Genomic DNA, 72,089 nt, shown 5'->3' with positions numbered 1-72,089 from the left:
GTTTCTAATTGTATTATTTATTTATAGGCATTTTACATTCAAGTAATTCTTGCGAGGAAATGTATTCCTATAATTAGGTTTTAAATTATTTAAATTAAAGCACCTTGACAGACCTGAGAGTAACTGTGTTGGTACTTGGTGGTAATGAACTTTTAAAAATCAATTAATTTATTGGCACGGCATCGACCTGATAATTATAAATTAAATATTGCTAATTGTTTTTGAGGAACCAATGCGGAGATACATATATTTTTAAAGCATTAAGTACCTGTATGAACGACATTACTTTATGAAGTTATAAATAGTCTCATTATATTGTTTTTAACCCTAAATAATGTCGAATTAAAATTTAAACAAGAATTTATGACCACACACAGCTTCAACTTAAGAATAAAAGATAGATTATACCTCAAAATATTGTCGGAGACATGCTGATAGTAAAGGTAGTGTACGTTCCTCCCTATATTTTTGTTCGACGGCGACGCTCTACAAAAAAGAATTGCACATACCCTTTCGAATTTATTCTGATAGCGTATATTATTGAAGCAATACTCAATAGCTATTTATAGATATAAAATAGTACGCTGCACAAATGTATGTGTAATATAACACGTGATCAATTAATCGTGACTGTCGCTGGAAATAGAGTCAAGTCGCAGGTCTTCATGCGGAGTACAAGCCGGAACTATGACGTAGTTTTATTTTATTTCACTGACGGATTGATTAAGCAGAGCTAAGAATATTAGGATGTATAGAACTGTAAATTTTGGGACTCCAAAATAATATTTAATGCAGTATAAAGTTGTAATACTAAGTATAATTATCAAATTCTTATAGCCGGTTTCTGAGGCGATGTAGGCAAAATGTACCTCAGAAACCGGGGGTTAGAGATGGTAAGACGCTAAATCGAAAGGATTGTCTTTTAAGGTGACTCTACAATTTGCCTAGTTAGACCAATAGATCTTAAATGCCATTAAATTCAAATAAAAGTATAATTGCGAGAAGAAACCAAGAAATCATTACTTTATGTAACTCACATAAATAAATAATGGCTCTACTGTTTTGATTTAATTTGAGCTCACTTTAACAAGAATACTTTGTAATTGAATTGGTATTGTTCAAAACTACGGAAACACCGCAATTGCAGCTTATTAGCGACAAATTGTTAGTCCATGGCACAAAAACATATGGTCCTAATTATTGCTTTGTATCAACAATTCAAATAAAACTTTATAATTATAGTTTTTTTTGTAGAGTCGACGAAATGAAACAAGGGAAAGTATATTACATCATTATTTACAACTTGGTCTAATATTTTGGTAGTCTTTTGGTATCGTTATTCCAAATTTTATTTGTTGCAGAACTATGATTTAGCTTATTTTAGCGGTCCAGATAGCAATAACTAATTTAAATTGTTTTATTAGAATTAAATTAATAAATAATAGGCGACTAGCTATCACAATGTTTTGCAACAAGAAAATTGTTACAATTACATACGTGTGTTGTCTATTTCAGAGATTCATAAGTCTACGCAGGTAAATACATTTTATATTTATTTAATAATAAGCCGCATCGCGCACATGCCGCGCATGGCGCACACCCCCACGTGGGAAGTAGGAAGCAACTATCCTTTTATTTGGGGCTGTAATTAAAGAAACTTGCCCTGTAATTACAGGGGCGATTGCTAAATATAATTGAACTCTTTTCTTTTTGATTTTATAAAGCTTCATCCGTTAGCATGTAAGGGGACGGTGATTTATAAATTCTTTAAGTAGGTACCGCTAGGTTGGTTTGTAATAAAAATAAATTGTAATTGGTAATGTGAAAGAAATGAAATAAAAAATAATTAAAAAAATTGACATTCTCTTTCTCTCTCTCTCTCTTCCATGCTATGAATCCCATATGGTAGTGGGGTCAGCCTTCCTGATCTTTCTTCTCCACTTCGCTCTGTCCTGGACGTCGTCTCCAGAAACCTCCACTCACTTACATTTCTTTATTTATATAGTCTGAAAATGAACGAATACTGGACGCTATAAATCAACGGAAGGATCGTGATCCAAAGTCGACAAATAAGTAGTAGAACATACTAGCAATATATTGCAAGATGCAATCTAAAGAGACTGCACTGGAAAAGTTTAATACACGCATTTATTAAAAAGTAAATATTATTCCATTGTAATAGTTCTGTCGACCCAATTTCCTTTGTGTATACTATTTATCAGTGTTTAAGTGAACACTTCAATTAGCGATTTGGCTATGTAGCGACAATTTGCATTGAGTGATAGCACTATCACTGTTCTACAAACATGAATTAATCGGAACATTGTTGTCGTAGGCCGAACGACTAATTAAATGTACAAATAGTTAGCTAATGATAAATTATTTTACTTCGTGGCTACGTAGTTCAAGGAAAGTAATTGATTTTTATTACTTTTTGCTTTTGTTATGATTAATTACAGTGCTGATAAAGTTTGAAACAACTGAAATTGTTTTTTTTTTTCTAAGTCAACATGACTAGAACACAAAATACCAGTATTATGTACTAAAAACTCAAGTCGGATTATAAATAAGGCACCATAAATTAGTATTTACTGAAATAGAAATGAAAAATACATACGTACATACATATGCATGTATGTATGATGTATCAGACTCAAAAACATGAAAATTATTTTTAAATCAAATCAATTTCAATCTTTTGCATTATCATTCTTTGGCGATGAAAAAGAAAGCAAATTCATAACATACCGATATTTTCCAATATCAAAAACTAATAACAGTGTAGCTGAATGTCAAACTAAAATATGTAGGTACGTCTGGCACGATGAGGAAGGCAAATAATGTCGCATCAATAATTGCTAGGCGCCTAATTAATAGGTTACAATTGCAGACAAAGAGAATTGATGTAGGTAAGGTACACTTTCGTTCTAGCTAATCTACAGTCAATATTTAATGACATTCACTTATTGATCCAATTAATATTAATCGTGTTATTTTGTTTTGTATCCCGTTTGATAGTACAGTTATTGATTGATGTTCACTTGATTCATTTGTAACAGTTGCCTTCGATTCATTGATGGTTTGTGGATTTACTTAAGTCATAGCGCATGTAACAGGTTTTATGCATAGATATTTTAGTCTATTTAAATATTAAAAGTAGGTAGTAGTACCTAGTAAAAAGTAAGAATTACAAAGGTTGATAAAACGGAAACTTGTATTGAGGAAAATTTTAAAACAAGACATTAGAATGTACAGGCTATCTCGAAAATCTTTCATAACACTACTACTCTACGTTTCCTTCTTGTCATTGTATCAGAAAAACAATTGAAAATCTCAACGTTTAAAAGTCCTGCCCAAAGGAAACATTGTAACCAGCCAGCTATATCGGAGCTCATAACACAGATGTATTAATAACTAGACAAAACAGTGCAGTGAGCAGGCTACTTCAATCAGCTGGACGAGACTGTAAACACTTTACTCACCTTGTTTATACACGCTACACCTCACTGCAACCACTGGTTATCAGTTGAAAAACATCTGTGATTTCTTACATATTTAGAACGGGGAAATTGCTGTTGTATAAAAATGTAGAGCTACTTTATGAGAGTTTTTCGTGCCATGTGATGAATTGCATGTTTTTTTCGGATGTTATTGTATAAATCTTTTCTGTTTGCTACGTGTTTTTGAAATTCGGCAATCAGGACAAATTGGTTTCTGGGAGCGCTTCTGTCAATGCTTTGAGCAAAGGTTTTTGGTACACGAACATTTATTTGTATTTGGGATAGCTAAGCTGTATGGTAAAGGATTTCGGATCAAAACATAAACAACCCAAACCTTCTAAGTCTTAAACTTTGGTGTCCATTGACGACAGTAAGCATACCTATGCGATTTAAGTCTGCTTAAACAAGCAATTAAAGATTATCAGAACTTGAGGAATTTGGGGAATAAAATGTCAAGCAGACTACGAAAGTGTAGTGAGGTATTCAGGAAGCGTCGACGTCACGCGCGTGGTCGCAGGCGCATCGCTACGCGCCGCGTGTTGAGGCAGGCCGGGCTCGCCCCGCGCCCCGCGACCTGTTCCTCTCACGCGCAGACAAACATGTACAGACAGCAAACAAATAAGATATTTTTCGCTTGTTTTATGCTTAAAGGTGGTTTATCTCTAAATATGTTGACGATTCCATATAAACTTCTGTTGTCGCTTGAATTTGAATCTCAATACCAAAATGATAATTTTCTCGGCTTAGGCATTAGCAGCATCATAACACTACGTTTGAAATTAGTTTCAGATACTGACACTGTCTTCTTTAGTTCGTTTTAAGTTTCACGTTTTACATGTTGATAGTAGTGCCGAGTTAATTTTGTACTGAAATCTAATTAAAGAAAATGCGAACTAGGTAGTAAGGAGCACTGACTTGGCTATTACAGATAGTTTAGTTCTTTGACACTTAAAATACAATTAATTGTAAAAGCAATACAAACTTCTCTACCAAACTTTCCATTGAGGAAAAAAATAATCAATAAAAGCAATTAACAAAGTACTCACAACTCAATATCAAAACTGGACGTTTCAAAAACTTTTTACAGTCCGACTGTACAATTACATAGCAGCTGTATGTACTTACATAGCAAGTAACGGGAAGCAATGCGCCTGCGCCGCTTCGCTGCAGCCAATGCGACGCGACGCTCTGATGCAATCCTCTCATTCAGTGTATCACTAGTACATACCTACCTACTTGATTTGATTGAGAACGATCTAGATAAGTATCTGTTAACGATTCATACTTCGAGTTAACTCCTTAAGTAGCTATTGAATAAAATTTTCAATGAGTATGAAATTATATGGAAAACGAAATTATTTTCACTGTTCGCGGATTGCTAAGTGTTGGAGCTAATAGCCAAATAAGTAGAGCATTCATTCCTAAGTCTGTACTTTAGTTCATTTTAAAAAGGAACGATGCAAAAAGATACCTAATTAAATACCCATATAACAACTACGGATATTTGAAGATTCAAATGCATTGTTGGTACACAAAACACACTAGCAGGACGTATCATGAAATATCAATATTCAAACCCAGTCCCGTGTAATTTGTGTCCGTAACACAAACATCCCAAAAGCAAGTGACTAAACACTCAAATCCGGTCGGCAGCAACGCTGGTTAGCGAGTTTCGGCAGGGCCAGTAGGGGGAAGGACCAAAGGGCCGAGGGGGGAGGGGCTGAAGTGCAATGTCCTCGCCAACGGACGCCTTGATCTCTCCTTGCGCTTAAACTTCGACGTTTTCAAACAAAAATGTTTGAACGATTGGCCAAGATTAGATCAAAGACTGCAGTTGATGTGATAATGGAAACAATGGGCTCGAATGCATTGTTCTGAATTGAATTGATTAAGAATGATCTATTCAAATTAGATTAATTTGATAATTAGGTCTCAATGAAAGTTTTTACCATCCGGTCTTGGTTATGAATCCCATCTGGTTATTTGAAAGACTATTAAACTGTCCTTTAGCTCTATAAAATGTACCGTTTCGCGCAGGTGTCAAAAATGTTTTGGTTGTGAATAGGGTGTAGTTAGTAATTAAGGACATGTGGCGGTGGTCTCCCTAACATTTCGGTATCGATGACTAAACCTTAGGGAAGCTGAAGCCATAATAGTGACAGAACATGAGGGTGAATCCTGTTATTGTTAGTAGCTACACCAGCAAATTATCCACCAGGTTTTCCGGTATATGGTACATTGGACTTTCCTCTACCATTACCATGGTGCTTAAGAAATCTGACGCCTATTTTCATACACATGACACCCATTTTGCAAAAACCATTAATCATTATTACGAATGTAATTTAAAAGCAATCATCATAGGTAGTTTGTCTGATATTAATAATTGAACATTAGCCAGATTAGTCACATTATTTAAACTGATTCAATTGTATTACTGTATTTGTCTTCTGGTGAGGCATCCCTTGAGTGAATTATTGTGTAATGTGTATTATGAACTAGTAATTAATCATCTAATTTGCGTTTTTGAGTCTCGTGACCTGTATCAATATTGAAACGGCAATAATAGAGTCCTAATGAGCGCTGCGCACTTCGCGGTTTTATCTCGCAACGTTTAATTGACTATTTGCAATTAAGAATCAATTAAAATATCGTCGGGTCACGTTCAGCAACATTCGTTTTGATAACAAAATCATCAATATTTTTGTTTATCTTATTCGTGTTTGCAATAAATAGCTCTTCTATAGAGTGAAAGAATAAAGTTTTGATGTAAACTTTATCAAAATGTAGAGAGGTTACGAATCCGATACTTAAGTAAGGCATTAAAGTGGACCCGGTAACCGAATTTCGTATATAGAGAGCATAGGCAGGCGTGACTGTTGAGGCGTTTACATGAATGTGCATAGACGCGGCGGGCGAGGGGGGAGGGTGGGAGGTGTCGGAGCTGCAGAGACTTGACCTTGGGGCAGGATCGAGCCGATACTCGCGGTCCCTGACCTGACTATTTCGAGTGGCAAGTGCGGCGAGCTGAGGCCGGCGCGCGGTGTCGCCCGCCGCATGCAATGTGCATACCGAAATAACCGCTCGGTGTTTGTCGCCCCGCCCGCACCCACGCTGCACCCGCCCCCGCGCCGCCAGGATGTACTCGCCTTATAGCCATGCATGGCACGCCTATCACGCAAGACCGCCACCACCGCAAGGGGAAGGAGCTCTGTTACTCGTTACATTGTAAACAACGAACCCTTTCAGATTCTAACTTTGTTTCAAAGTCGTGTTCTGCACCCAACTTCTTTCACAAGTTCACAACGGCACGAGGAAAATTATAAGTTTCAAGAAAAAGATCGCTGTATTTACCTACATTCTGAATAAGTGACGTTTTGCAAGTGATATTTAGCACGAAGTATTCTTTGAAAAACACAAGCGCCATAATGATAGGTTTACTTCTTATAATGTCTCTAATAAGTAGTTTGTATGGAGTGTCGAGTGCGAGTAATGAAGTCCCCGGTGCGCGATAAATGTCGCTCGATAGCCTAATGTACGGTGTAATGTTAAGAGGCGAGAGCTCGCTGCGCCCGTTTGATGGACGAGGGAAAGGGTGTGCTCAAGGCTGCAGCCGATGCACTTTCACAAGATGTGGCACACCATTATTATGCATCCATTATGCGCCGACGTCGTCGGCTGTCTTTTCTCCTGTCAAAACGCCCACGCCACGAGCATTTTTTTCCACCCGTACCTAGATAATATGCGGTAAATTACTGTATAGTTTAGAATCTCGTATAATTTAAGAATGTTTTTAAATAGGAATTTTATAAACGATTGTTTCTGGTGGTTTTCAATAAATATTTCACACTGGAACACACTGGAATGTTCGTATGTTAAGAAACAACATACGAACAGATTTAGTATTTCGTAGGTTGCCCGATCGTTTTATCATGTGTTATGATAACATGTTAATCATTATCACATGGATTTAGAAACGGTGGTGGGCTCACCCTAGCACAGAGTATGATGCAAGTATCACGTGTATGTATGTGAGTGTGTAGTCGCAATGGGGTGGTGTGCGTGTGTGTCATGTGCGGCTGTGCCTGACTAATCTATTGCGCCCGCGCAGGCCGCGCACCACTCAAGGTCACTGGCCAGTGACGCGGCTCTACACCGATTTCAACTTCTCATTACTAGCCATTAGACGAAAGGATCTAAAAGTTTAAAATTATTTTCACTCGTGTCTACGACTGCATTATAACGGCATGCATAAATACAAGATCTTTAAAACTAGATTTATTAATATCTGTAGAGTCGTGATAGAACCATTTGACAAATAATTACAGAAAATGTTTAAAAAAGCAAGATAGGTAGTAGGTACCTACGTACACCTATAAAGTTAATTTATAGAAGTAATGGAAGATCTAAAATTACATTTTCTTATTCTGCAACAATCCAATTAAATTATCGTGATCAAAAGCAAAAGTTATATCAGTATGTGATAACTTCAACTGAAAGAATTACATAATTATTATGGCAATAAGAAATAACGAGTTATATCCAAAGAATTTCTAGGTAGAGATGTGACGGTGGAGACGATTAAATGATTGTGAGGGCGCGCGGGCGAGGGTGGCCGACGGGTTCTGCCGAATGACTCCGTAACGTCCGGGAGCGGCCATCGACCTGCCCAATCTCCGCCGCATTAGCATAGCGAGCAATATTCGTGTCTAGCCAATCCCTTGTGTGCGTATAGATGCAGGACACTCTACCACGACACGTTAACTCACGCTGCATTATCAACTCGAATCGAATTTCTCTTTAGAAACACGAATTGTATTTCAAAACATCGAATTTGTAGACCATAGTAAGAGTCATTGGTGTCTACGATAGATGCGTGTGTGTGTGTGAGTTGCCTGCATCGTCTTGAAGCAGTTTCATGCATGTGTTTGTACACGCTGATAGATTAAATGCTGTATCACACCATTCTCGGCTGCCTGTGCGCAGTATTGGCGTATTCTCTTTTATAATTCATTCATTTTGGAAGGAACTCGTGATTTTGTATTGTTGTGACGCTGAAGAATAGTAGAGTCGTAATCTGTGATTAGTATAACATACATAGGTACTAGATATAACACAGTGCTTGTTTTTTTACTTTTACCTAACCTAAGCTATATTTTTTCTTAGATTAGAATTTTATAATTGAGTGAAATTATCTTAACTCGCTATCTGGGGATAGGAATCATTGCTTTTGACTATTGAATCTAGACTTATTACATGCATATAATATACGTGTTGTATGTGTGTATGTCTGTTATGGTAATATCGTGAAGGGCGCATGCATGTGTGGGTGTGTGTAAGCGCGGAATGTGGCGACGACGCTGATATAATTTTTGGGTTCGTAGCGTTCGTAGCCACGTTTGATAAAAAGATCAAGTTCAAAAGGGGCAAACATCGTACAGTTGATATGATTTTAAGAAGTGTTTCTGTGAAAGAGGTTATTTAACATTCGTTATTTCAAAACGAAGTCTTTATTTAAAGTAATCGTCTGTAACAAAAATTGTAGAGTTTGTAAACAAAGCAGTAAGATTTTACAATATGTGTAAACGATCGCTTAATTTGATCGCTTAATTTGAGTGTTAAAATTAAAAGTTATTTTCGATTCGACGGGACAACTTACGGGAATCAATAATGAGTTTACAATATTCATAATCGAATTCGGTAGCGCCGGGCACTCGCACAAAGCCCTCATTGTGACTGGAAAAAAGAAGTGTCGTAAAAACATTTGCATCTATTTGCATACACTATCATTGTATTGGTGAATGACACTTGTATTCGCAGTACGGGCCACTTTTTTGTTCGTTCCGAGTCGGCCCTTGCATCATCAACAAAGCGACCCTTTTCGTACCTGCGAAGTTTTTTGACTAGATCGTAAAACTAGTCATTGCGTAATTTTTCCGCATTGTTGTAAACCCTTTCCGTTTGTTTTTATTGTACCCCTTTATTTAGCCATCAATGTTTTCTGTCGGCATCTTTGCAGAGGTAAAGTTCTGCAACGTTTGAGTTGTGTTGTAAAATAATAAAAATTGCGCTATTCTCCGCAGAAAACGTGCGCAAAAGGGTTTAATGTTGCGGGTTAGGGTTTCTCTTTTATTTGATGCTCGGGAAGACCGTAACGGTACTAGTTTTCGAAAGCATTTCTCCCTTGTACAATTCTAATGGAAGGCGCGTTATATTATCGACAGATAACTCAAATGTCTACACGCGAGTAATATTTATCATGTATAGTAACTACAGTCGAAGTTGAAACATTTTAAATGCGTTTTGGTAAGTGTCCCCGTAAAAACCTTCTCTGACAAAACTTTAGATTATGTTTTATGTCTGTTGATACATTACTTATAATATGAGTACATTTTGGTTTTTATTCCTTCTTATTTCAGATCTATAACTATGTTTTCATGTAATTTTTGTGCCTTGACTACAAACTTAAAATAAAGACCGAAGATTATTCTCGTGTCAGTCGCAATAAGTAAGATGCCAAAGTTCGCGTATGCTTTAACCATTATTTTGTACGTCCGTACAGTTCATACTATTGTTACCAAGCCTTTTATGCATAGAAAAGGTTTGTTAAAAACCTTTCTCTTAAAATCCCTTTCAGCAATTGCTAATTCTCAAAGCGGCTTCACAAAAGGAAGTAACTGTTTTTAGGAAATAAAACTTTCTTTTTGAAAGAAGTTAGCCGCTGTGGCGCTTATGCACAAAGGTGCCGCAATTTTATATCATCGCTTGCAAAGGTGCCGACTTTATGAGTATCGTAAAATTTTCGCCGACCACCCACTACATTTGCACAACGTTACGTGGCTCTTATCTTTCACTATGCTTTCCACATAGCGGTCTCAACACCTCAACACAATAGTCTTTAGCCAGATAAACAAAGTAACTGAACCACTACGAACAGGTAAATCCTCTAGGCAACCTATTCAAAATTAGTTAGACCTTCACAGTTCAAAGAATTCTCATTTACCTACTTTGTAAGGTGTGTACTCGCGTGGCATATATGGAAACAGGTAATACTTAGGTATTGTCTGTATAGTCATTATGGTATGGCTTATCTTCGATCGCGAACAAATACGTAAAAATTACAAAAAAGCACCGACTAATCCATCATGTCAATAAAGAAAACAACGGACAGCTTTCATCCACCAGCGTGCCAATCAGATATGGGGGTTTCCAAAAATATTTATATACTTCAATCAATCGCTAGTCCATTACGGGTCGATCCACCACAATTTGTGAAGAAGGCATAAAAAACATTTTACTGTTTGACATGGCCGAGGCAAATGACAAAAGTCAATCTACACATCAATCGCCAAACATTGGAAATTCGGGAGGCAACACGCGACTATTCAATAATGCACGAAATATCGATGTGGGGCATCACCACCACCGGCCACCACAAAGTGCGTGGTCGACCACATCTTCATCGACCTCGTGTACTACGCACATGGACATTATTTTACTTTAATTCGATACGTAATTATCTTCTCGTACCCCTTGCTATATCTAATCACTCTCAATTTTCCATCATTTGAAATGACGCAGTCATTTTGAATTCGATGCGGTAACACTTAAATAAGATTTGGTCACATCGTTTTATAATGCTCGCTCAGGCTTACCTAATACTGTCTCAGATTGGTCTTTGTTATGGACTTGTAAGTACAACTTTGCCAAAGGAATACTATGAGCTAGGCGAGTATTTTAACTTAGACGAAATTTAGTGAATTACGAACGAAATATGACATTAGTTGACCTACCACTAAAGACATGTTACGAGTATGACACGTAGCTAAATAGAGAAGCGTGGGTACGTTAAGCTGGGTGACACGAGGCGGTGGTTGGGGGTGGTTGCCAAATGACACGTATCTATTATTCACACTAATTTCCCCGCCACATTTGCGTGTGGAAGACAAATAGATGGCCGAACCTGCCAGCCGAATCTTTCTATGTAATTACCGATACCTTAAAGTATCGTCAATAATTTCGTGTGTAAATTCACTACTAGACTTTGTTTTGTGACTTAATGCCCGTGCGTGTTGTTAAATGTATCACTGGGACTGGCTTCTAATTATATGGCGTTTTCCACAAAAGTGCGCGTTAGTAATCATTAGACAGGGAGCTGTCTCGTACTTATTGCATTTGTAGAGTGCTTGATTTGGTCAAAATATGTTAGTAATAAAAAAATATTAGAGACACATTTATCGAAATAAGATCAAGATGCACGTGAAAACATAAGTAAAGCTATACAATAAAAGTGCTTTTATTTAACACTGTCGTTCTTGGAAGGTTAATCTTCGCTAGAGACTTTTAAGCTAGCTTGGTCTAAACTGCAAACAAATTGGTCGTTTGATAGAGTCATTCTTAGTAGTCGTTTGCAGCAAACCGTTTCGTTGATATTCGTGTAGGTAGGCTCTACATAGAACCATCAATAATTTGCGGTATATTATAATGAACCGATAAAAACTGAAAGTCTAGTGGGCTGTAGGGTGGCTGTGGTGGTAGAGCCCTATGCTTCAATTATTCAGAGCGCGTATTTTGGTCACGAGGACGCGCGGACGGCCGGCCCACAACGACCGTCCCTTTACCCAACTATCAATATATACCCTATTCAAGGGTTGATTTACAAATTAATGAACTAAAAACATACCATGAGACACGTTCCAAGCCGCGGAGGTCATTAAAACTATACATAATATAACCTCCACTTAATATAGCCAAATTACCATTAATATTATGCACAGTTTTACTATTAAAGTTAACTTTAAAATGAATGTTACCAGTTTTTCAACCTTTCAAAATACAAATATATTTATCTTACATAAAAATATCTACATATTAGCAGTTAAACCTTGGCCTCAAAATCTCTGTAGCCTCGACAGCGTGTTGTTCAACTATCTGTTAGGTTAAAAATATAGCAATGGAATAGATAAAAACATCGCTATGCTATTTTAACTTAAGAGTTTTAAATATATGTATTTGTGTCTTTATAAAATATTTTGTATAAATACAAATAAACACATTCATTTGCCAAGGAAATACATTAAAAAATACTATGAATTGGTTTTAACTGTCACTATTGTAGTTTTAAACGGTAGGTATTCAAAGTACCAGGGCATCAGAGTTCTTATCACGAAGCCTTGTCAATGTGTGCGAATATGTATGTGTGAGATAGCGGATTGGCAACGCCTCCTCGCGTACCGGTTGCCAAAATGACTCATGGTCATCACTCGTTATATCAGATACCTACTTCCTTGTATATAACCGAACTATTATGTATACATATCACGCCCATCATAAAATGTACCTCTTTGTTATCACCTCCTTCTGATTTCTGTTGCCCTAGTACTAATTTGTTCAAACGTTTAGTAGCTTTAAAAAGAAAATATTTTGAGACATAGTGGACTTAAATCTACTACTACTACTACAAGCGTGTAACATTTTCGCTAAATTAAAACTAAACTAAAATGTCTATGCTTATTGTGTGGACTTATTTCATAAACAAATTTTTCATTATTAATTTGTGTATGAAAAAAATATATAGACAATATCTAATATGCAATATAAAAAGGTTTATTTATGCATTTCCACATTTTTTTTGGAAAAATGAGTACATAAGTTGTCTGTTAAAATTATGGATTGGTATATCATAGACAACTAATAATAAACATTGCAAAATCGTGACTCAAAGTTCCTTTGATTTATGTTTTCCTAGTAATATTACGCGAATCTTTACTGAGATTTAAATTAAACTTGTTTAACCAATTCGTACCGTAGTTACTGTTATCGTCAGCTATACAAACAAACAAACAGCGATTACTAATTTGTTTACAGATAACTCCTTCTGAGCTGGTTACGTAATACTTAGCAACAATTCATTATAAAACGAGAAAATATCAGGATCTAAGTTTAACTAAATACCTACAGTATTTATAAAAGTCGATATTGATATTTTGATTTAAATTCGATCAATAAATTCTTAACCCTTTACCCTTATTACTTTGCTTAACAAACGAAAACATGGAAAAAACATTTGTATATCAGTGATCCAACAGGATAAGACCAAAAAGACAAACAATAATCACAATACGTTAACAAAAAACAATACTTGCAAAAACCGCGTAATTTCGGCAACAAATTTTGCAAAACACAAACACCTCTTACAGGCTCATAATCTCCTGGTACAATTGTGCGAAATTGACGTAATTTCACGCCCGCCTACAACAAAGTAAACTTTTTTTTGCAAGCGCACGCGCCCGACATTCGTCATTGTTATGTCATCATTACGGTGACTGAACCACAAAAGTGGACTGCGCATTATTTAAGCGGACTTGCATTCATTGTAGGTCGGGCATACCCTCTGATTCACAAGCTTGCGAATTCCTCTCTCTAGACGGCTCTGTCCTTGTGTTTGAATGTGTGAATACTCTGTACGAATAGATTAGCAGACTAGACAAAACCGCCCGTCGGCCACTCAACTGTTTGATTGGTTACTGTTTATCAAATTGATAATGATAGTAGAGTTTATTACTCACAGACTACGGCTTATAGCGATTACCGCCAGGTGCCAATTGGTTATCGACTTCAGACTTCAGTGACTCTACATTAGCTTTAATCTTTACATCTTATTGATTTTATGTTCTCTACTGCTGCAAAATAGATCGGGAAAGTTACGCTGATACTCCTGTTTAATAGTTTAAATGTTTTATTACAATTATATTCTGAGATTTATGTGTAGCTGACATTTTTTTTAGTTGAGTATTTTACGTACTACGCCAAAGGCCTATTAGGAGGGGCCCAACTCTATTTCAGCCAGTTCGTAAATTGATTGATTTGAAATATAAAAATGCGTAGATAACGCGGGTAAAAGTCCAGTGGAGTGTTTGTGTGAGCAAATTTATATGCAGTATCAACACGGACGGTATGTTATCGCGTCAGGGCCCGCCTTATCGGCCGTACGCACTGTATCTGCGCGTACGAAACGTGCGTGCGGGTTGCGTTTCGCGCGATACGCACTTCGGCGCGCCACACGTACCCAACTGTGTACGTTGCATAAAATGCCACTTTCGCAAACGAATTACCAATTTTTTATAGAATTCACAATACGTGAGATTGATTGTGAAATGCATGCGTTACGCACATATAAAACTGTGATGATACGGACATAGTTGCACGTTGACTAATAACATTTGATATTGAACACTGAACATGTTTCTAATAAAATAAAGTTTAATAGCATAATTGTTGGCAAGGGAAACACGGACATTTCGATTGAACATGGTTATATAACCTTGTCTTGCGAAACAAGATGATAACTTTTAATTAATTGTTATTCGTAGGTTACTGGTTGATGTTTTAATTGTTTGTTATCAATATTTAATGCATAATATTGTGATGTCGTAAAATGCTATTAATTACGTCGTGGCGAAGTGGCAATAACTTAATAGGTTTTAATTCTAGGAACAGCTATTTCTTCAGGTCAATGCTGTAAAAAAGTAATTTATACGGCACTTGTATCACAGTAAACTGCTGTTTTAAGGATTTAATTAATTGATCACAGAAATGAATCGATACTACAAAACATTAACTATGATTTGCTACTTAGCAAGGAGAGTTTCCAGAAACAAATAATGAGCTCTTTTCTATGAAGAAGTTTACGTGCGTGTTGTTTTCCACACACAATAATGTACACAATTTCAAAGTTAAAATGTTAAAATCTGCAGTGTCCATAACGTACATGTGCTCGGGCCTGTTTCTGTAATCATGCTGGGCGAATTCTAGTTAAAGATAACACTATCTGTACTCAGAACCTAATGCATTGCGATAATAGATGATAACGAAATGACAAATTGCAATATCGATGGTGAAATTGGTACACGAACGACGTACGAATGTGATTTACAAGTCCCTTTATCTGATGGCGTTTAAATAAACCTAGCTTCGTACCCCATAGGCACCGGCCAATGGGAAATAACACTTCGTAAACTGCCTAACGACATGCGAAAAAATTGAGTTAAAAGAAATTGTTGTTGGTTAAATAACATTTATGGCCAGTTACTCAGATTATGAATAAGTGTTAGGTAACCTAACTGCTTGAGAAGTGACAGCAAATGTATGAAAACAACTGTCTAATTTTCATCTTAAATCAGTTATCATATAAATTGATACTTTAATTATATGTATAAAAGTGGTAAAATCAAGCCTTAGACTATATCACATTTTTGCTCACGCATATAAATATTTTTATATCGTAAGTAATATTGCACTATTTTATAACCTAAACAGCTCATATGATCCCAGTAAATCGCTTTTACTGTTTATTACAATATTATTTCACATTAAGTAGTATTTTACCACATTGCCAGCAACATTTAGATTCGACACGAATAGTTTTCTATCGGACAATAGGGATCAAGTCATATTTGCCAACAAAATAGTCATGGGCAATCTTTTCGTGATATAAAAATGAGAAAAGGGGTTTATACTAAGCCTTTTGATGCGGGTCCAATTGAGTATGGACAGGCGGACGTATTCGCTTTTTTTGCTATTATTTGAATAGTAAAACTGTCAGTTTTATCTTACGCTTAAATGATATTTATTCTTTGTTTTTTCCTATTTTGTATTTTTGCTGCGCAATCGTGATAAATGTGACAACGTATATCGTTTAAGGTTTTCTGAACTCTGTTAAGTGAGTCACGAAATTGTAAATTTGTAAAAGACACTATAAACTAAGGTGTGGAATGTATTTTTAAAGCGCCTTGTGTGAGTCAAATTTTCGTCATTGTTACTCATTACATACTCTAGTTTACCAAGATTTAAACGACCTCATTTGAACTACCAATGATACTGTGCGTAATTTCACCAATGAAAAAATCGTAAATTAGAATAATGCCGTTAATAAACGTTAAAACTAGTTGTCGTTTTTATCAATTCGTGGTATAATACGATAGCTTTTCAATAGTAACTCATAATTTCTATATTCGTAGTTAATTACATGGTATCTTTGCAGGTACTAGTTTGTAACAAAACACAAGCTGTACAATGTTTACCCTAGCGGCCGGGCTCTCAATAAAGCGGAGCAATTATAATAAAAATACAATTTTGACCACAACCCCATGGCAACAACGAGGGGTGTTCGCGAATAAAGCGAGCATAAAACCCCTAAACATTGTAGGGGTTTGTATTGACATACGTTATTGGCGCCTGATCGGTATTTGGATACAAATTGCGTTTTTTGTGTTGATATACTGAATCTATAGACTTATGGTAATCGAATATTGCAGGTTAAGCTTATAGCTAATAGCAGGTATTGGCACTTAGTAACTATTAGTTAACTCGTCTGTAAGAATCTTTGTATATCATTGAACGTAAATGATTCAGAATTATATTTGTAGTGAAGGTATTTACAAACTAAGAAAAAACTAGCGCTAATTACAGTATTACATGCTTCTTATTAATTTATTTTGTACCGTACTTTTCGACCCAAATTAAAAAGGATTCCATTCAACTATTACGTCTATCATTGATCTGTAATGCAAATTTACATTTCAATACGTTTGTGGTGTACTGAGTCATCACACGGTTCATAGTCTGTATACACGTACGGTAGACGAGGCAGGGTGGACAAGTTTATTGCAAATGATACCCGTAATTAGAGCCCGGGGCGTATCGCACTGTCCATCTATTCGCACCGTACTGCATGGCCACTGCTATTACCCACGCGCGACGGAAATAACGTATGCTCATAACATAATATTGATTTTGCTAAAACAACCCCACTGGTGACAGTTAAAATTGAATGCGATGACTATCAATGAAATTAGATTTGTTTATGGCTAAAATATTTGTGCTTGCCTAGAGTAGTTATAGTTAAGTCTATGTTGAAAAGATTAGTTGTTATGTTGGCTTATGACTTGAAATTATTTTGGCAATTTCTACGTATTAATGTCAACGAAATAAAACTTCGAGAGATTATTTCTTAGGAAACGATTCATCGTGTTTTTCTATTTAGGTGACGTAGAGTCAATAGTTAACTGTATACTAAAGATAAAACTACTTATTTTATCCGAAACGTAACAATTCGTAAACACTCACATTCGTTAGTAAAGTTTTAATGGTGGCTAATGGTTAACGTATTTCTGCGTAAAGTATTTTAACAAAGTGAGTTGCGAAAGCTGTTTTTTAAAATAGTAGCTAACCTACCCATATGATGGCAGTTTCGTTCGACGTTACGAAACCGAGGCGGTTTTTTTTCAACATTTAGCGACATCGACAAGTCGTAAATCCAAAGCCAAACACATTTTGACTCATTAGTGATGGGCGCGATAAACGAAACAAAATGCAAACTGCTCTACATTATTACAAAATACTGCCTCACTTTATTCAGTGGGTTTCTGACTCAAAATGAACCAAATGTATTTTAATTATTATCAACTCTCTAAATATAACTTATTTAAATAAAGTATAAAGAATTAGGCATTTATGTTAGCTTAGCATTCAATGGTTGTTAGCATAAATCACTTAAAATCCTCAATAAACCTTTAATGATCTTCTTATAACATCTCACGTGTGTAATGTAACATTATACGAACACCCGCGCTCGATAATGAAGCAAATGTTTTTAAAAAATATCACCAGAAGAAGTTTTCTACTTTCCAATGCATTTTAAAAGTATAGTTTCGGTGCAACGACCAGTCGGCGCGATGGGACGATCTCTCGGCTAGCAGATCGAGTCCGCCCAAGGACGTCCACTCTGATGCAGCCTCCGAAAACTAGACAACCCTATTGCATACAGCTAAGGTACTATTTTCGAATGTCTCATAACATAGATAATCCCTTGGTCGAGTCGGCAAGAAAAATGATCCTGTATAAAAAAAGTCAAAAAGCTTCGAGCTCGCGGTTGTTTTATTTTATCGAGCCACGGTCGAAGGCAACATGGCCGCGAGTTGGGAAGCGAATTATCTCTGGATATACTTTATAAGATGCTTATCATGGTGCCGGATAAACGAAGCTTAAGTATCGTAAAACTTAAGATAGGTAAAGCTTGATATTAAGCGCGTCTAATTGAATGCATGGATGATGGTGTAAATTATGTAGAGTCAGTTACACTTAGGACCAATTATTAGCTGATTTTGGATTTTGTTATAATAGTTGCTTATTAATATGTTGTAATATTTGTAACATTTAATATTAATATCCAAATAGTATAATAGATTCGTTAGATCGTTACGCGCCGCTCTGTCTACGAGGCAGGTGCTCGCCGATATTTTGACAACGATACTTAGCAGAACCGCCCATTTTTTTAATTTAATACTTTTTTTCTGTATCCACTTGACCCGTTTTTGTATCCATCGATGTTATTTCAAATAAAAAAATGACATTTTCGTTATTAGAGTTGAATTATGTTCATTATTTTTGGGGTTGCTTTAATTTGATTATATCTTTGTAAATGCAATAAATAAATAACGATAATAGAAAATAAAGCAATAGCTACGCACGGCCGTTGCTGTTGTAACAAAAGTCACGTGTGAAATATCTATTCTAGGAATACTAGTATTATCTATTTTAAAATTAATTTTGCATTTTACTAACATGTATACAATTTAATGTGAAAATATGAATAGAAATGGGTGGGTATTAGACAATAGAAGGAAAGAGTGTATTGTTTCATGTCGGGTGCTCGGAGTCCGGGGAGTTTCGCTACAATGAACCGCATCCGGGGTCGGGCGTGGACGAGGACTCGGCGGTACAGACCCACAGTGAATATATTAGGTATGCCATCATGTCTCTGATACCATCGCGCACCTCACCATAACAATATAACAAGCTTAACGTTGACTATGCACTCCATCCTAGCTAATCTACATCTTTAATTGTAATAGGTATATTGTTTATATCTCATTTTATATCATTACACTAATTTAAAATGAAGCCCAATTTTACAACGTAGAGCCAAGAGATAATTACTGGCGATTGTTCTTTTGAAACAAAACCAAATAACCGTTTCAATAAAATCATATTTTCACACACTGACAATGCACTCCGTGTCATTAATATTACCACTTATTAAATCTGTTCTGACAATAATAATTACAAAGTACCAACAATAGAGTGTGCAAAATCGGGGATGTAGACTCTATTATTTAATATCTCTTTAGTTAATATTGTAGATAAGGGTAAGAGCACCCTAGATAATATAAAATAATAAATTCGGTCGGGCGCGTGGCAGGATGCTGGTGACAAATGACGAGGTCGCGTGAAATTACAATTATCTCTTTATGCAGGCCAACCCTTTGCTCATTATGCAAAGTTGAAACATTAATTGTGCCTAATGGAAATGTTTATTTAAATATTTATATGATTAGGCTCTCATTACGTGATCTTTAGTATACTGCGAATATGCCTATCGCAAATGCCACTGGAAAATACCTACTGATAGGTAGTTTGTAAAAACAAAGAATTCTCGTTGAATTATCTGTTCTGTGTACTGCGTTTGGTATAAAATGTATAGTGGCATTTTTAATTGGCGCCGTTCATGACGTGTAGGTTATCGTACGTACATCAATATTTATCCCTTACTTTCGGTTCATCAGTTGCGTCAATTTTGGAACTCAACAAGCCACCATGCGGGATCGCATTATTGCTTTTTTATTAGCTTTTTTCTATCCCTCGTCTCGCAGTTTTTGTTGCGCGTGTGCGTTCGTGGGATAGGTCGCGATGCGTTTATGTTTATGCTGGTATTAGCATAATGCACTTTTATCCGTCACTAAATGCATTGTTCACCAATTGTCGCCTGAATTTATAAAGGTCCCATCAATGTGAATTGCAAAGTCAGATAAATCTCCTTTATGAAATTTGCTCCATGATTCATACGATGTAGTTTTTGTACAAGTAAATTGAAAGAGTTGTTTATCAAATGATGTGCTATTTACAAATTACAAAAGAAAGTTTATTACCCGTACTAATGAATGCGAGACGAGTTGTTCTGCGAATCAGTGGACTAATTACTAACGCGACGTCCGAATCAAAGGTCATAACTGTTTAGTATTGACAATGGTACATTTGCATTTGTGTTTCCGGCGCAATAGCCAAATTATCGTGAAATTTTAACGGTCGTGTGGTTGACCGCTGATGTTACAAATGTTTTATACATTTAATTGCGCCATTGTACGCAAAATATACCTACTATAAATAGTTGGTAGTTCAATACGCTTATAATCATCGTTTCCTTTCTTGTTTCCGGGCATTTGGTTACAAATATTCTTAGTATTTGCCTGCTCTACATGTAATAATTTAATGTTTGTTCATGTGTACGTTTGTCTGACGCATTAATCAACTATCGATGTCATTAATTCTGATGTTTAGTTTTTCGCTATTTCCACAAGTTCTTTAAATAAGGGTTCAAATCTCATCTACACAATACTCTGGCATTTACATTTCTCTACATTTTGATTAAATCGACGTAAAAAATATGCACTATTTACTACTTTGGCGTAATTAACTAATTATGTTGACTTTACTAACGAACAATGACAGTAGAGTCAAGAATAATTTAAACATAACTATAAATAATATCTTGAATAAAATCTTTTACAAAAATAGTTCCCACATTCGCAGTAATTGCTATGAATTGGTGCTCAAAACTAAGGTCGACACCGATATGCAAATGGTTGTTGAAAAGCATCAAGTGCACTCTACACTGCGTCATTGATACGAGAGAATTGCTCTGACATTTACTGCCATTGTTTCGCTTGTGGAATTTGGTTTTGCGTGTATCCGTGAGAAAATAATATCGCACTTTATTTCAGAAATAGAGTAAAGGAATCTTTGACTCTACATAGGAAATTATAATATTATAAACATGTATTTAGATGTGCAGTATATCCTTTGTTGGAAATTCATAACAACAAAACAAATAAACACAATTAGGCGACTTTTTTAACAATTTCGTGGAACAATATGTCCAGTTATAAATACGAGTAATAACGTGGTATTGAGTACTTTACACTCACATAATATTACTTTAACTTAACATAATTGATTAGTACTCTAACTACGAATACTCCAAACCATACTTATAAGTAGAAAATTGTACTATATTATATAATAGTTCTGTTCGGAATGTACACAGACGCCATTAATTGATCCCTTGATATTAGTGATTGCAACGATAGTAGAGATCTCGTGTCCCGTATCATCTTGATTGCTATGTTAACCCCGATCATGAAGATTGACGTTTTATTCTCTTAATGTGGATTGTGAATTTATCGCTCGTACTATGGACTATTTATTTTATTGCTGTTATTCCGAATTATTAAGTACAACTCTTTGTGTAACAACTGAGATTTTGTTTATAAATAAATAGAATAATATGTCTAATCAAAAGTCAAATATCTAAAAGCTTATTAATATTTCGGATTTAGGTTTTAATGCCTCCTTACTGCATATCTGATAGTGTTCAAATAAAGCCAAGATTAGATTTTGCAAATTGGTCCCCGGTATGATGAAAACTTAAATATTTGTCTTGAATTAGTAAACTCTATGCTCTCTGCTCTATGCAGTACACTTTTTAAATTAAAGGTATCTTTTGTATTAAACTAAATTAATTCTGTTACACCTTTATTAGGAATTAGCTAAGAATTCAGAAACGATATATTTACATTCAAATAAAGATTCCCCTATGTTTGGCGGAAGCTAAGCATCGCTTAACAAAAAATATTGCACACACAGCTTGGTCTATTTTTGAGTGCATTTTGCGCTATTTTGGCGTTCCCTACGCAAGCAATGTGTCAATGACCTCGTTTGTCGACGTTGTTCACGCACTTTTGGAAATTTTAGGACAGTCGTATTGTAGAGACAAGTTTATGCTAATGCGGCCAAATTAATAAAGAATGTTTTAATGTATGTCTGTTAATTACTAGTTTGTTGTCATGATGGTGCATCTAGGGGCTTAATTAACCAAAATATTATGTTTACAAAATAGGAGTTTAAAAAACTAACATTTTTAAATAAGTATTATCTGCTTCTGTTTCTGACGAAGTAATAGCTCTATTCGTAGATAATACCACAATATACCATATCAACTGGGTTTAAATTCAATTTAATTACTTGGTTCTTAATTCTCATTCTTGTAATCTATGCTAGTAACGAATTCCCTATTTGGAGTCACGATGCGAAGTTCAACGTTAACATACAAAGGGCCAGCGAGGCGCGGCTTTAATTTTTTATAAACTGATTTGGGCTTTATTTTATCGTGTCGACGCGGCTCGGCGGCGCGGCAGCGGAGCGGCTTCGCGGTGCACACTAGTACGATTGCCGCGTACATGCGCTTGCGCACTCACGCACACACAGGCGCGCGCCCTCCTCAGCGGGCTGCAATTCGTCGGGCGCGCCTCGCCCCGCGCGCTCCGCCCGCACGCAATTGCACTGCACTCTGGCACGCTGCGCTGCGTGCGTAAAAAGCGCACACAAGAGGTGCGGGGCGCGGTGCGGTGGCGGAGAATACAGGCCTGCCGCGACCGGCCGCCTTCCACCGACAGACAGTCACTGCCAGACGCTCGCAAGAGCACGCCGCCCCCACACGAGGGCGTAGTCGACACTGGTACATTCGCGCGAAACAACCCCGAACGTGCTACGAACTTTATAAAGTGCAAGTGCGGAATTCCCATGAGGTTTCCAAATTATAAACATTCTTAAAAATAAATCTGTTGACGTGCAGACTCCGGATTACCCTGTTATAGGTAAGTTTTTCAAAATTTTACATTTTTTATTTCGTAGCGGTGCTACGATTTCGTAGACCCTGAATAATTATAAGGACTTAATCGGTATTACTAATTTTCAAGGTTTGTATTATTTTAATAAGTGTGAAAAGTTTGCTATTCTATTTTATGTATAAACATGTAAAAAATAAAGGTGAAAATACGAAAGCCGACTATTATGCAAAATTTATGGGGACTATGGCAGGAGGAAATCCAACGTAACTGCTTTCATCGGTCCCCTAAGTTTGATTATACCTGCCGAATAAAAGGTAAAAAGTCAATTTGGCAGTATGGAAGGGCTATAGAGCGTAATATGTAAATGGGGAAGGGCGGTGCAGTCGAGCAGTGGCTCTGCTCCGCGACATACGTCCACACTCGTAGTCAGTGGTAGTGCGGCGCGCATCGCACGCAGCTTGCACGGAACTTAGTGTACGCGAGGATTATAACATTATCAGTTGTCTGTCGGACTTGTGCGTGTTAACAACATTTATTTATCTACCATGTATCCCGCGTCTACGTACGAGGGTGTTATTCCAGGTACGAGGGTGTTATTTATTAGAAGTGAATTATTCACTTGTATGTCAATTAAAAGATAACGCTTTTGAATAAAATATTGTTAATAAATTAATTAAAATTATAATTTAGTTTCTATTCATTAATTTGAATTCAAGAGATTTAAGATATTTAAGAGATTTAATTTAATTTAGAAGAAAAGATAATATTTTATAGTATTTTTGGGTTTATACAATTTTAATAAATATTATAAGTAAACTATACCATTTCCTAGCAAAAAGTAGTTTGTAAGTAAGTAGTTTGTTTACAACCAGCATACTTGTAGGTCGATAAACTTCGCTGATATTTTATAAAGATGTCATCTAATCATGTAAAAATTTTGAGAGATATTTCCTTCCATAGATGAATAAAATTTTCTTTGTTTGTTTTCAGAATCACATCTGAGAAAAATGGGGAGCACCGAAGGGCCTCAAACATTTTGTTTGAAATGGAATCACCACAAAACCAATTTAGTGGAAATATTAGAAGCATTGATCAAAGGGGAGACCTATGTGGATTGCACATTAGTGGTCGACGACCAAGTGACATTCAAGGCTCACCGAGTCGTCCTGGCCGCTAACTCCCCGTACTTTCAATCAATACTAGCCGATGTGCCGATGGACCACTGCAGCATCCTTTTCCCTGGTGTTAAGGACTTTGAGATGCGTGCCCTTCTCGAGTACATGTACACGGGTGAGGTAAACGTAACTCAGGCTCACATACCACACATCATGAAAGTTGCCGAGCAATTAGAGGTTAAGGGTTTGTTCGACATGACGGAGCTGCGGCGCCGGCCGGGCAGCACGGAGCGCACGCCGGCAGCGTCCCCCCCGCGCGTGGTGCCCGCCGCACCCTCCAGCGTGTCCCCTCCGGCGCCCGCGCCGCCCTCGCGCTGGCCGCCTCCACCCGCCGCGCCTGTCCTCTCCGCCGCCTACGACTCCGCTGATATGAACCCGCTCAAACGTAAGAAACTCTCCAGTATGCTGGCCACTCGGGACACACCCATTTTGAGAAACGTACTCGCTCAGACTTCGCCGGTTGATTCATCGCAGCCTATGTCTTTGGTGTGCCACCCTGTCAACCAGCATGCACCACCTCGCCTGCATTCCAATGGGTCGGCTCATGAGTCCGAACGCGCTACGAGCCCTCATCGCGCTTTTGATTACCGTCCTCGCAGACTTTCTTCTCGGGCCTCTTCACCTCATTACAATAGATCAGATCGCTCAGAGGACGCCCATTCTCCTTACACTGAAAGATCTTTCGAGGACGAGAGCCAGCGCACTTTCCATCCATCCCCGCCACCGACAAATTTCCAACAAGACGTTAGAGCAGGCTTGGCGCCTTACGTTCCACCGCAACAGAAACCCGAATGGAAAAGGTATAAACAATATACGAGGTCCGATATTTTGTCAGCTATCGAGTGCGTGCGTAACGGAATGAGCGCACTACAAGCATCACGTAAATATGGCGTTCCCTCACGTACATTATATGATAAAGTGAAGAAACTTGGCATAACTACCAGCCGCCCGATGAGTCGAGGAGTTAAAAGAGAGTCGAATGGCGCTGCCTTCCCTTATGGCTTAAGTGGTACAGGAGGAGGGGGCGACGATGGTAACCCCACGACGCCTCTTATTGACCCATCATTCCTACAGCAAGCTTTAGAAGGAGCAACACGCGATGGAGGGCGAGAGGCTCTACATGCGATGGCGCTAGCCGCAGCAGCTCACGCCGCTCTCGCTCCACGTACGCCACCTCGATCGCCGCCGCAGTCCCCAAGATCACCTCCCCACGACGATGATCACGTCGAAGACCTGTCAGTCCCTCGTCGACGTGATTTAGATCAACCACCTGGTGTTATTGTTCCGCCGCGTAACTTTGCGTTAGATTGCGGCAGCGAAAGAGATTGAAAAATGAACCGTTGATTGTACATTCGAAAAGACTGACTTAGGCGTACAAAGTTAGAAGTAAGGCACTTATTGGTAGGCTATACTGGTAGGACGCGCCGCGCGCGCACTCCATCGATGACCGGGCGCTCCGGCCGGGCGATTGCAATGGGCCCCGCGGCCACTTTTCTTCTACCTCTCTTCTTCTCTATTTATTTTCAATGCGTCTTTAAAGCCTAAAAACGAAATAAAATTTCCGTTTAATGCTGGACGACGCCTTATTGTGATTCTATTTTTGTTTATTTCTTCTTTAGTTTTTTGTTTATAACATTTACGTCTTTGTTAATAAATAGCAAAATAAGTTAGCTTTAACTAGCATGTAATGTTGTCTTAGTTGGACAGGTAACTTTATAGGGCCGAAGGGCAAGCAGGCAGCGCCGGCCACGCCGCCGCGCCTCTCCGGGCGGGTTCGCCTAGACAAGTTATTGTGCAATTTGTTGTCTGCGACTGTGATGTTTATAGACTGATATGCCGCTACTACCTCACGCTCGCTACAGCTACTCTAGTCCACCACGTCGCGCTATGCCATATTATCCACGTGAAATATCAAGTTAAAAGGATATTCGTATTGTTAACATTTTAATAACACATCATGGAAGATAAACTTGCGTGCGACGTGTAACGCTCATGTCATCGCGGATAGCGACGTATCTTCATACTGAACTATTAAACCTATTGTTTCCTTACGTTACGGGTTAGATTAATTTATTTGTTTGTCGATTGCCATAAATGTTCGTTGTTAAATAAATATCTAGTTGTGCTCACCATTTCCTCAGAATAAAGATGTTTTGCACAAGCACGGTGATTCATGTTAGAGTTAAGAGATTTCATAAACACTTAGTTAAGAATGCTCAATGTTATAATTAGGTTTGTGGTAACTTAGAGGGAATACCGTCGCGATGCGTTGTTATACATACGTAAATTGTCTAGTTTATTTTTAATATCTGATCTATGAGTGTAATCCTGGGTGTTTCACTCGACGTGTAGGTAATTATAAAGCTCTTGTTCTTGATATAAAAATGTAATTATAAGAACTCATATGTACAAAGATTGCACATTTTGACTTCTCGGTAATGACGTGTATAATTATCACTTTTATAATATTACGTTTCTTCAATATGTATATTAAATTCCTAAGAGTAAACATATAATTTTATCATATTCTTAAGTTAATAAATACATTACTTATTATTTGGTAATTGATTGGAAGACTGATTTGTTACTTTAGTCTAGTTTGAAAATGCCATAGATATCTACGAATGTATCTACCTTAATTTTGCATATGCAAATGTGTAATTACCTAAATAAGTTAATCACGGTATGGTGTGTGTAGAAACTACACTTTAGTAGGTCTCACTATTTTGTGCCTTTGTTTGTTGTAATGAAACATTATGTATGTTAGGACATTCCAGTAGGTGTACCAGCACTTTTCTGTTCTTGTGGTTTGAACGTCAGGGGAAATCTTTTTATGTATTCATATTTAGAGGATGCCTGCTGATACCCAGGCTTTCTGCCTGCCATACTATTAAATACCTCACATTTTTGTTAAAACAAATGTTATTCTGTAATTATTATATATCCACTTTTGTGCCTATAAATATATGTTATTAAGTATGATGTTATTGCACTATTCTTCAATTAAGTTGGGATTTGAAAATATCGTATGTACTTTAATATGTAGTTGGTACTGTATCTATACATTTAAGTTATAATAAATCGAGTTTGTTTATCTCGTAACTACATATTATTATAATAAGAACTCTATATTTACAGATAATATAATGTTACAAATATAAATTAAACGTTTAATATCACATCAGTATTTTATTATTCCTGCATTTTAATTATTTTATACATAGTTAAGAACACCATAGTCTGTGCATTAAAAATAATCGTAGATAGAAATATAATGAGAGCTCAGAACTGGTTTATTCTAGCCAATTTTACCTTTACGATCAGAACTTAACTACACTAGGCACAGTTTCTAACTGCCTATGACACATCGGGTACCTAGCTATAAACTAGCTACACATACTGTAATAAAACATCAGTCATTTATTTTATGAACATCAGGAATTACCTTTATCAACGTGTATCAGGTAGAATATCTAGATCACAGGTGGGCTGCAATGGGCGGTGAAGCTACATGTGGGACCCGGCCGGTACTGACAAAAAACAATTGAAAATAAAATGCTGTAACTGAGTCGTATATAAATAAAGAGGGTCGCTGAAACACGACATTCACAAAAATGAAATAACGCTTTGTTTACGAATCAATGTTATTTTACACATTTATCGTTATTTGCTACATGTTTCTTGAGAGGAACTTTGGTGTGGATTGCATTAAATGGATCTCATTAGCTTTTGCCACCACTTGTTGATATTTTCTTGAATAATGCTTGTCGCGGGGTACAACGCTAAATGGCAATGCGACATACCCCAATAGTGGACTTTTTACACTTAAAGACATTGCTCCAATAATTAGGTAATATAATTATTTGCAGATAGGATTACGAATATTAGCGCATGGACAAAAAAATGCGTGTTCAAAAATGTTATTTTGAACAAGTTTTAGTAACAGATGAACTGCCCTATTATTATTACGTATAATTAAAAAAGCGCTTACTTATCATTATTTATCCTAAATACTCAGTCTATTCAATTTGTTACACACAAAAATTGTATATAAAATCCGTTGCCGCTCTGATTGTCACATCATGCGCCATCTAGTAGATATAAAAAAAAACTTTTAATTATGACGTATGCAATATCTGTAACTGCCCACACTTAACAGCTAGATGTCATATAAAGCGAGGGGTGATGGACACAGATCGGAATTCGTATAAATAAACCTTATAATAATCGTATTCATTGCATCGGCAACGGCAAATAATTTTACTTGTCCGCTCTAGCCTGATTTTTTTAGGAGATGTACAAACGTTTGATGTTGATGTTTTCATAATATCAACGTTAGCGCCATCTATGACCGATATAACTTACTCGTTACAATTTATTACAAAGTTTTTTGTTTTGTGATTTGGAAGCAAGCAAACTATTTATTAATTCTTTATACTTACTCGTAGTGATAAAAATAGAAAATAATTTCTTATCTTTTTATGAACGCACCTTAATTTGACGTCATATCGTACCACCTTCTTTCTTTCTTTTGATTGGTCCAGTTATATCATCAGACAAATGTCAAACGCAATGGTTACTAATGCCAAAAAACGTAAACAAGTGTATTATTATTGTGAAATTTTACGTTTTTAAATTAATTGTTACTTAAATGGACCCTAAAATGGAGCAGGACGATCCATTTATGAATTCAAATGTGTTTAATGTCAATGACATCGCTGAAATAGAAGGTAAGAGCCATATTATATTTGGTTAGAATCCGCTTTGATTTTGTGTCGCAAATAAGTGAGTAATTTGTTTTGATTTAAGATTTTCTCAGTGGTTGTGATGGAGATTTTATGAGGACATTAGAAGATGAGCTATCGCGTGTGGATAACGATCCTCTACTGCTCAGTGTTGACACAAAAGTTAAGAGCGAATCTGTAACCCAACCCCAAATCTCACCATGCTACAATCCTACTGGAAACCCTATGGTGTCACAATACACGCACAGACCCAAGGCGCAGCCAGTAACCACTCCGCAAGTGAAGAGTAGTCCCGTTCAAGGGGTGTATGGTAGAGAGGAAAGCTATAATTTGCAGATCAGTGAAAGCACACCATTGCCTGACGTGACTCAGCATGGGCACAACAGAATACCGGCACAAACCCCCATGATTGTGCAGCAGGTGGTCCAAAGCCCACTCTATGTAAATCTGGCTCCTACTAGTGTCCAGCAGATTCAGGATGGTAGAGGATCATTATTGCAGTTAGATGGAGGGACTCCAGTGAATCATCCAAGTAAACCAAAGCCTGCACCTAACCAACCTCTCTTGATACAAAACAATGCTAAGGGAATGACTCCACTCATCATAAAAACTTCTGATGCAAGTTTTTCTCCAGTTGTGTTGCAACCAAATATTATTAATCCGGAGACTCAAACCTTCATGTACACAAGTGCTCCAGTACAAGGTAAACATAATTTATTGTTTGTGTCCAAAGTCTAAGTTATTATCTGATTATAGCTATCACAAGAGTCTGATGAGTTGTCATTAACATGTGTCTGATGTTTATTGCATCAGAAAACCAAAAACTTGTTTTTCAACTATCTCAATAATTTGGCATTAATAATGTTGAAAATTATCAAATAAATCCATGAAAAAATATGATAATGATTATTTTGCATATTTCAGGAGCTACGCAAGGAATCATTACAAACACGAAAGCTAACAATGAGAGTAGACCGATACACACATTCTTTACAAGCAACAGTGGCCCTACCCTTCTCACTGGAATACCAGTTGTACTTGATGGTGGTGAAAAAATTGCTTTAAGTCAGGCCCCAAATATGGGTGGTGTGCCTAAAGTAAAAGAAGTGAAGCGAAGTGCCCACAATGCTATTGAGCGACGCTATCGAACTAGTATTAATGATAGAATAGTGGAATTGAAGAACATGCTGGTTGGGGAGGAAGCTAAAGTATGTATTTCATTCATTTAAACTCATGTGTTAACTTTGTAGGAATTCCCATGAGTCATTTTTCTTAGAATTGCTATGTGTTATGTATTTGGTAGGTGTGCTCTGCAATTATTTTATATTTAAGTTTTGCTCCCAATTACTTCTAGTTTATAATTATATACCAACATATTTTCATTAAATACTTTTTTACACATATTTTTATTCAAGTAAGATTTGATAAAATTATTTATGATACAGATACTATCAATAGATGCATTCATGAATGGTACCAAAAGTATATTTATATAATCACATGATTAACACTGCATGTGTTTATCATGATATTATGATGCAACAATGATGTAATAGAATGACTTGTTTGTTGTTGGAACAAACAACTTTCATTCAGCAATCTACTTCACCCTAATTTTATGCTAACCTAAACTTATCTAATCATTATTAGAAAATATTATAGATCTGCAACAGTAGAGAGCCTAGGCATAAACAATTTATCTAAGTTGTATTTAATAATTCTGTGAATTTTAATAACAAACTGACCGCTATTATATAGCTGCCTGTGGGTTGCTAAAATTTAATTTTTGTATACCTATACTACCTCCAAATCTTGTGTACAAGATATTCTGCTTAAAATTAAATTTGCTTTAAAATTAAACATGTAAATATTATTTCAATATTTCAAAGAATATACTACTCCTATTAGGAATGCCAAACAACATTATAGAAACTTGAAATTTCTAGTTGAACAAATCAGCAATTTTACGTAAAACGATCGAATACATCAAGTACCTGCAGAATCAAAATACTCGCTTGAAGCAAGAGAACATGGCACTAAAACTGGCCTTCCAGAAGTCTGGAGTGAAAGAACCACAGTTTGATGTTACTTACACACCTCCGCGTAGCGATATCTCGTCACCTTCGAGCTCACCACACGGATTTGATAGTGATTCACCATCATCGCCCGAGTTTAAGGTAAGTGATAGAATACGGTGCTGTTTAGTACAATATCTTCTTGTGAGAAAGCAATCAATTGATCTTTAAATGGATTCACGCAAATGGCAGTAGTTTATACATAGAGCTTTGTGTTCTAATTCGTTATATTATAAGATATTAAATCTTTCATTTGCATTTTATACTGAATAACGTTAAAGTTACGACTAAAAATTTTACTTCAATATAAATAATTTTGAAAATGTTTAAATTTTGAATTAAATGGTAATAAGCTCGCCCTCTATTACATGGGACTAACGTCGTTAGTGGCGAAACGTAGGGTATTTCATACACCGCCTACATCTTCGGGTACAACAGGAGTGATATTATGTACTTATATAATTATGTTACTTTAAATTTCAATTGTTTTATGTTTACAGGTGGAAGATAAATATTCAACGAAAATCGTAATGGGAATGGGTGATCACTCGCGATTAGCGCTATGCGCTTTCATGGTCGGACTGATTGCTTTCAACCCATTCAGTACGTTCTTTGGCAACTTCATGTCTGAGTCGTATGTTACGGACTTCTCCGCGAGAGTGGACCAGAGGAAAATACTGGCTGATAATGATTTTGGTAAAGATTTCATCAGTATATAATGAAACAACTTAAAAAATACTCTTAATTTTTTACTTCTTCTAAAGCCCTCTCTACGCGTCGATAGATGCATCTGCAGATGTGTGGCCATCCGGCTTACTCTTGACACAATCGAATTCGTGTTCGATTCAATTCCTAACTAGCGCATGATTGAACGCTCGTTTTAAATTGAAACTAATAGGATTGTTTGACGTAGATTATTTTTATTTTTAAACCAATTTTTGAACACGCGCTAGTTTGAAATTAAAACCTACGATTTGACACTTGTTTGATCCAATGAAATTAGATTTTTGACTGATACTCTCGGGAGTAAGCCTGCAGTTCATGGAAATTCATTTGCATCAGCGAGTGTCCGTGGACGCATCTATCAACGTGTAAAGGAAGCTTTAAACGAATAAGATTCTAATGAGAATTTCGTCACCATTTTGTAGGTTCTACTGGAGTATCGTGGGGAACTTGGCTGTTCACAACCTTCTTCATATACTTCGTGAACTTCATTGTACTTGGTGGTTGTCTTGTCAAGCTACTTGTCTACGGTGATTCAGTCCCGAAGTCCCAGTCAAAAGAAGCCGGCCTTTTCTATAAACACAAACGACAAGCTGATAACTTTCTTAAAAAGGTAAAAAAACAATTAAATCTAATCGCGAAAACTCTAGGGCCTTTCAAACCGATCGACCGATAAACATTGCGTTCATTTTACTATATAAAATTTTTAGAGACTATTTTTTAAATGGTATAAATAAGGTATCATTACTATTCGTTACTTTAAGACTCGTTGTGCATCTTGGTATTACGTGGTACGTCGCGATAAATACAAAACGTTAGCTCTTAAATGGTAACTTATAAAAACTAGTGTTAAGTTTAGGACGATAGTATTCATAACTCATATAATATTTTCAGGGTGATCTGACGAACGCACGACTAGAGTTACACCGGAGTTTGGCAATATGCGGCAAAAGCGTCCAGGGTGGCGTGGAAGGACGTGCCAAGTATCCGGCACTTATAGCGGCTGTACTGCGGCAGTTCTTGCAGAGATTACCTTTTGGCGCCTTCTTAGCTCGACGGGCTGGCGATCTGTGGAGTGATAGGTGAGACATAAGAAAAAAGGAATTGTGTAATGTGTGTCCTTAACTCACTAAAGAGAATTCAATCATAAAACTCGAAATGAAGACTGGTTTTATACGGGTCATTTTTAGCTTTAAAGAATATGGTAGAAATATTTAACAGGAAATCTAGTTATCAACCTAATCTACTTTTACTTCGTCTTACCTGTAACATGATTGAGCATTAGGAGAACGAAATTTGACGTTCTGAAACTATACTACTTTAATATTAACAATATGTGAGTTGACACTTTTTGTTCTCTTTGACTTATTCCTGTATTTTTTATAAAGTCCTTCAAGAAGAGCAACACAGCACTGGGCCGCCGAAGTTTCAGCCGTATCCCACCGACTGGCGCAACTCGAGATTCTCTCAAGTCACAGTGGTCGAAGTGAACGCGTGCTCCTGGCGCTCCAAGCGGTCAACCTCGCCGAAGTGACTGGCAACAAACAACTATTGGCTGATACTTATGTTACCGCTGCGTTGGTGTTTAAGGACTATATGCCTAAGTTTGGAAACTGGTTGTGTGGGTGAGTGTTTATATCGGTATGTTATGGTACTGAAAAGCTAGTCAAGCTTAGTGTAGGAAGCTTGGCTATTTTGCTATTGACGGAAGGATATATCTCCTGACTTGTATTATATCCTTCATTCAGTAGTCCTACATAGAAATCACAGTTATCAATTTCCATTTGCATTTAGTCTCTAGGTATTTTTTTCGTTAAAATAGACATAAAATTCACATGGGCCTGAGTCGCTAGTTACGGGCTATTATAATTTCTTTTGCTTCTCCAATTTTCCGTTACATTAATCAGTAACAAGCGTGTATGGTGCAGGTACTACCTGCGCTCGTGCCGCGCGTGGTGCTCGGCGGCGCTGTCGGAGTGGCCGCTGCGCCTGCGCTGGGCGGGCAGCGAGCGCGGCGGGCGCTGGCTGCGCGCGCGCCGCTGGACCTACGAGCGCCGCCCGCCGCCCGCGCAGCTCTTCTGCCGCCTGCCCGACCCCGCCGACCCGCTCGCATACGCCATGAGGGTAACACTTATGTCTATGAAATGATTATGTCCTCCTAGCCGAATGTCTGCTAAGGGGATGCAACTCTGCTAGTTTATGTTTAATGTCCTTGCGTGCGCACAATAACGGGTACACTCTTAATACACTTCACATACATTATATCAACCACATAGCCCAGTGTTAATGGTAATGGACATGAGCGGTGACACGTCAAGCGATGGCTTGACGTGCTCTTCGGGGAGCAGAGTTAAACACACTATAGTTAAAACACATTAGGTATAATAGAATCTCCATGATCCATCTCCCATCGATTTTCTCAGGATGTACTTTTACACTATTCAGAATTTTCTAATCCAAAACTTGCATATTCGCACCAAGATCTAGTTTTTGAAAAAAAGTTAGCACACTTCTCAAACTCATTCCTGTCTGTTGTATTTCAGGCTTACCATCTAGAACTTCTTCAAAAAGGTCTTCAAATGCTCCTGTGCGCTGACGAACGTAGTAACACTCGTGACGTGCTCGAACTGATCAAGCTGATTACTGATGACGTTTCTACTGTCGCACCGCATCATACAGGTTGGCAATAACTTTAACAAAAAAATTACTAGGTTACCAAGCTTTTTCCAGATGTACTATACTACTTAACAAAATTATATGAGTTATTCAGTACAATAAACGTGCCTAAAGCTTAGGTAAATATTTAAGTAGAGTAAAAAAAAGTGGTAGTTTTTAAACTGCATACACTATAGCAAAAGCAAACGAATGTCAAGGGTTTGAATGCTGCCAATTAGCTTGCGTACTGTGTGGCACTTAAATAAATAATTCTGGATGGCGCGGACTAAATACGTAACGAAGAGAAATCTAAATTAGTTTTTGCGAACTTTACTAATTTCTAAGATACATGACTACCACATAATTACCTTATGATATTCTTTAGGTTGCTGGGATCCGGTGATGGAATGGTGGGCGAACATCGTTGGTGTCGCGGCGACGTGGTTGCTCGCCGACACTGGCAAGGCGATTGAGATCGGCGACCGTCTGAACATGCTGCCTGAACCACTCGCTAATTGTGAAGACCCTCTGCCGGGGTAAATAGATGCTTATCACTATCTTTACTTACCTGAAACCTCGTTTGATTTGGATCAGCGACAAAATCAAAGATTCTCATAATGTTCTTTGTCACAGACTTCTATCTATGCACTATTTATATCAAAACTATTACTATGAATATCAAAGTGCCAGGTGCGTCTAAAACCAGGTCAGCAACAATATTCAATTATATTGATTACCAATTACCATTCAACATGTCTAATTAACAATGAGAAGATTCTCATACGTGCGAAAACTTAGAAATTCTAGTCGCGCTTGTGTTTATAAAACAAAAGTGTATAGTTTATAGTTGTTGTATTAATAACTATTGTCTTTCATAGCATAAACATTATTGGATGAAAATATAGCTATTGTACTATTATACGTAGGGCACTGCATATGGCATACAAAAGCCGTCGCGGACTGTTGAGCCTCGCTCAGTGTCGAGATGAAGATTCCTTCCAACGGACGGCCGAGACCATACTCAAGGTACGTGAATGTATTTATATTTCATTCAATTAGCTGATTAGAAAAACATTATTCAGTGAGTGACGAAGCTGATAAATATATTAATATTCTATTTACAAAATATTTAGGGTGTGTTTAAAAAAAAAAAACTGACTGGACATTTATACAGAAAACAGTGAAATATTATATTATTGCAAATGATGACCAAGACACTGGTGGACTTGTGTATGGACTAGGTGTGGTAACGCAATTAAACTTTCTTTGATTGCGTAATTTGTTACGATCATCGTAAGTGTTATGCAAACTTAAGTAAGAAAATCGCTCGTGTTTTGAGCCCGTGAACACCTGCGCCAGCTGGGTAGGGCACTCCTAGTTGGTACACGTGCAAGGGTATTTATTGTAACATACTAATATGAGTTACCATTTTAATTTAAAAATATGATGTGAAATTCTCAAAGACAATATCATTTTGTATTCGTTATAAACGTATATTTCTGCTTTTGATTAGAATCATAACGTATCCAATATAGACTTACGCATAATAACTAAACCAATTCAAATGTGTTTATATTATTGTCTTGACAATTGTTACTAATCTACCATGTTTATATTTCAGGTATGCGACATCGCGGGCACCAGATTAGCTGATTCATTGGCTTATTACTGCTGCCGAAAACCTACACAACTCATGTTGGTAAGTATACAAAATAAATTAGTTGTTTTTTTATTATTTTTTTATTACATATTTTTTTTATAATTTATTGCATGTTATATTATGATTTTGATATGCTTATTTCAGTTTTTCTTTTGAAGGAGTTTGAAGATTTTATATGACTATTACGGGAGTGCATTGTAGTTGCATTGCACTGGTTATAACGAGTTGTGCAATATTACTACAAGGCAAATCTCGCATTAGTTGCATCCGACACGTGGAAGCTGTTTTATTTGCATGGTTTTACTTTTTATTCATTATTTTTTTTATTTGTTTAAGAATATGTTATCCATTTTATGTTAAGTAGGTATAGTTTTCTTGTATTTGTAGTTATTGTTTGTAAAATGCTCTGTTATTTAGATTGAAAAATGAGCACAGCAATCGTGAAATCATCTGCTTCAGTTACATTTATATGTTTACGATTGTTGTACTTAGGGTTAGTTCTACGGCTTATGAAATAGTTTTGGGTAATCTATTCGATTGATACAGTGACCTCTTGATAAGCTAACCGAAACTTAGAAGTGGTAAAATCTGAATAAATAGAATAATAGATAGTTATATATTATAATTAATTTAAAATAGAGCGACGTGTTACAGTTGTTAGTTGCGCCTAAAATATTGTATCAAAAATAACCTGTTATAATGTGTTGTGTAGTTGATGCAAGTGCTGTGCTGCGATTGGGTGCTGGAAGTCCGCGCGGGAGTGTGGGAGGCGAGTACGTCGGTCGCGGAGGGTCAAAGCCGGCCCGCGCCGCACGCTCAACTGCGAGCCTTCCAACGTGACTTGCACTCACTGCGAAGACTATCGCAGAATCTACCGGTATGTATAGGCTTTTAATTTACTTACATGTATTCGACTTTTTTAGTCGCAAAAATGGTAGATTGTTGCGCTAAAGCACATGATGGTAGTGTATGGTTTGTGGTTCTCGAGGACAGAGCGAAATGGAGGAAAAGGATTAGGACCCCAATACAATATGTGATACGAAATATATAATAAGAAAAAGAGAGAGGGTTCATTACTTAATCAACTGCTATGCTCGCACATACCTTTTCATTTCTAGAAGCAATCTTCGAGTGCTTTATAGCAAGATATCCTGTGTTCAAAGTATTGATAAATAACTAATAGGTTTTGTTAACATGTAGTGACTCAAGTAATATGTTTTTTTCCAGTGGGTAACGTCTCGAGTGTTCCTGCAATCGGCGGTGTGCCGTATGATGGCTGGCGCAGCGCCACGTCGCACGCAACAGTTGCTGGATGGAAGTCTACGACCAAGATTCAATCGGTCCTCTATCATCTGTGGAAAAGGTATGTCACCTAAATTATGTTGTAGTAATCAGAGCCAAAAGCATTGTGAATTCGGCAAGACTCGCTAACAAAACCAAACAAGTATCCTTTTAATACTTCTTTTTTATCCTTTAGTACTTATGTAATAATTATATTCTGTGGTGATTTTCAGAACGAGCCTTGGAAGGAGGTGGTGGTGACGGAGAGCGTGCAGTAGCGCTGTACATGGCATGTAAGCACCTGCCGGCCGCTGTTCTCGCGGCACCGGGCGAGCGCGCCGGTATGCTGGCACAGGCCGCCGCCACTCTACAGAAGATAGGCCATCGCAGCAGACTACCACACTGTTACCATCTCATGAAGTCCATCGGAACAATGCCCTCGGCCCCCTGAACAAAACCGCCTTTTTAATTTTTACTACTATTTTACCTATACACGCGTGAATAAAATTCATTCGCCTTGATCGAAATATTTAATTTTAATACACGAAATTTGTTTTACCAAAGATGTTGTTTTATTTTTAAGTATTAATCATGTGTTTCCCCTACTGCCTACCTACTTTTATACACAGACAGAGCTACATCTTTGGAAAGGCTTAATGTCAGGAACATAGCGAGTGATAATGAATTGAGGCTACTATTCGTTTTTATTCTGTCTGTACATCAAGAGTAATTCTCCAGATCTTTCATATTTCATAATTATCTAAAAACTTTGGTTACCTAATCCTATTTTAGGGTTTAGTAGTATTACACGCATTATAAGATTACAAGAAGCATATTGATTTACCAAAGAAAAGAATTTATAATATTTTTTAAAGCAAAGACAAAAGTCTATGGTCGCAAAGTCGCATCAAGTGTCAACGATAATAATTTCTAAATGTCACTGTCAGTGTCAACAAGCTGGATAAATATCGTATCAATGCTAATGTTATGGTTATTTGAATTGGAAATATAAATAGAAGTTGGATCAATATAGTACTGTAACCGGTGAAATAAAGAAATGATACCTACCCTGTAAATACAATTGCACACTTTTTGTTTTACGAGCCCAGAAAGTTTTGTTTCCGAAGTAATAACAATGGTAAGTGCGCGACTTCCCACTCGTATTGATTTATAGTGCACCTGTCGCTTTGTGTTTATTTTCATTTAGTGCTATTACCTTTAACCCCTTTCATCCCGACAAACTATGTTTAAGTTGTTCCGTGTCATTGGTAAAATGCCATTATAATACATCAGCTACATCAATCATACCCTTCTTCAAATTTCAGGCAACTGCTGTGGCTAACGTTCAAAAGAAGGCAGTAGGTGCCAATAATGCAGGCGTTCGAAAGAAGTCTGGGCCTAAGTTTGAACTAACAGAAGAACAGCGAAGAGATATCAAAGAAGCATTTGATCTCTTTGATACAGAGAATACAGGGAAAATAGACACAAAGGAATTAAAGGTTGCTATTCGAGCTCTTGGATTTGAGCCTAAAAAAGAAGAAATTAAAAAGATGATAGCAGAAATTGACAAGGGAGATGGCAAAGTGTCATTTGAAGACTTTCTTGAACTGATGACTGTTAAAATGGCTGAAAAGGATACTAAAGAAGAGATTATGAAAGCATTTAAACTTTTTGATGATGATGAAACTGGTTGGTATCAATAATCATTTTTAGCCCATTAAACCCCTATGTTAATGTTTTAATTTTACATCAAATTGAACCACAGTATTAGTGAAGGGGCAAGTTCTATTCTACTGGTATGAATTTGATAAAATTACAATAAGAAATATATAAAGAATGACTATTATTTCGGATTTCATGTTATTTTACAGGTAAGATATCATTTAAGAATTTAAAGAGAGTGGCAAAGGAACTCGGCGAGAACTTGACTGATGAGGAACTGCATGAAATGATAGACGAGGCTGACAGGGATGGAGACGGAGAGATAAACCAGGAAGAGTTTCTGCGCATCATGAAAAAGACAAGCCTCTACTAGATCTCAGGGCCTATTACTTATAAGGTGCACTAAAAACTATTTACAACAGCGAATATTCTAAGTAAATAGTATAACTTTCTTGTTTCTGTATGTTTTGTTTGAGCACACAAGATTTTTTTGAACACTAGAATGTATTGCAGCTATGTGTTCCTTGAATAGTTAACTATATTAGTATCAAATCAATATAGTATATGAATGAACTTTTGTCTATTAAAAGTTTAGCGTTGTTGTTCATCTGACTAACATCACATTTTCAAGTTTACTTCAGTTTTTACTTGTAATGTTATAATGACACATTAAAATATCAATGTCTAAAAAATACTGGGAGTTATCATAGCATATCTTGGAATTAAATCTAAGTGTATCATGTGTCAATAATTTCAATGATCTTAAAATGTTATTGTACAGGGATTATGATTAAAAAAGGTTACATAAAATTATGCACATTGTTATAGCCATGACAGTTTAACATGTGAAAGATCAATTATTCATTTCATAAGGCATGTATGTTTCTGTTGTTACACACAGCATTGCATTTTCTTTTCTTAGTTTGTAGGAACTATTCAACATGAGAAGTTATAGAGATCTGTATTTTGTAGTTAGTTTAATTTAATTTTATTGAGCCAACAAGAGCTTGTAGTCAAGCTTCAGCAAGCAATTGTACTTAAATGTAATGCACAATTATTCACTTTTATTTTGTAAGGATATGAATAGTCTATCTAAGTATAAATGTGGTCATTTAAAATGAATGTTGCAGTATTATAAAGGAAACTAAAACGAGAATGTTATGAATATAAAGTAGAAACTTTATTTTTACATTCCAGAAATATATCTTATTGATAAATGTTATACAAAAAATGTTTTGAATGAGTTTAGCCCATTATAAGATTATTGTTCTTATTTCTAAATTGTCACAATAATGTAAGTACTTCTTAACAATAAGTCTTTTACTGATTACTGATTTTTTATCGTTGCATTATAAATGTTCTACCTCACATTGATTTTACCAAACTTACAGTTTTGCCAAAGCACATTCTTTATGAGTGTTTTTATTTAATTAAATCTAAGAAATATTACAAGCTATGTTTGTTTTTTTCTAGTATAATGACATGTTTTCATCACCTGTTTTCAAAATATGGCTTGGAGAATAATATAAAATATCAAAAGATATGCAAGTATAAGCCCAACATACATATTAAAATTACATGATCTAACCTAACACAGTACACAATTTGAGTAATGCATAGTAAGTTATCAAGCATCCTATTCTTATCACATTATTACCAGTTCAAGAGGTGATTGTTCTAAGAACCGAGTTCAATGTCTTACACTGATTTCATAATGTTTAGGTATAGATAAAATTTTACAATCAGTGTCTTTTTATAAAAACAACCTCTAATCTAAAAAATTTATTCTTTAAATGTGCCACATAACCAGTAAGCTACAACAAATAAGCAATTAAACACCAAACATACAAAACTTCTCTTAACATTGATAAACTATGCTTAACTATGAATCTCAAATGCTGTGTTACATCAGCCTTGAGTATATACTTTTTTCTAGCTACATAAAAATACTAATATACTTGTACAAAAAATAAAAGCTGTGATCAGTAGAGATGCTATAGTTCTCTAAACACACTGACATTGTTCTCTTCTTATTTACGAATTCTTTCAACCACACCACCTTCTGGTTGGCCAAAGAAGGCTTTATAGCACATGTTAACAAATAAACCAGTTTCCACAACTCCAGGTATCAAATTCAATTCTTGATTAACTAGCTCCCAGTTCAAATTCTGGTCAGTGAATAACCAGTCAAGGATGAAGTTACCATTGTCTGTCACCACAGGTCCTGCTTTAGCAATAGCTTTGCGCAACTCCGTCTTCCCACCAAATCTTGCTTCAATTTTCTGCTTGACAGGAACATAAGCCATTGGCACAACCTCAATTGGTATACCTTTTTTATACCGATCTCCTAGTTTGGTAGAGTCCTTTGTATAGTCGGCAATTACTATAAGTAACTTGGAGCAGGACGCGACGATTTTCTCTTGCAACAAGCATCCACCGCCACCTTTAATAAGTACCATATTACTGTCTACTTCGTCGGCTCCGTCGATAGTTACATCGATTACCGGGTGAGTATCGAGCTCGGCTAGTTTTAGGTTATGTTTGTTGATCAACCCTTTGGCTTGGAATGATGTAGGCACACAGGTCACCTTCAAGTTTTCTGTTTCGGCGCGTTCTGCTAATCGTTGCACTGCATAAATTACCGTTGAACCACTTCCTATGCCGACAACCATATTATTTTGTATAAAATTATCGACTGCTTGAATTGCAGCAGCTTGCTTAGCTTCTTCTAAAGACATTTTCACGTTTGTGCTTCGAAGCCGGCTAAATATTCCAACAGAAACAGTGCGCTTCAAAACTGACGGTGTCAATATTTTAAGCAACATGCATTAACGTTATAATTAGATGACCCGTAAGGTATTATATATAATAATATAGTAGTAGCCCAGTCGCTATATCACGCACGCACGTCTTGTAAAATACAGAAACACGCGCAACGATTGATTGTTTTGTAAAATTGACATTGACGGTTGACACTCTCGACAGTTGAGGTAGATGTCAGCGAATCCGTTAATGTTGCCAGTTCAATAAATTGTAAGTTATTCATAGTAGATAGTTTTTTCTCACACTATTGTCCAATGATTTAAGAATTTGGGACATTAGTGCTCCGCATGCTTATACAGCTGACGGTGGCCTATTTGATTGGTAGGCAGCTTAATCTTGGCAATATACACAATGATTAATTAGGTATCTGTACTAATATTATAATGCTGAAGAGTTTGTTTGTTTGTTTGTTTGAACGTGCTAATCTCAGGAACTGCTGGTGCGAATGGAAAAAATCTTTTACTGTTGGATAGCCTATTTATTGAGGATAACATCACGCCACGACCAACAGGAGCAGAGTTGCAGTAAAAAATGTTACAAAAACGGGGAAAAATATGATCTATTCTCTCTTATGTACAACAAGCAAAGTTGCGCGAGTCAGTCAGTGTGAAGAGAACCTATCTTTTATCCTAGACTTTTAATGAATAATTAACAAAACTTTTAACTGCTCTTTATAAGAGCGTTATATATTGCGTTGCATTTTGATCTAGGTACCTACAAATGAAGATTCAGTCTATATTGCTAAAACACAATATACACATATATGGTCTTGTTCTGAGATGATACCTAAAAAATCTATAAGTAGATGAAAAAGAATAAACAAAGATAAATTACATCAAAACAGTATAAGTAGATCTGTAATATCAAAACTTATGTCATTAAAAAATAAAGTACAAAAAATATGGCATTAAATGCTGGCTTTTAGTTAGTTTTTTTATAATTTCAACTAATTTACGACTCCACATCAATTTCATTTGAAAGGTTCCTCAAATCTTCAATTAAAGTGTCTTGGTCTTGCAAAAGTTTCTGTACAGTGGTTAAATGAGAAGTCAGGTCTAAATTTCTCATGTCGTTATGAATTGAGTGGTTTTTAATACGTATTTGAGTCATCGTCAAGTTTGTAATACTCTGTCGATGACCTAACTGATATTCGGAACGAACAACACCCATCATATTTGTAAAATTTCGTTGTGACATACTACTTCTTTTTTCTCGTTTATGTTTGATACTGTAACTATCATTGTTCCTTAACTGTTCTGAAGTTGATTTTAAATTCTTTTCCAAGATTTGGAGCTTACTGTTTAGGAATCTGTTCTTTTGCTCAAGTTGCGAGCATTTTTCCAGCTGATTACAGTAGTCGGCATAGTACTGGCCACAATAAATTATAATGTTTTGTAATTTTTCTAAAATAGGAGTATTTTCCACTATTTCAACTTGTGGTTTCAGTAAATTGCGATACCCAATTTCGATGAAATTATTAAAACTTTGCAGTTTATCGCGTAGTGCTTGGTTTTCTGCTTGTAGCTTAATGCTTATTTCAGATGTCGCCTTTTGCTTTTTCATTAAGTCCCAATATTGATTTCTTGCATAGTTCAATTGGTTGTTGAGTGACGCAGTTTCAACTTCCTTAGCCGATGACAATGTTTTAGCAACAGCTAGGAAATTAAATAAAAGTTATAGTAAGTACTATTATGGTTCAAAACTAGATCAATCTTCCTCAATATTGGAATAAATACAAACCGCATATTGTCCGTAAATTTCGCCTTAGTAGTCTAATGTTTTCGTTCTTTAACTTTAAAGTGCTTTTACATTTGACCAAACATCTTAGAACGTCTTCATTTTTTGTCGTTTCACTCGAACATTCCGAATCAGTTTGATATCTGTAACTATAAAAAGTGCATTTGTTTTAATTAGTAAATAACTTAACATAATTTTATCGTAAGTAAAATGATTCTTTCGACACAAAGTAACATTTCCAATATTTACTTTTGCATCTCGTTAGCAATGGCCGATAGAGCACATCGCATTTGCTCTACTTCTTTCTCATCTGCTGCACTCATATTGGGTTCCTTCAGATTTCAGCAGTTAATACAAATAAATAGGAAATTCAAAAATAAATATAAAAGTCTCTATCTCATTGTAAATTTTGTCACTCAGTAAATAATGGGGTATTTAATGACAGTTGACAACTAAAATTAAGTCTATAGTCTATCATCTACTTATTTAAAACATGCAGGTAAGTCAATGACCGATGATTATCTATACCATTTAATGCAAGTTACTATAACTAAACTAAATACAACCACTGATAATGTTTGTAAGTTGAAAAAGAACAGATTGTTTAAATTTCAATGGTATGCTGTCGCACGTTTTTTATTCGTGCTGAAACTGTAATCTGCTTTTAACACAACTTATATTCCACGTTTCCCTTTAATTTAATCTATCTGCCGCGAATCTCGAATGCTACATTTGTATCAGATAGTTACGTATCACGAGCAGACATTCAATACATTGTTATTATTAAGCCGGCGCATGTAGTGGTGTGCCAGCCAATTTTCCGCCAAACGCCCCGACGGCAAACGGCGATCCGGTATTTCGTTTGTTCGCGAGACAACCGCTTCGTGTGGTAACCATTTCACGCTCGATTTCGTCTCTACCACTAAAAATAGGGACATATCTTCCGAACGATCTATTATGTGGAATAAGAGAAAACGAAAATAAATGTTTTAGTGGGAATGAATATAAGGGATTCGATTGGGGTGTTCGATGAGCATACTGGTTTTATCGTATCAGGTACCCGATAAGTAGGTATATTCACCTGATTCATATCCTGAAATATCACGTTCTTATGTAGGTACCTACATATAATATTACAACCATACAATGCAAATAGAAATTTATTCGTTTTGCGGACCGCAATAGACTCTTCAACAGAATTAGCAGACACAGACCGCTTTACTATTGGGCAGATTGGCTTTAGGGGAAAGGAAAATCCAAACACATTTTCAAACCGATCGAGAGTAGGCGCATACATCATTAAGGCTGAAATTCAGGGTTTCCGTACCAAGAAAAATGCAATGAATAATAAAAAAATAAAGTTAGGGTGTTAAACAAATAACTTTTTAAAACTAAATACATTGTTTTTAAGAAATAAATGGTATAATATCTTGATACTAGTTGATACGTTTCTATAATTGCATGCTGTCTGTTTTGTATAGCACTCTTGTGTAATATTTCGGTAACAGAATAATTCGATATAGGTCCGTACGTGCTTGTCCAGAAGTATAGAGTTCGTGCATAATAAATAGAATACAATAATGGCACGTTTACATCCAAACTAATGTATCCCGGGATAAAGATTTTTAAGTTGAAACACAAACTACGCGTGTGTAAAGTTTTATCCAAAACCGTTCAGTCCATGGACAATTGCCTCGTGGAAATTAAGCCCAAGCCCGCCCCAGTCAATCAGACTATCAAATAAATATTTTTTTTATCTATCTTCATATATCTTAAAAAAAATACTGCCTCCGTGGCGCAGTGTTTTGGGTCGCCACGCCGTGGGTTCGATTCCCACACGGAACAATTATTTGTGCGATCCACAAACAATTGTTTCGGTTCTGGTTGTTCTTTGTGTCCGTTGTTTGTATGTTTGTAAAAGTCCCCGCGACACAAGAGCAATCCTTAGTGCGGGAGCTGTCTAATTTAAAGAAAAAAAAGGGGTTTCATTCTTGTTGAGAAAACAATGACGCTAGAACGCATGTATGTAGCGACTAAGCGACTCGTTTGACCAATGAGGTTATTTGAAATTAGACGCAGTGTAATTTGCGGTTACTGCCGCTTGTGTTTTCACTATCTATGTGCAGAGTTTATAAGCTCGTTTCTACCACAGACAGTTGTTTTAGATTTAGAAACGTACTTTAAGTTTTATTTCTTTATCTCATATACTTCATTACAAATGGGTTAGCCAACGTAAGTCAGGAGCAATCTAGTGGAGAAAATATCAATTAAAACCTACGCAAGGTCAAGAATTTAGTATTTTTTACTTCTTGCCATAAGGTGTACTCATGTAATATCACGCCTTGCACCCAAAGACAAGCAGAAACTAAAAATCGCCTGTTTCCAGAATCTCAGAAAATACTTTTACTGAATGAAGTAATTTCCAGAATATCCAGTACAAAGTAGTGATTTGTAGAATATAATCAATAAGCTTCCATTTCATCCCGATATTACACGTATACATACAAGTAGATACTTGATGAAGTAGCCGGTACGTTGAGGAGCTTATGTCGGCGTGGCACGGATATATCGAGTGCACGCCATTCACCCACTGGAATGAGCGTTATGCATTATTTGTCTACCACTACCGTAAACGATATATCCATTTCCCTGTACTAAATGTTTTCCAAAATATCATTTATCTGAGAAACTCCTATACGTAATATCACGCCTGTTATATTTATCAGCTGGTGTAGGCAGAGGTGTAACTGTATGAAATATACTCACGTTAAGCCATTAACAAAGTTAGTCCCATGTGATAGGGGGTGAGTCTGTTTGACATATACCGGGCACGTAATCCAACTCCAGGCTACTATTGAAAAATATTCTAATATAAGTAAATTAGTACAGACTAAAACTACCTACTTTACACAACGCGACGCGGGAATCGAACTCGATACCTCTTGATCAGCATCCGAGACTCTATGGACCGCGCCACAGAGGCAGACCGAAAGACTGAAATGAGATAACAGCAGGCTTAAACTATCAATTTTAAATGATGATCAAAAGTACTAGTTTATCCATCGTAGTTCGTCAAAGTAACTAAAACAAAACTATGCTTGAGTAAAGCTTAAAATTGTCGAAAATATACATAGTAGCTATATGTACATATATTTGCTCTACCGTTCTGATATTATATTGTTGTTTCCCACATGATATTATCGCCCCACTTAATAAGATGAGTGCGATTTGAACGGTGATTGCAATGCACATTCGGGGAATATTCGATTTAGCTATAACCGAGGTTATTGGACTTTGTTTCCAAATTTTAACTAAATAAATAAACCATATAAAAAACTAGCATTTGCCCACGACTTCGTCCGGTTTAATACATTTCCCGGGGTAAAAAGTATCTTACCTATGTGACTAATTTACTCAGGGTGTAAACTATGTGAGCACTAAACATTCAAATCCGTTGAGTAGTATTTACGTGAAAGAGTAACAAACATATTTACTAACAAATCTTTTGCTTTATAATATTAGTATAGAAGTAAAGATGAAAGATTTTTTCAAGAAACTAACATTTTCAGTAGATCAAAACTAAGATTAATAGTAAAGGTATCTACAAAATGATCTTAAAGGCACACCTACGTACACCGCGCAGATAAAAAATTCTAAGTAGGCTTGATGAATGAAAATGATTCACCAATATATTCTAAAAGGATCTCGATCTTCTTACTTAGCCGTTATCCGCACGGTCGGTTTATTTCAATTTCCTTCATAAAAGACGCTATTCTCGGATTTGAAGTAGATTTATCATGCTCGGATAAAGCGGGCACTTTTTGTGCTTTTCTTGTGCCTGGATCTGACCCGAGATCTGTCCACTTAATGTGAATAATGGTGTACGATGGAAAACGAATGCGAACTCGAACACAAAAGACAACAATGCGAAACGATTCCAAAACTCGATACAAGGATTTCGGCGAGATAATGCTTGTTGTTGGGTTTTTCATAGCTTAATATTATATCTAAGTGTTTACCCACGCACTTATCTGAACATAATATGCTATTGTGTGGAAGATAAATCTGGGGAAAAGTCAACTAAAGTAGATCATTATTGACAACCATTATAATGAATAGATGCCTATTTCTTTGTTATTATTGAAACCCAATAAAATATCCTTCAACGAAAACTTGGGAATGATTTCCTACTTCCATAACACGTATTCGAAGGCTCTGCACCTGTAATACTACCTATATTTTAAAACCTATAGAACAGTATCCCACTATTTTTAACTGATGATAATAAAAAGCACTTCGCTATTGACAGTAGAAGTGCTTTCACCGCTAAATAAAACGTTTGACATTCGTATTTTTACTTACTTTGATGTATTGCAATGTGGATATCCATGAGTAAAATACTTTCATAGTTTTGCAGTCGTTTTATTTTTTTGTTCTTTTAATCGACCTATTGATATTTAAAAGTTTATGATATAAAGAATAGTTCATATATATACCAAATAAATAATCATTATAAGCATAGGTAAGCACTAAGTATCCCTAGACATTAACCACATGTTTAAAAATTAAAATTTTTAAACACATATTTTCTTTACAAAATATCTGGTACAAAGATGTCATTCTTTTCTAAATATGTTCGATATACTTCTATAGTTCCTAATAAAATCTAATATAATACATTGTCAAACCGTACGTTAATACTACAGGCCGGTGTTCCCTATAAAGTCGGTCAGGGGTGTACGAAATGCACCCAGATACCGCTAAGTGTGTAATGTCAATAAGGGTCTGCGTTAAACGGGCACCTTACGAAGCCGAAGAGTTACCGAGATTCCCTTATCAGGAATATTTTATAACACTTAACTCCATCGAATTGAACCTGAAGAGAGGTAGACGGATATAATGGCATTTAGGCCAACGAAACTTTTATCTAACTCTTACAAAAATTTAATACTTAACTACTGTGCAACTATTCCTTTGTAATAAAAGCACAATTTCGTTCTACATAATAATATGATGGGTTTATCTTTTCTATCAGTACATTATCTGCAGCTGAACTGAAGGTAAGTAGAACACAAATGCGTCATAATACATAAATATTTTAATGCACTCCGTCATATTGGCATCGAGATGAAGACGATATCTGCGGAATGCGAGACGTCTACAGATAATCGATTCCTCAGAGGCAAAAGCTCCCGTGATCGTGAGAGATGCACTCGAGATGAAGCTACGCCGAGTATCCTAGTCTGACATAGTATTTCTGTGTTTATGTACTACGATAGCCTTGATACCGGTTTATATTCTATTTCATGTGCGTCATTGCAAACCTCACTGTAGTCTTGTATACGTGAAAGGTGACGTAGGAAATGTCAATACGCAGCTCTGTGTTAATAATTTCTCCTAGATTTGATACAAGAATACACAAAGTATTTCAAGCGGTTATGAGAGATTATAGAGTCGATGTTTATCCGTCAGCTGTTCTATCCGGAGCGATATGGGAATCGCTGAAATCCAATGAGATTGATAGCCCCAAGAGATCTCTCACTTAAGTGCTAAGGAGCATAGTAACCTTTTGCATATCTTATGTAGTATCAGCGTGACTGACGCCAAACCATTTTTAATATGTCCCTTGGCACTGGTCTGTGATGTATTATTTATTATAACTTTACGTCCAGAAACGTGTCCCAGAAGAAGGTCCATGTGTATGATAACAAAAGAATCAGCATTCCACAAGGTACGAACGAGTCACGCGACCGGACCGTACACCGCGTAAATAGTTAAATCTACTACTCTAATACAATTTGTAGTAAACCATGATCCCGACGCTAAGGTCGCATTATCGGATTGGAAAAAACTGTTACAAAACAAGGCGAGCAGAACAAAAATGGATCTTACACGTAAAGTGTTTAAGACGGTATTGGTTTGTGAGTGGACACGTGAATACGAGGCCGAGTTTTACAATGTTCATGTGACGGCAGGACCTTTTTGTTGGGCCTTTTGTGCAGAGAATCCGCGATGCCCTGGGGGCCGAGGGGCACGATTTCCATTACACGAGAGAGTTTTTCGAAGAGGTCTTTGCTTTCCGAAAATTTTACACTAGATTCAATTATGTTTTCTTGGGTAATGGGTTGGTGTATTATCAAATGGGCCGGGAAGCGTTTAATTAGAGTGATTGGGCCGTGTTATGTTTAGGCGTGTTACACATTGGCAGAGCGGGTATTGTTGTGCAACAATGACAAAGTATGGAAGCCGGCATACATATGTTAGATATGTACAATGGAGCTCGTTCAAGATCAGTAGTACGTGCACATGCGGCTGGATGTGGTACAAATGATGCAATATCGGCAAGTCACGTTTGGCTAGTATTTTGAGCTCGGTTCGGTGCCGCCTGCACCTCAATGAGTTGCTGCTTCACTTACCAAAATATGCCGTGTCTGTTATGAGCGGGAAATTTGAGAGCGAATTCGGAATTGTTTTGATTGAGAAGATAACTACGGTAGATATTATTATGAGTTCTGTAGTGTATAAAGATTAACGGATACATAAGACAAAATGTTTATGTTTCCGTTAATGCGTTAGAGGTAATAATTAACCTTAATCAAAAGTCGACGATTAGGTTTTTAAAAACCAAAAATATTTTAAATACAGTATTGTTCAAAATTGTCGTTCGTTGCCCGTAATGACTGAGACGAAAAACTTATTGGCTACATACTTTTCCACGCTAACAACTTGGAAAAACAGGGGGATTACAAAACGAGTACAGTAAGAGCAGACTGCGACGACAATAGCCTGCGGACGATTCGTTATATCGTTCTGTCTGGGATCACGTAAAAACAACAATGTTACTGTCCTTCAAAATTCACAAGTGATTTATTTTTCATCAGCTATCAGCAGCAAATAGATTGAGCAATTTCGAATTTTGATCTCTATGCCACTACATTTTTTGTTCGGTGACTTAGTTAATATACTATTTTTTTTTAAGATAAGTAGGTAAAATAAGTTGGTAACTTTAGTTTCTGACTGTATCTGCTCTTCGTAACAGGCGCAATAAACACGACTTCAATACTCATAGTAGTATGAATATTTCGAATATAACTATTGATATAAATACCTATAGCGTTCTATAATTCAAATTGGTTTTCGAAGAGAATGGATTCACATTGCAAAGCTAAACATTTTGAGATTGCCAAGCGCTTGTCGACGCCATCCTGTCGTGCTGGCAACTTATGCATTATTGTGTCTTTATCCCAACAACTATTGTTGCGTGACTACGAGCATACTCGCCTTTATAGCCAGATCTGAAAGGAAATCTCACTCCGTAATAGAAAAATGTAAACACAAATAAAATTGTAATTCTCAGCGGTATGTGTCGGGCACCGTCGTATATTATATCGACAGAAGGCATTATTTTCGTCGCAAATAAAACGTATGTTACAAGGATACATGACTTACTTGGGGACAAAAGTCAGGCGGAACATCTGTTAAGCAACTTCTTAAAGTTTGGTGTAAGAACAAAGTAGAATGTGTGTCCTTAGGGCCCGCCGGCGCGCTCGACACGACGGTGCGCAAACTTTCAATATAAACCTCACTCAATATACGGACTGGGCCCGCGCTGTTTTATGAAACGTGTACACCCCTTCATACATTATAATTAGATTATTTTTTTATTGGATATCTTTTTGTTGTAGTTTAATATGTTACGTTTGCGTGAGCTCCTTTCTTTGAAAGCCAGATTGTTTTGTAAAAAACGAACGTTTGAATACTTTTGATAGATTTAGGAGATAAGTTCTAAACGATTTTCCTTCAATGTAATACGGTCTACTGATGTTGTTACTTGTCTATATGTTTTAGCAATTATTAATTTGTTCTATTTATCTTACATGTGTATCGAATAGTAATTCAATTATTAGGCTGTTGATAAGCTTATTTGTACCTGTCACTTCCTCTATAACTTGTGTGTGAAGTTTACTTTGTTCTATGAAACAGCAGATTTCGACACATCCTTGATATAATAATAGATATTATTTAATTAGATGTCTGATGTGTATTCGTTGTTTTTAGTTAAATTACATGTTAAAGATATGTGTTGAATTTGACCCCAGTGGATTGCAGGTCAAGCTAAACGAAATTGATTTTCATTGTTGGGTAATTTAAAGTGTGACTAGACTCACCTCTTTTTGAAGCTCACCTCAAGGAGTTCAACGAATATTTTGGTTATTTCCGCCCACAATGATACACACTCGTAGAAAAATATTTCGAAAGTGAAAAATGTTGTACTAAATAATTTTCCAATTTCTTCTTCTTAAACGAAAAAAAGCATTTCCCCATAATAAAAACAGCGCTCCTTTCTTGTAAGTCACATTATCGTTATGAATTGTTACTGGCCTCGAGTCTTGTGTCGCGATAAGAGGTGACAAACAAACAGTGCACTACGTTCTGTATGTCTTTAACTATTTTGTACCAAAAATATATTGCGCGGACATTAATGTAGCAATAAATTATGCATTTAATATTTGCGGCACATTATGTTATTGTGGAGAGATTAAGATGGTAATCGATGAGAAATTAAAGCCCATGAAATTGAGAAAACATTGGGAAAAGAAGATGGTATCATGTCTAGGAATTCTTTATTTCTTTTTACGAGGCGGTGGAAGCGCTGCCATTGTCCGTCAGAACTTGACATTTTGCCTCACCTACTCATAAAATTAGATCCTTTACTATGTGGTAGAAGCTTGAGAAGATAGAAGAAGCAGATAGAAGCAGTGCAGATCAATTTTCAAATAAAAATGAGTCTCGATGACACAATCATACGTGGTTGGCTCTCTTCTCTCCCCTTCTTACCTGTCCGCCATGATGGTATGCAACATTGTAAACGTTGATATCGTAATTACGAAAGTTATTATGTTGGCACTGGAATAAATGGGCCATTTGTTGGAAATATTTTCGCTACGGTAATGCCAGGTGATTCGGGCGACGGGGCAGCCAACAATGCTGTAAACGTTCCTCGTAATTGCGATCATTTTACTTGACATTTCATTAACATGAACGCTGATCGGTGTCCGGATTGTATCGTGTAATAATAATAAAATCCGTATTGATTTTATTGCTTTTGTTATTTGTTGTGAATTGGAGTCGGGATTTTTGCTTGGGTTTATGTGATAAGCATTCGAGAAAGATTAGTTATTACGAGCTTACAATCCTCTCGTTTCAGTACCGAAAAATATAGAATTTTATTTGTATTGTCATTTCTTTATAGCCATCCTAGTGTCAATTGTAGCTTCGCGTTTGTAAACAAATATCACCAATACTTAGATATTCATTCCCCGACAAATTATGCCGCTATAATTTTTAATAACAAAATAGTCGACGACACTGCATTTCAACGTACCTAGGCCAATTGTGTGTCATTTATCAAAAAATAATTAACGCGAGGTAATAGGATTATCGTATCACTAAGCTTGAGTATGTATGCAGGTGTGGGGTGTAAATTGGAACGGGGACGAGCAGTGAATTTTCTGGTCTGCCGCTTCGAGATCGACGGACCTCTGGAACTAACACGCTAATTACGTGACCCATGTTTTAATTGTCTTTGATTCGTTTTTACAGCTTCACACTTGCTTTTCTTTTAAGGCGTGGTAGAAACGCTCGAAATGAATGAATTAGGGCAATTACAATAAGCTAATTAATATGTTTTCTAACCGTTATGCCATTTTTTATTATTGTCGGATAGATCTAGTATCAGATGGACGATTATGTTGTCGATGGTACCTCATCAAATGCTAGAAATAACTTTTTTACCGAAAATCTCAAAAACATACTTCGATTGGGTTATCGAATTTCTTACCTCGAAATCACCAATTTCATCAAACAATGCCATAAACTGCTATGACTAATAAGTTGACTTTTACTATAATGTTTTTATAAAAGGCAGCGGCTTTGCGACATGCATTTGTGTTGTGTAAAGAAGTGTCTAAACATTCCAAACGCTGTGCTCTGACTAGAATAAAATTGTGCTCGCGAACGTTCCGTATTCCTGTTGCGCTTGCTGATTTGTGTTTGGACATTCTCTAACAAATGTAGAAATATCACTTTATATTCTTTGACAGTTTTAAATTCAATAAAACTATCATTTTATTTGTTGCAATGTTGTAAATGAAAATATATTGGTATTTTATAGAGAAACAAACGCTCTCTACCGGTTTTCTAAGTCCTCTTTCGATTTAAGTCGTCATATACTGCTATCTTTAAGAAATGAATAGGAAAACTAAAGGGCTATTAGAGTAACAAAAGACGTTACTAGAAAAAATCCGTAGCAAAAATATAGGTTAAAAAAGTCTAGGCAATCAATTGAGTTCGTTTAAAGTAACCAAGCATTAATTTATCAAGTGAACGTAGTTAATAATTCAATAGCTGCACAATTATTTAAAATTCACGTTACAGAATGTCATCCAAAAGTCGTAGTGGTGAGTAATCCAATTAACATAATACGTAGCACACTATATGTTGTTTCAGAGCGAAGCGTGGCAAACAGACGTATTTGCGTACGTTTCAAATTCTCGGCGCATTCGAACGTAGAACGTTTCACCTGCCATAGTTTATTACCTATTCAGCGGACTCGCACAAATAAAACTGTATAATGCATAAGCGAATGGCGAGTTTGATTTACGAGCGCGCTGGGCGGGCCTCAACCCACCGAGTCACGCGCTGAATAACTAACGCACCTAGAGGCTATTCAAATGCCCTTATCCCGTGTCCGGTTGTTGTTACACACTTCTACATCTTGTTATAATAGTTTTACTACTGATACTGAATGCACGTGATGAATTTGCTACGCTTTGTGCCACAATATTTTCATTTAACTAAGTTTCAAAACTCTCCATCGCTATACCAAAAATATCTGCGATGATTCTGTTTGATCTTTTTTCACCAACGCATTGATGTTATTACTGTACAAAAAGCAAAAAATAAACGGGTTTACTGAACAGAACAAGCCCAACGTTTTTACGTATAGTTGTAGCGTGTGAACATCTGTCTGCATTCTGTTTATAACTAACGTCATATTGTATGGATAACTTATTTAGTGGGTGTCATAAAAATGAATTTATAGTCTCGCTAACTTTTTGCCACGAGTCACTATTTATATTTCATATGTTATGTTAGGTTTGTTGAAACAACGATTCTAAATGATAACCGTAGACACGTAGAGGTCACAAGTTCAACAAAGTTCTTACTTTTAGTGTTATTTGTTCCATTCAGCATACTATAAATACTATTTCTTATACCTATCTAAGCGATTCGCAAGAAATAACGACTGTTTATCTCAAGCATCTTTATTTTCAGAGTGAAAGTATAAGATGTAAGAAAACACAAGATTTCGTTATTTGGACTGGATGTCTGTCCATATCCATTGTTCCAATTCGCAATGCTTGTCGTATGGTCAAACCTTTCAGTTGACCCTTACGATGCGGTTACTTAAAATCCCCTAAAGGATCGAGTTACACGGTTTCGCTTTCACCAGAGCATTATTAGAAATACCGAGTTTTAACACATGTATACTTACAGCAGGATAAAGCTGTCAATACAACGTGAAAATGAGACAACTTTTACTTTTAGCTTTTATTATAAATTCAATACTAATAACGATACAAGAGCCTACAATATTGTCCGCGGCGACAAACACGATAAAACGCTATCGGGACCTTAATGTAATCAGAATACTGCTAATTTGCTAATGGAGTCAAGGTGGCGTGAAGACTACGAAGATTGCAATCTGGGACTCGCTGTACGAGTGTTCACACTCAAAAGATCATATGATTAATTTGAAACTTTGTCATTCGCATGCGAGCCTTCCGTAGTACATGTACCCGTTCGTTTGTAGAACATTTCATTCACAATTTAAATATAAATTACGATATAGCAATAAATGTGGAGCTTTGTGATTGCATTATTTAGGTACCTGGATACATTTTCCCCGGGAGTGGTGTTTGAGTTCCTAAGTGCACATAAAAACGTAAGCAATCAAGGGGCCAGATGTTTTTGCCAAGCACATAAACGGGAATGGCGTGAATTGCAATTAAGCTCGAGTTTCGATACCTTCAAAATATATGCAATAAAATTTATACTACCACTCCAAACAAAACCTATCGCGAAAGTAGGTAAATGACAGCGATACAGAAGTTATCGACTTTTAGATGTGCACGAGGAAATACAGCTGACTAACGGTAATGCACGTACGATATGAACATACATACGTTAATCTGTTTTCATAAGAGAGTAATGGAAAACACACGTGTTCGTACTTCGTACGTCTGTAGAGTTATAACAACAAGCGATCTGATAAGGAGGGCTTGACTAGCAAGATGTTATCACTACATGAGTGCATTATGTAAATGTAATGCGTTTGTTCATATAGTTCCAGGGGGTGAATGCGTTTGATGGATCGGGTCCGAACATTTAGTATAAATAAATAGTTATTCCAAAAAAGATGAGCCTTTTTCTCATGTAAAATTCCGTTTTTATTTGACGTTCAATATTATAAAATATTGGTTTTGTTACAAGCATTATGACATTATTGTCGAGCTGTTAAACTTTATTGGCTATTTATTTTTCTTTGACATCAGAGATTTCGTAATGTTTGTGTTTTTATGAGGTTGTGAACAGTTTGTGTAATCGCTGTTTGATAGCGGCTATTTATTTCGGGTCCGCGCCAAAGTAGCGATAAACTGTAATGACGCTGGAGCAAATGTATTAAAGTGTTTTTGTTTGTCACGTACATTGTCTCTCTGCAATGTGTTATAACTGCATTTTCGATAATTGTCATTTAATGGCCGACTTTATTTTAAAAGTAAGCCATTTTATCCGAGCTTTTAAGTATATTGTAGTATATTGAGATCAATGATGAACATCATTCGGTAACTTTATTCTCTGTTTATTTGGTACAAGTATTAATTTAGCTGTAGATGAATTGGTTGAATATTGTCACTAATTGATTTACTATACACAGAATTTACCAGTATTCAGTTTTACATCAATTTTACATTGTACTTATGCTGTTAAATGTTATAGAGTTATACGATGTTTTGTAAATAAATTCCAAGCTAGAATGGTTATAAACGGAAAAAAGAGGCCAAGAAGATTAATATTATTAAGGCAATTAAAGTTAAGGAGTCGATGGCAATTCACTGATATTTATTTACAGATATTTAAGTATATATTTTTTAATTTCTTGGACAAAAATAAGTTGTACAAATGTTCCAATATCTCATTCATAATTTTCTATACTGAAACAAGTAAAAGGTAAGTCTCTGCAAGTAATAAGAACTAATGACCACTATTCTCATTGATACAAAGTGTTTTAATATTTTTGCGTGACGGCTTCTAATTGATATAAAATGTCTGCATTTTTGGGGGTAGTGTTAATAGTGGCTTGTTTATTACAATATCACGCCTGTTCTTTTAAGAGAGATAGGTAGGAGACCTTAATATTTTCATTCTTTGAATAGTATAAGTATTTGAGATTTCAAACAAAACCGAAGAAATATAATATTGCAGGCATTTATTTCTAGTTACAAGAAAGCGCACAGACAAACCAGTTTGTGGGAGCAGATGCTTACTTGGTTCTAAGGAAAAAAGGGAAACATTGTGCTAACGATACTCCAAGGGAGATACAAATACTGTAAGAAATATTTATGGAGGTTTTTCGCAATGAAATCCCTAGGGATAGCGGGACGCGACGGTTTGGCCCCGAAAATAGGGGAAAACACGTCTCAAATCCCTTGCCACGTATAACTCTTAATACCGGGATTATAGAATGGCTTCTTAAGTCTTGGGTGCTAAAAGAAAGATAACAAGCAATTAGGGTGCGGTGATAACGATAAATAACTACATATTTGAACGCGGAACGGCCTGTTTTTGCATTATTCGGCTCGTTAATTTTATTTATTTTTTTGTTTTCGTAAGTCCAACTTTATTTTTGCGGCCAGGGATGAGCGCGTTGTATAATATTACACTAAACTAATATTAAAATCAGCCCCGATGAGGTGCTTACCTACTTTTTTTGCGTTCACCTGGGCCTCGTAAATATTACCCACGACCATAAAATGCATTAGTAAAGTCTGGCTTTGAATAATGCTAGCGCCGCGTTCTTTCCTGTGAGGGGAATAACAGTATAAAGCAAGGTCATACGTTACCTGTTATACTCTACCCAAGTTTAAAAATAAATACTTCGCGTATGTGTAAAGTTCCACTTAAGCCTTTATGGTAGTTTTTATTCTCTAGTGGCTCGTTGCTACGGCGTAGATCGATGAGGCTACGAGGTTAAGAATTTTACATGAAACAATATTTGGCTTAGGTCACTTTCAGTATAAGCAAACATTACTGTTTTTTAGTTTTATTTTTTAAGTTTAATATGTTGTTTTATTTATTTGACAACGTGATGAAATAAAAACGTGTCACGTAAAGCAAAATATACAAAAACAAATTGCATTATTTAAACACTATTATAAAGCATTCTATGTTTAGTTTAATAAATCTAAAAAATAATATAAAACAGTGAATGAAGTAATAAACCAAGAATGCTTGTAACTTTAGCAAAACAACATGGTATTATGGCATATAATTTTACTTGCAAATGAACGTGTTAAGCGCTGCCATCTACAGGTAATACATTATTTTACTTATATGTTGGTACACTCCTACACTGATTTATTTAGTGCCACCATGCACTGCTACTACAAAAAATCTTTCTAACATACACTAAACAAAAATTCATGACAATTTGAAGCTGATACCACCGAACATGGTACAGTCGAGTTCTATAATATGTGAGCGTGTTGATGAATCAAAAATATATAGGCAATGTAAAGTTTCATAAAAATCGAAACACAATACTTTGAGTCATTGTCTGTAGCAATATTATTGATATTATGTAGTTAGTAGTTACATATTTATAATGCGATAGAATTTAAACATTTTATTACAAGGCAAAGCTGTTTAGATTTTTATGAAACTTAACATTGCCTATATATTTTTGATTCATCAACACGGTCACATATTATAGAACTCGACTGTACCTATCTAAGACCAGCTTAAGTTGAGTTCGGTCTGAATTATAATGATAAGATTCATTTTTATATTTTTTTATATTAACGTGTATTTGATTATGGTGTAAGTCATCACCTGCACGCTGCCCGCTGTCCTCTGTCGTCATGGCCTTAATAAAGCTTCATAAAAACTCTCACGCAAAAGCATATCCAGTATTCACTACATCAGCATCACAGACGGCTAATTAGCACCATCCAATTTTAAAACAGAGCTACACACCGCTATTTATCTTATCATAGCTAGTAAAAGCCGAGACCAGGCCACGAGTATTACTAATTAAGTAATGGCTCCCCAGGGACACATCGTAAAGGGTTCGCATTAATTAATTAATGACCATTCATTCCACCGATAAGTTAACGTGATTAATTTTAAACCTTCAGATGTGTGGCGTCGGATACGTGGCGTAAGATGTGTGGGATTAATTAGTTTGTCGTGTATCGATGTTGAGATAGTGTTTGTCACACCTTCGCCGAGGTGTGGTTACTTATAAGTTTATTGGATAGTTGTTTGTTAAGTGTATTGAAGCTCCATGCAGATACCTGATACGTATCTATACATAGATATTACGTTTATGTAGTCGCGTTGGGTAATAATTTATGTATATATTTGTACCTTGGTATTTGTGCTCATTGAAGGTTAACAATTTCGACTTTGCAGATGTCTATGTGGTAAAAGGGTTTATTACAAAAACTTAATGGTTGGATTACAAACTGTAAAAATAGGGGAATGTATTTTCTTACCTCAGGAATAGTTTAAGTTATGTATTGCTTTGTTCATGACTTGAGCACGTGAAAATTCAAAAGCGAACGACCTGTCCGCAGGCATTGATAACCGAAAAAAAAAAAACAAAAACTACATGATAAAAAACAGTTACCAAGTGAGTATTTTAAAATAAATTGAAGTAAACAGTAAAGTAACATCACTTACGCGAGCTTAGGCTCCCTTGTGCTTTTTAAATTAAGTAGCTAGTCGTACTTTATGAAAAGGTCTTTTATAAGAAACACCCCGCTGAGTTGTTTAGCTGCTACACGTTTTCAGGTTAGTACTAGTTTATATTTCACTTAATAAGCGTCACAAATTTCGCTCCAAAGACCCATTTATTAGAATTCAGATTAATGCTTGTTCTTATTTAATTTTGAGTATTTTGGCCCTTGAATTTTGAAATTACAACAAGCAAAATCTTGAGCAGAATTTTAGAATATCGCGGCATGATGTATCGTATACATTTTATTTATCATGATTATCATTTTTGTTACTATTTACTGGGGATATTATAATACTCCTGGCTGCTATTGGGACTAAAACCGTTACAGGAAAACAGACCAACCAGCAAACCAAAACGGGAATCGAACTAAAGATACTCCTCAGCAGACTTTACCTCTTAAATTGATGACTACACTTTTAGAAGTCGAAAAATAAAAAACTAGACCAATTCGCTTAACTGGTTTTGAGTTATATCCCCGAAACGGACTCATGATATGAGACAACCTGGACACGGACAGTGCATGTCGATGCTAATTGAATCTTTGGTACCTAATAGGATGTCAATCAGAAGGTGTCTGTTGCGCTCTGCGGACAGGGTCACTGACCTTTGGTTAACGAACAAAATTAGTAATATAGCATAGCATAGCATATAGGAGTACGCAATTTTGAAAAGGGCACATCTAACATTCTAAAGAAATGAGACATGTGTCGTTTCAGAAATTACGTGTTTAAATTAATTTGTTAGGCCTAAATTAAGTCAAGTTTAAGCATCTCTATAATTAAAGCAATCAATTAATATGAAACGACGGTGTAAACGACAACGATTAGTCGATTTACTTGTTAAATTGACTTGTAAACATGTTGTGAATGAGACGCGGAACTTCTAATCACAAGGAATTGTCCCGCCTTTGAGATATTGAGCCTGTCACCGAGTACGTGACTATCCCCACTACTTCCTACACTAATGTTAACTAATTATAGTGTCTTCAATCTGTTCTCTGTTTGATTGTCTTTTAGTTTATTGTTCGTTTCTTTTATTTGGTGCCTGTTCGGTTGATAAAGATTGCACGCTTGTGAAATGCAAGATGGTATATTTTGTACAGGCACTGTTTGAAAAATTTAATGTGTTTGTCAGATATTACTTAATTTTTGATTATTAAAGAAGATTATGCTGGATTTTTTGTTATCATATTTCGTTTTAGTTCATAATAAACAGCTTTTCACTCATTACTCTGAATATAATCTAATATCAGACAGTTATCGAAAATCTCAATCGCTATTTTATAGCTCATCACAAAAAATACTTCTTTCATCTATTTATAACAGTCGTAAAATCCTATTTTTACAACTAAAAGAGTCGGCTGGAACGATGCCGAATAAAAATATTCCAGACGGATAAAAATTTATAGCGAATCGGTTCGACAGGAAATATTGAAGAAGTTAGATTGAGGAAGTGACGACATTGTTATTATCGCCTCAATCCTGCTCGAGCACTGAAACAATCTTTGGCATTCCCGTTCCAATAGCTCGTTGAACAGTAATGTTGAATCTCAGTTATGATTTCCATCCTCGACTTTGCCTTTAAATATTATTCTTCCAATTTAACAAATGTAGCTTACTGCGTTCCTACGACGAAAAACTACCGCTACTCTTACAATAGAAATAATATTATATGAAACGTTCTCTATTGTGTTTCAAATAAAAGAATAGAAAATGTTTGTAGAAAATAATTTTTCAAGGCAAAACAATTGCCTTAGTTTAAACAGTGCTTGCTCACAACTCAAGAGGGCGGAAGCGAAAATTTCAGCTTTTCACAGTGAATTTTTTGTCGTACTTATACCTAAAACAAAGCGTAATGACCCGCACGGCACGCATTTGTTCGGGAACAATCCGAATAGGCCATTTTTCATGTGGAACAATTGAGGGCGGTACTCCGACACAATTGGCAGAGTATTTTGTCAAGCGGTTGTCGTACGAGACTCGAGCGCACAACATTATAAGTGCACTCCACACGCCCATTCACCTACTACCAATGTTCACTTCAGACTTATGAAAATAGCGTACTTTGTATGATAACATCTTAAACGAAAACGGTCAAGTCAAAGTGCCTGGAAAGGGAAATGTTGGGAAATATAGGTAGTAGCTATACCTTCATTTACAATGAATGATAAAAACAAATCTCAACAAACAAGCAATTATTTGAACAATAAATTACCAACAAGTGTTAATGCAGCCGCCGCGTAAAATATTAATAATGAAGTGCGTGTCATACGTACATTATTTACGATATTAATCACCTGACGAAGTGTGTCGGCCGATAGGGCATAAAATCTCGCCTCTTATGATTTTCATGGCGGCTCGAGGCAGTGTTGGAATTTTTCGTTTTATTTTATGATGCCGCGCACTGTCGCGGAGAAATATTGGCTCAGCGGAATAGCTCGTAAAGAAAGCCGTTTTCTTTCCACGGGGTTACGCACCGCAACTACATCGCCGCCTTCTGCTTACATTTTATTATTAGGCCTCATCCAAATTTTATGTCACACGAGATTTCATTTTTAATTAGGTAAGCCGGGAAAACACCCATGTGTAAACAAAGCCTCATCCTTTTTTATGTCACATTTTTGAGATGACACAGTAGTTGATTTTGTTGCTTTGGTAAAGACATTGTATTTGGTTTTATAAATTCAACTTACGGTCTGAAGAACTTACGTTATTATGGAATGTGTAGTGAATGAATATTTAGCTCTATCTAGCACTATGAATGTAATACGAAATTTACTTTGGGTAAATAATGATTTTTGTCTTGAAAATAAAGCCCTATAGCCGATATGTCTTTGAAAATAAATAAGTAGGAAATGTCGTGCGGACAAAAAGTGAGCAGTCAAAGATTAAAAAAAGATTAGCGAAAGTTGTACATAAGTTTTTCAATCGGTGGGCTGGTTGGGGCGGATTGTTCGTACGTACGGAGGTTCACATTTTCCCGGTTCGCTTCACCGATCCTTTTTCCTCGCACATCATTATTCAAGTTAAGTGGACAGGGCCGGTCAGGTTAGTGGATGAGTAACAAAAATTCAGGGGTTGAACACAAATCGGAATATCGTATCATGAAAGGTCAGACACATATGTTGGGGTAGAATTTCTTATTATATTTCGAGATTGATGTGGAATAATGGGTAAGAAGTAATGTATGTTTACAGCTGAACTACTTTACTCACTGTAATGCAACCCTTCAGTTTTATTATTTTATTTTTGACTCTATATAATAATATGATCTTTCTTTTATGGAAAAAACCTGAAATCTTTGTTTCAGAGTCGAGGCTATAACATATTAGGAATATAATAAAATGCTCAAACAAAAGAGGTTTTGTAGATGCAGGAGGATATAGTTCCCCTGCTTCTCTTTAGATTCTAGCCTGCAGGTTTACAAAAATAAGTATCTAAAACATACAACAAAAAAATAACCTCATACATTTCATAGCACACTTAACGCAAACCAGCACAATTCCAGCCAAGCCCGAGGAAGCTCTGTATACACAACACAAGACACAATGCAAGGAGTCACAAGACAAGTACATATCTAACGTAGAGTATTCATGAGACATGTAATAGTGTCCCAGATCCCTTGGCTGTCAAGGTGTGTGCGGCGTCGTGAGCTGCGCGGACCATTTGCGAAAATTTAACAATACCATTGAATTTCTCCCGAGACCGCTTCTCAACCGGCTCTATAATAAGCTGAACAGATGTTGACGACGCCTGGATACGTTGACCCGGAATGATCAATCAATACAATGTCTTGTCTCGGTATTGTTTGTGTAAACAGATCGTTAGTTTTTTTGTTTTGTCTGACGGAAGATTTCTTGTAAGTGCCTGTGTTAAGAGTCTGTTCGCTTCTATAAGTAATGATTCGCAAGTAGGTTTATGAATGTTTGTTATTGAATCATTCTGAGTAAATAAATCGAAAAACGTTATTTAAAAATAAGACGTAGTGGAGACATTTTCGAGAGCAACAATTTATACTTTTTAAATGCAATAAAATTCAAACTGTCTCTACTAAAATATGCAAAACTTGTTGTTTAAAGAGCTAATAAGAAGCGTTCGTTGGTAACGACTGGACAGTCATAAACGTTTGCATGTCAACCGAGCCTTAATATTAACTTAGACCGAGAACTTAATACAACGGTCAAGGTACGAAACAAAAATACATTTGTACGGACGAAGGTCACAGTGGAAATGATGACCAGTAATATAACTCGTTCTGTTATTGTTGACATCATTGTGTACTCAGTATAATAAGTAATTTTCATTATTGATATAAGTAGGTGGAATTACTTATGAAGTAATTGGGAACATTATTTGTTTTAACTTTGAAATGACATTGTTTTGTTTCCATAAACCTTAAGTTTCTGGTGAAGGGTTAAGACGTCAATAACATTGCAAGCAATAGAGGTTAGAGTTGATGCATCAAAACTTTACAAAGTTAGGATGTAATACAGAAGATTTCTATAGGATGTGCAGATCTACTAGTCAATTTGCATGTATTTTCACTCTGAGAAGACAATTAATCATAACAATTGGTTACATTTAATTGACACTTTCAACAACATTTACTACGATTAAATTACGGACATCGTCCAAATTCCACAACACAATATAAATAAATAAGTATATTTGTAAATAATAAAATTGTTTAACATAATATGACACAAAAAATAATAGTCAATTCATTCGTAAATGAATTTGTGAGGTGCGTAGTCATTACTAAGAGCTGATATGAGCCAACGTAAGGTCGTTCGGGGCTATTAACGTAATGTTCGGCTGGCTTGAGAGATGACCGTGCGATGAGATCACATAATTAACTAACTAATCATCAATTATACGAACGCAGATTGTTGCAAGAAAAACCTACGATTTACTTACTACTATTAGTAATCGCTAAGTCATCTTGATGGTGAAACTGTGATTATTTTAATAAAGGTAAGCGTTTAATCGATATTATTAAGTTTGACCTATAATAATTATTTTCTTTGACGATTATTACTTTTCTGTAAGGTAAGGTCTTGTAATTGATTCGTGTTGTGACAATTTAATACGATACTATTGAACTACTATCGTGTTAATGTCAACTTTTTGTTGGTGTTTGACATTTGATTGAGCATACAATTATAATAATTATGTCGTGAGAGACATTGATACTTTTTGGCAATTGTTTCTTTAGTAGTAGCGGTATGTAAAACTATAATCTATACTAATATTATAAAGCTGAAGAGTTTGTTTGTTTGTTTGTTTGAACGCGCTAATCTCGGGAACTACTGGTCCGATTTGAAAAATTATTTCACTGTTAGATAGCCCATTTATCGAGGAAGGGTCTAGGCTATATATCATCACCCTACGACCAATAGGAGCAGAGTACCAGTGAAAAATGTTACAAAAACGGGGAAAATTATGATTCTCTTACGTGACGCAAGCAAAGTTGCGCGGGTCAGCTAGTAACAATATAAATGCAAATTTCAAAGCAATCATTATTTCGTTTTGTTCTAATTGTCTCTGTAATGTGAGTGTTTACAGAAAGTTTAAAGAGCCTTGTGGAGCGAAGAGACGGATCCTCACGAAGATTTATAGGAAGCGAGGTCACTTGAATAATGTCTCGCCAATGTTAATTATGTAGAATGGGGATACATTCATTAATTCGGCTTAAGGTCCCTTCAAAACTTAACTATAGTCACTCTTATACAAATGTTTGGGTGCAAAAACAGTGTTTGTCTTTGTAGGTCTGTAGACATTTTAATTCTAAAACAATTTAGCATGTATTACGTTTACAGACAGTATAAGATATTTTTTTTTGTTTTAAACAAATATTTTAATAGTAAGAAGGCTCACTCATCTACGGATGTTATCGTAGATCGTAAACATTTTTCGTGACGTAACAGTATGCGTTATAAAGCATGTAGAGTTACAATAATAATAGTACTTTCTTGTTATGCTTCAAACCCTTGAATTACTCCTAAGTTCTGGGAAATGCTTGGCAACATGGGAAACAATATGATTTTAATTTTTTTTCAGGCATCAATTTTTTTAACCCTTTCCAAAAGAGTTTTCTGAACACGTTGGGTGTTCAGAAAACTCTGTTCTTTGAATATTTACCGCACACGTGATTTAGGCAGGGAAATTCAATTATAAATTATATTGCCTGCTTGTGTATTGCGTTCGGTTATTTTAATTACCGAATAACGTTATAATTTTATGACGATCAAACTGGCTTCAGGTCACACTCATATTTTTTACCCATTACTGTCACACTTCTGGGCAAGGGTCTCCTCCAGATCTGAAGGAATAATACTATTAGTTTATCTAATTTTAACAATAATAATTAAAACTATACATAAAATTAATACATTAAATAATAATTGTATATGTACAAACGAAAAAAAGGGAAAATTCAATATATTCTAGTATTATTATTTGTGCTCCCATATTTTATTAGTGAATTCCCGCGAGAACTAATTTTGTATTGCGGTAGTCTGTACAAACATAATTAAATTATAACAGCGGGAAAGTCTACGGCTATTTACAGGTTCTATTTCAATCTCAGAATATTAAATAAAAGAGAAAAATAAACTGTGTTGAACGAGACGGGGATCCTCACTTCTTTATGTGAGAGTGTCCCGCTACAGAGAGGTGAAGCAAATTAAACCAACCACGGGAGGTCTTTGTAAAGATGCGATTCATAAACTTAATAATAGAATTAAATCAACAACAGGAATATAATTAAATCAGGTTTGTTTTATTTATTGCAGGGGATTAATTAAAATTACATTGCAATGAATAATGTTTTCAAGTACTTGAATAATATGCGTACTATCTGATGATTATTAAAATTTATTTATACATGTGTAATCCATTTTATTAAATTTGTTCTCGCTGTGTTTACATGCTTAAAGTTGAATTTAAATTTAAATCGTAAGCGGGGTGTCGTCCATTCAAGTACGGCTCAAAGTAGAATTGGCAACATAAAAAAAAATTGTCTAATATGTCGATTTTTGCATTCATCTACTTATTTTGTTTCAAGAACTTTAATATTTGTTTTTTGACTATATTTTTAGAATGCTAATGAAGACTCAAATGAAAAATGTCGTTATTACTTATAGCGGGCTCTTTAAATCTGCAACGTTTAGCGATTCATTTAAATGGGTGAAGGGTCGTAGATAGATATAGTTTGAATGGATACCGATAAATTCGGTTTCACGGCGGAGGTTTATTCGTTTACGTAAACTTTGAGATTGGCTCTAACAAGGCTGGGAGAGGCGGAGAGAGCGCCGGTGATTTCTACTCTTAAAATCCAATTTAAATGCATTCCTCTGTGCCACAGGAGGGCCCCGCCGATACGCTCCGGGGGCCAATTAACTTATCCATCCTTAACATTTCATTGCTCAACTCGGATACTACTTTTACGCTTTAGGTACTTTCCACGTCTCATCCTTATGGGCCCGGTATGATTACCTGCCATTAACCGTTGTCCTTGAATTTGCATATAAATATTAAGAAAATCAAGGCATCTTATGCAAAGTAAACGTAAATATTCGTCTGTTTAATAGATTAATAGTAGCTTTATTTTCTTGTTGTCGATGACAAAACATTTATAATGCATTATATCATAAATATTATGACTTATTATAAGCTACTGAAAAGAATAGGTACATAAACCTATCAAAAACTCAAAAATCCAAAATGTGTTTTTGATTTAAATCTGATTCTTTTTTCAATACAGAAAGTTTATTTTAGTTCAAAGTGTTATAAAACCAATATCAAGTTGGCAAGACGCAAAATTGATCTTAAGATGTCGTCCCTTTCAAAGTGGCCGAAAGTCATTTAAAATGCAATTTGAAAAGCCTAATAGAAACGTTCTCACTAAGAATTGTTGCAAAGTGTAATGGGTTCAGGTGAAATTAACGCAGAAAAATAGGAAAAGTTAGAACGAGTTTCCCGCCAAGGTTTTTTGCCTTCGCCAAGTAGCGCTGTGATTGTAAACTGCTGAATTTATAATGCTATTTTCGAACTCCACTTCATCGAGAAGTTTTAAACCGGTTCATAATTTTACTCGAGAGTAGGTAACGTTTAGCATTCGCCGAAGGTAAATTCAATAAGTGTGAGTCGAGTAATAAAAAGGATTTATTTGCATTTGTTCACGGTGTGTGGTAATGAGTTTGATATACCGTATCGGAGTGGAACGAAGCACATTTGGTGGGGACATTTTGTTCAGTAAACAGTGTGCCTAATGTGACGTATGTGCTTCCGGTGCTGGCGAATTTTCCAAATGATTGTTTCCGCATCGGCGCGGTCGGAAGGGCGGCGATTTGAAAAAAAAATATGCGTAGATTATTTTAGCATTTCGCTGATAAAATCTTTGCATTAAGATAACGTTTGAACTCATTGTTTTTTATTGTATTTTGTTTTTACTCGTGCTTTTTTCAATTAAGAATATTGTTTACATGATGATTACTCATTATTTGCAGGTAGCTCAGGTGTTTAGATAGTAAACCGATATACGTTTTTATTCTGTTAACTCACCTAAACATGGGGCGATATTTTCCTCAACCCCTCAAAACATCGACAACCACAAAACATCTTATTTTTCAATTGAATTATGAATAAAAATAAAACGTTGCTTTTCAGTCGTCTTTCGGACCCTATTTATCTGAAAAGGATGGGATGACTCAAGCAGATTCGTGCGATAGCTGCGCCCTCTGTGGATTACTTTGCAAGTCTTTTATACGCGAGGCCAGTATCATCACTACTTAAGGATATTAAAATCCCCTATTTGTGTAAGAAGCTTGTTTTCTCGCTGACTGTGAACCGTTTATCGAATAATCCTGATAAAGCTGAGTGAATTGAGCTTGCACAATACGATTTACGAATACACCTTTATAACGTTGTCGTTACAAGTTACAGTCGGATGGAATGCTAAATAACGTTTTATGGCAATCTGAAAACAAATGTGCCTTAAATGTTTTAACCTGCACTTATTTTAAGTAAACAAATATAGTAGTCAAATGGGACTATAACAATGGGTATGATGCTTATATTCTTCTACTGATATGGGATAAAAATATTATAGTCTTTAAATCCCGTAAAATGCTCATTAAAGATTTTGAGGACTCGATTATATACCTAAGGTACTATGTAACAAAAGTGCAAGTAAACAAGTCCCAAAGCTGTGCTTATAAAACTGATAACGTCTAATAGTGTTGCCCTACAAACAAGTTATGAAGAGATTCTATCATTTCGCATAGATGAGTTATCAAAGTGACCCTGTTTGACGCAACCTTAGAGTTAAGTATTCTGACCTAATTGTGCACCGATAAATACTAAAATTCAGTCGATTTCTTCTCGGGTTGATTACGTTCGTGCACCAAGCGAAGTGTCATCAGGCAAAACATTTGTGTCTATCAGTTAGTTTTAAATTCGTTAGTGCAGTTCGAATTTTATTGCACGTCATTCTAAGTTCGTGGAATCGTAAGTTTTAGTAATCATATTTTTTTATGATATCGCTGTTTTAGGCTAAGTCACAAATCTAATAGGCTTATGTGTAGTATATTTTATTGGACTTTTTTAATTTGTATAACTTTTTTAGGATAATTTAATTTAAGTACTCATTTTAAAGTGTTATATTGTTTACGTTTTCAAAGAAGGAAAAAAATACGTGTGATTATTTATGCTCATCAAACATACGAGCTTAGCATGACATCGTACAAAATTAAGTGGCTAGTTGTATGACTGTTAAAATAAAATATGAAGCTTGGAACAAAGGCAGGATATAAACAAAAGCTTTTTATATTTCAGCGATTTCAATAAAATGAATAAAGCTCTGTTAATACTTTTGACTGCGCTTACCATTTTGGCGATGACAGAAGGAAAATCCTGGTAAGAATATTTTTTTATTTATCATAGTAAAGTTTATTAATGTTGTACTGAGAATTATTGCTGGAATTCATTTGTTTGATGTTTTGTCTGTGGACGGCTTAACACCTCTTTGTTAAATATTTAAGCGTATTGTGTATATTTTGGGTTATTCCGGTCTGATCCCCCAAACCGATCCACTAGCAATAATATTAATTGGTAGTGGATCGGTTTGGGGGATCAGACCGGAATAACTCTATATTTTGACACTTAACATTTTATTACTGCTTATTTGAAAGCATAATTCTTTTGGCCCATTGGTCAAGGTCTTGGCTACTCATGTGATTTACCATTACACTAGTTGACGCTGTATCTATGATCTATTAGCAGAGAACTTATAAAATCGGTACACCAGGAAAAAAGACAGATTCAATTTATGTTTGTTTTTCTTAATGAAGTACCTTTTGACTTATTTTGTGAAGTTTATTTTTCAGTCTATTTTTAGTTTTAGTATGTCTGTGATATAGAACTTTGCAAACTTCAACTCGGTTGCCATTATTAGAGATGATTGAGAAAATTAATTCTTGTTAAGAAGACAATAAATACAACCTCTATGTGATCAAATGTCAATCGAAAGAGGAAAATAAAAAAAAGCCGACTGCAGCTGCTGGCTGAATTGATTGACTTGACCATGCAAATAATTTAAAATTAGAATGTTATTAACATTGTGTTATTGTTATGTTTCAGCGGCTCTCGACGATCGCGCTGTGATGATGTAAGTATCTTTTTGTACAATGTACATACATACTTGTTTACATACACACTTACATACAAACTTATATACGTACTTATATACATACTTATATAAGTACATACCCACATATATGTATCCATAAAATCACGCATTCGCGCCCGTCGCGGGTAGGCAGTGACGAGAGAACGCCACTTGTTACGATTTTTACAAACTTCCTTTGCTTCATTCACATCCATACATCCTGTTCTGCAAAACTGCCGGTTATGAGTACTACGTATCTGACTCTTTAGTACCATGTACCGCAATTCTTTACCAATATACCGACAACCGGGTAGCTATCGAAAATTTTGTATGATATTCGGTTCAGCGCCTCTAGCAGGCGTCGTAGAAACTATTTTGACAGTACATTTTAAATGTCAAACTCTCGATATTCGATTGTTTGAATTTATTGTAGAGAATCGAGGTACAGTATGATCTGTGTATGTCTTTCTAGGGCGTCTAATGTATCATTTTGTGTTTTTTTAAATTAATGAAGATGAATTAACTATAAAGGTCACAATACTCGGTATTTAGGTCATGGATCAAGGAAAATTATATTTGTTCGAATTATGTGGTTTATAATTCTTTTTAATTATGTTTAAGCTTATTAGTCTTATTACTATTGTTCCTGCTAAGTAATGTTTTAGCGTAATTGTAAAGTATTAGGAAAAGGGAAAATCCTTGAACAAAATGTCATATTATTTTCCCGTTCTGACTATTTAACCGCAACCTGAATAGTTGAAAGAATTAAACTGTTTGTTTGAGTCGTATATTTAAATACTACGATGACCCTAGTAAACAAAGTTATGTAGTGGACCTATTACTAGCTCTAAATACATATACAATATCACGCTTTTTCCCATAGGGGTAGGCAGAGACCAAAGAACGCCACTTGGTACGATCTAGGGAATGCAATCCCGACTCGAGATCGTCAACTCGAGATCCCTCGCGATCAGAAATATCAATCCCGCGGGATCCCGAGATTTTCGGGATCCCGTCTAGTTAGTAAAAATAATACAATTCGAACGGCTTGTTTAATGTAATATGTGTGTGATAGTGTGGTGAATGCAATAAATTATTATTTGAAAGAAAATAAAAGCCTTTATTTTTCAATATTACTAACAACGTAACATAATTAACAGGTGTAATAACATGAACATAATCAAAAAGTAGGTGTAGCTCCAGGAGATCAAAATAAAAAGTAATCACATAGCATTTTAAAAGTAGCCTCTTAAAATACAAAGTGTATCAATAGTACGAGCTTCTAATCGGCATCTTAAGTCTATTGCAATGTAGCCAACTGCTGAAAATGCCCTCTCCGACAATCCCGAACGGGATCTCGTCATATTATGCTTCGGGATTGATCCCGAAAAAATACACGGGATCTCGCGAGATCGGGATCCCGCGAGATCGGGATTGCATTCACTAGTACTATCCTTCTAACTTCTCTTGCGCCATTCACATCTTTGTATTATTGAGATAAAGATATTTTAGTTAGGAAAAAATGCGTTTCTGTATTGATATGGTTGATATCGAGT

General features: G+C 36.0%; 5 protein-coding genes across 6 annotated transcripts; 3 read left to right on the top strand and 2 right to left on the bottom strand.

The window, feature by feature from the left end:
• The first annotated feature begins 23,046 nt into the window (after nucleotides 1–23,046).
• On the top strand, nucleotides 23,047–27,599 carry rib (BTB/POZ domain-containing protein ribbon). Of its 2 annotated transcripts, none has more exons than XM_076116763.1 (2): nucleotides 23,047–23,272; nucleotides 24,236–27,599. In XM_076116763.1, the coding sequence occupies exon 2, from the start codon at nucleotides 24,253–24,255 to the stop codon at nucleotides 25,747–25,749; it is 1,497 nt and encodes a 498-aa protein (XP_075972878.1). In that variant the 5' UTR covers nucleotides 23,047–23,272; nucleotides 24,236–24,252; the 3' UTR covers nucleotides 25,750–27,599. The 2 variants fall into 2 exon arrangements, with proteins under 2 accessions (XP_075972878.1, XP_075972877.1); XM_076116762.1 differs by lacking the exon at nucleotides 23,047–23,272 and adding an exon at nucleotides 23,626–23,827.
• Nucleotides 27,600–28,973: 1,374 nt separating this feature from the next.
• On the top strand, nucleotides 28,974–38,122 carry SREBP (Sterol regulatory element binding protein). The gene is made up of 16 exons (XM_076116759.1): nucleotides 28,974–29,150; nucleotides 29,230–29,868; nucleotides 30,090–30,373; nucleotides 31,112–31,342; nucleotides 31,741–31,936; nucleotides 32,389–32,576; nucleotides 32,858–33,045; nucleotides 33,352–33,588; nucleotides 33,892–34,087; nucleotides 34,507–34,642; nucleotides 35,004–35,154; nucleotides 35,545–35,644; nucleotides 36,240–36,317; nucleotides 36,991–37,155; nucleotides 37,506–37,641; nucleotides 37,793–38,122. The coding sequence occupies exons 1-16, from the start codon at nucleotides 29,072–29,074 to the stop codon at nucleotides 38,008–38,010; spliced, it is 3,222 nt and encodes a 1,073-aa protein (XP_075972874.1). The 5' UTR covers nucleotides 28,974–29,071; the 3' UTR covers nucleotides 38,011–38,122.
• Nucleotides 38,123–38,507: 385 nt separating this feature from the next.
• Nucleotides 38,508–40,675, top strand: LOC142974437 (uncharacterized). Its single transcript, XM_076116761.1, has 3 exons — nucleotides 38,508–38,697; nucleotides 38,885–39,248; nucleotides 39,431–40,675. Exons 1-3 carry the CDS (start codon nucleotides 38,695–38,697, stop codon nucleotides 39,592–39,594), a joined length of 531 nt encoding a protein of 176 aa, XP_075972876.1. The 5' UTR covers nucleotides 38,508–38,694; the 3' UTR covers nucleotides 39,595–40,675.
• Nucleotides 40,676–40,990: 315 nt separating this feature from the next.
• Rpi (Ribose-5-phosphate isomerase) lies at nucleotides 40,991–42,201 on the bottom strand. Its single transcript, XM_076116760.1, has one exon. The coding sequence runs from the start codon at nucleotides 42,044–42,046 to the stop codon at nucleotides 41,252–41,254; it is 795 nt and encodes a 264-aa protein (XP_075972875.1). The 5' UTR covers nucleotides 42,047–42,201; the 3' UTR covers nucleotides 40,991–41,251.
• A 405-nt stretch (nucleotides 42,202–42,606) lies between these two features.
• LOC142974172 (uncharacterized) lies at nucleotides 42,607–44,198 on the bottom strand. Its single transcript, XM_076116336.1, has 3 exons — nucleotides 44,031–44,198; nucleotides 43,785–43,930; nucleotides 42,607–43,699 (listed from the first exon to the last, which is right to left on the bottom strand). The coding sequence occupies exons 1-3, from the start codon at nucleotides 44,102–44,104 to the stop codon at nucleotides 42,996–42,998; spliced, it is 924 nt and encodes a 307-aa protein (XP_075972451.1). The 5' UTR covers nucleotides 44,105–44,198; the 3' UTR covers nucleotides 42,607–42,995.
• Between the last annotated feature and the right edge of the window lie 27,891 nt (nucleotides 44,199–72,089).

This window comes from Anticarsia gemmatalis, chromosome 7 (assembly GCF_050436995.1).
Source record: "Anticarsia gemmatalis isolate Benzon Research Colony breed Stoneville strain chromosome 7, ilAntGemm2 primary, whole genome shotgun sequence".
NCBI classification, from domain to species: domain Eukaryota; kingdom Metazoa; phylum Arthropoda; class Insecta; order Lepidoptera; family Erebidae; genus Anticarsia; species Anticarsia gemmatalis.
Note: the sequence above shows the minus strand (reverse complement) of the source record. Positions and strands in the feature narration are given on the sequence as shown.

Bases quoted from the DNA above. Each gene is read 5' to 3' on its own strand.
- rib (XM_076116762.1), top strand. From the start codon at position 23,791: ATGTATCCCGCGTCTACGTACGAGGGTGTTATTCCAG. The intron at 23,828-24,235 runs GTACGAGGGTGT...GTTTGTTTTCAG, and splicing joins GTACGAGGGTGTTATTCCAG to AATCACATCTGAGAAAAATG.
- SREBP (XM_076116759.1), top strand. From the start codon at position 29,072: ATGGACCCTAAAATGGAGCAGGACGATCCATTTATGAATTCAAATGTG. The intron at 29,869-30,089 runs GTAAACATAATT...TGCATATTTCAG, and splicing joins CACAAGTGCTCCAGTACAAG to GAGCTACGCAAGGAATCATT. The intron at 31,343-31,740 runs GTAAGTGATAGA...TTATGTTTACAG, and splicing joins CATCATCGCCCGAGTTTAAG to GTGGAAGATAAATATTCAAC.
- Rpi (XM_076116760.1), bottom strand. From the start codon at position 42,046: ATGTTGCTTAAAATATTGACACCGTCAGTTTTGAAGCGCACTGTTTCT.
- LOC142974437 (XM_076116761.1), top strand. The intron at 39,249-39,430 runs GTTGGTATCAAT...GTTATTTTACAG, and splicing joins TTTTGATGATGATGAAACTG to GTAAGATATCATTTAAGAAT.
- LOC142974172 (XM_076116336.1), bottom strand. From the start codon at position 44,104: ATGAGTGCAGCAGATGAGAAAGAAGTAGAGCAAATGCGATGTGCTCTA. The intron at 43,931-44,030 runs GTAAATATTGGA...CACTTTTTATAG, and splicing joins ATTGCTAACGAGATGCAAAA to TTACAGATATCAAACTGATT. The intron at 43,700-43,784 runs GTTTGTATTTAT...TTAATTTCCTAG, and splicing joins AAATTTACGGACAATATGCG to CTGTTGCTAAAACATTGTCA.